The sequence below is a fragment of the Myotis myotis genome, unplaced genomic scaffold (genome assembly GCF_014108235.1).
Source record: "Myotis myotis isolate mMyoMyo1 unplaced genomic scaffold, mMyoMyo1.p scaffold_m19_p_54, whole genome shotgun sequence".
Lineage (NCBI taxonomy): Eukaryota > Metazoa > Chordata > Mammalia > Chiroptera > Vespertilionidae > Myotis > Myotis myotis.
In genome coordinates this window covers 60116-123354 of record NW_023416362.1, presented here as the reverse complement: position 1 = coordinate 123354, position 63239 = coordinate 60116, and the positions used below count along the sequence as shown (strand labels likewise).

The following is a 63239-nucleotide window of genomic DNA, read 5'->3' as shown; positions in this document are numbered from 1 at the left end:
TCAGCTGCCTCCTGCACATCTCCCACTGGGGATATGCCCGCAACCCAGGCACATGCTCCTGACTGGAATCAAGAAGAAACAGATGAAAAAATCGATAACATATGGAAGAAGCTAGAAGAAACAGATGAAAAAATCGATAACATATGGAAGAAGCTAGAAGAAACAGATGAAAAAATCAACAACTTAAGTAAGACCCAAGAAGATATGAAGAGTGATATAGCTGCAATGAAAAACTCCATTGAAAGTATCAACAGTAGACTAGGAGAAGCGGAGGACCGAATTAGTGATTTAGAAGACAAGGAAGCAAAACACACCCAAAATGTACTGCAATTGGAGAAAAAAATGAAAAGACAGGAGGAGAGCCTAAGGGAGCTTTGGGACAACATGAAACGAAACAACATACGAATAATAGGGGTACCAGAACAACAGAAGGATGAACAAGGATTAGAAAACCTATTAGAAGAAATAATATCAGAAAACTTCCCTGAGGTGGGGAAGAAAAAAGTCACACAAGCCCAGAGAGTCCCAAACAAGGTGAACCCAAAAAGACCCACACCAAGACACATCATAATTACCATGGCAAATGTTCAGGACAAAGAGAGAATCTTACAGGCTGCAAGAGAGAGACGGAAAGTTACATACAAGGGATCTCCCATTAGATTGTCAAATGATTTCTCAACAGAAACACATCAGGCCAGAAAAGAATGGACGGAAATTTACAAAGTGATGCAAAGCAAAGGACTGAATCCAAGAATACTCTATCCAGCAAGACTATCATTCAAACTTGAAGGGGAAATAAGAAGCTTCACAGACAAAAAAAGGCTAAGGGAGTTTATCACCACCAAGCCAGCAATGCAAGGAATGCTAAAGGGACTGGTATAAAAATAAGAAATAAAAAGCTCAGAAAGAAAACAGCCACACAAAAACAGAAATGCCTACAAACAAGTACCTTTCAATAATAACTTTAAACGTAAACGGACTAAATGCTCCAAACAAAAGACATCGAGTGGCTGAATGGATAAAAAAACATGACCCATACATCTGCTGTCTACAAGAAACCCACCTCATTAGAAGGGACTCACACAGACTGAAAGTGAAAGGATGGAAAAATATCTTTCAGGCAAATGGAAAGGAAAAGAAAGCTGGGGTAGCAATACTTATATCAGACAAAATAGACCTCAAAGTGAAGGCCATAACAAGAGATAAGGAAGGCCACTTCATAATACTAAAGGGATCAATACAACAAGAAGATATAATCCTGGTAAACATATATGCACCCAATGCAGGAGCACCCAAATTCATAAAAAAACTCCTGGAAGATATCAAAGGAGACATCGACAACAATACAATCATAGTAGGGGACTTTAATACACCACTGACAGCACTGGATAAGTCCTCTAGACAAATAATCAGCAAAGATACAGCAATCCTAAATGACTCACTAGATCAGATGGACTTAATAGACATCTTCAGAACACTTCACCCGAAAGCCAGGGAATATACATTCTACTCAAATGCTCATAGGACATATTCAAAAATAGACCATATATTGGGTCACAAGCAAAGTATCCCCAAATTCAAGAAAATTGAAATCATAAAAAGCGTCTTCGCAGACCACGATGGCATAATATTAGAAATAAACTACAATAAAAACAACCCAAAATACTCAAACACCTGGAAGCTGAATAGCATGCTATTAAATATTGATTGGGTTACCAATGAAATCAAAGAAGAAATTCGAAACATCCTGGAAACTAATGACAATGAAAACACAACAATCCAAAACCTATGGGACACAATGAAAGCCGTCCTGAGAGGGAAGTTTATAGCTCTACAGGCCTATCTCAACAAACAAGAAAAAATGGTAGTAAATCATCTAACTCTACAACTCAAAGAATTAGAAAGAGAGCAACAAGAAAACCCCAGAGTGAGCAGAAGGAAGGAGATAATAAAGATTAGAGCAGAAATAAATGACATAGAGACCAAAAAAACAATACAGAAAATCAATGAAACCAAGAGCTGGTTCTTTGAAAGGATAAACAAGATTGACAAACCTCTATCCAGACTCACCAAGAAGCAAAGAGAGAGGACCCAAATAAACAAAATCAGAAACGATAGAGGCGAAATAACAGCAGACCCCACAGAAATACAAATGATTGTTAAAAAATACTATGGACAGCTCTACTCCAACAAACTAGACAACCTGGAGGAAATGGACAAATTCCTAGAAAAATACAACATTCCCAAACTCAATCAGGAAGAATCTAAAAATCTCAACAGGCCAATAACTATGGAAGAAATTGAAGCAGTCATCAAAAAGCTTCCAGCAAACAAAAGCCCAGGACCAGACGGCTTCACAGGGGAGTTTTACCAAACATTCAAGGAAGAACTAAAACCTATCCTCCTCAGACTACTACAAAAAATTCAAGAGGAAGGAACACTTCCAAGCTCATTCTATGAAGCCAGCATCACCCTAATACCAAAACCAGGTAAAGACAACACAATGAAAGAGAATTACAGGCCAATATCCCTCATGAACATAGATGCCAAAATCCTCAACAAAATCTTAGCAAATCGGATCCAGCAGTACATCAGAAAGATCATACACCATGACCAAGTAGGATTTATCCCAGGGATGCAAGGATGGTACAATATCCGCAAATCAATAAACGTGATACATCACATAAACAAATTGAAAGAAAAAAACCACATGGTCATATCAATTGATGCAGAAAAAGCATTTGACAAAATTCAACACCCATTTTTGATAAAAGCTCTCAGCAAGGTGGGAGTAGAAGGATCATACCTCAACATAATAAAAGCCATATATGACAGGCCCACAGCCAACATCATACTCAATGGACAAAAACTAACACCATTTCCCCTAAGAACAGGAACAAGACAGGGATGCCCCCTCTCACCACTCCTGTTCAACATAGTACTGGAAGTGTTAGCCATTGCAATTCGGCAAGAAGAAGAAATAAAAGGCATCCAAATTGGAAAAGAGGAAGTAAAACTGTCCTTATTTGCAGACGACATGATATTATACATATAAAACCCTAGAGACTCCATCAAAAAGCTACTGGACTTAATACATGAATTTGGCAATGTAGCAGGATACAAAATTAACCCCAAGAAATCTGAGGCATTTCTATACACCAATAGTGAACTTTCAGAAAGAGAGATTATAAAAACAATCCCGTTTACCATCGCACCAAAAAAATTAAGCTACCTAGGAATAAACTTAACTAAAGAGGTAAAAGACCTCTACTCAGAAAACTACAGGACGTTGAAAAAAGATATAGAGGAAGACATAAACAGATGGAAGAACATACCGTGTTCATGGATTGGTAGAATCAACATCATTAAAATGTCCATACTACCCAAAGCAATCTATAAATTCAACGCACTTCCCATTAAAATACCAACGGCATACTTCAGAGATCTAGAACGAACTCTCCAAAAATTCATCTGGAATAAAAAAAGACCTCGAATAGCTGCAGCAATCCTGAAAAAGACCAAAGTAGGTGGGATCTCAATACCAGATATCAAGATGTATTATAAAGCCACTGTTCTCAAAACAGCCTGGTACTGGCACAAGAATAGGCATATAGATCAATGGAATAGAATAGAGAGCCCAGAAATCGGCCCGAACCAATATGCTCAATTAATATTTGACAAAGGAGGCAAGAACATACAATGGAGCCAAGATAGTCTCTTCAATAAATGGTGCTGGGAAAATTGGACAGATATATGCAAGAAAATGAAACTAGACCACCAACTTACACCATACACAAAAATAAACTCAAAATGGATAAAGGACTTAAATGTACGACAGGAAACTATAAAAATTCTAGAAGAATCCAAAGGCAACAAAATCTCAGACATATGCCGAAGCAATTTCTTCACTGATACAGCTCCTAGGGCACTTGAAACTAAAGAGAAAATGAACAAATGGGACTACATCAAAATAAAAAGCTTCTGCACAGCAAAAGAAACCATCAACAAAACAACGAGAAAACCCACTGTGTGGGAAAACATATTTGCCAATGTCATATCCGATAAGGGCCTAATCTCCAAAATTTATAGGGAACTCATACAACTTAACAAAAGGAAGATAAACAATCCAATCAAAAAATGGGCAAAGGACCTAAATAGACACCTTTCAAAAGAGGACATTCAGAAAGCCAAGAGACATATGAAAACATGCTCAAAGTCACTAATCATCCGAGAGATGCAAATCAAAACAACAATGAGGTACCATCTCACACCTGTCAGACTGGCTATCATCAACAAATCAACAAACGACAAGTGCTGGAGAGGATGTGGAGAAAAAGGAACACTTGTGCACTGCTGGTGGGAATGCAGACTGGTGCAGCCACTGTGGAAGACAGTATGGAGTTTCCTTAAAAAACTGAAAATGGAACTCCCATTTGACCCTGTGATCCCACTTCTAGGAATATATCCCAAGAAACCAGAAACACCAATCAGAAAGGATATATGCACCCCTATGTTCATAGCAGCACAATTCACCATAGCTAAGATCTGGAAACAGCCTAAGTGCCCATCAGTAGATGAATGGATTAGAAAACTGTGGTACATCTACACGATGGAATACTATGCTGCTCTAAAAAGGAAGGAACTCTTACCATTTGCAACGTCATGGATGGAACTGGAGAGCATTATGCTAAGTGAAATAAGCCAGTCAATGAAGGAAAAATACCACATGATCTCACTCATTCATGGATAATAGGGACCATTATAAACTTTTGAACAATAATAGATACAGAGGCAGAGCTGCCTCAAACAGATTGTCAAACTGCAGCAGGAAGGCCGGGGAGGGTTGCGGGGCAGGAGGTAGGGGGGTAAGAGATCAACTAAAGGACTTGTATGCATGCATAGAAGCATAACCAGTGGACATAAGACATTGGGGGATAGGGGAGGCTAGGGGACTGTCTAGGGCGGGGGGATAAAATGGACACATATGTAATACCCTTTGTAATACTTTAAGCAATAAAAAAAAAATATATATATATATATATATATATATTATTGATTTTTTACAGAGAGGAAGGGAGAGAGATAGAGAGTTAGAAACATCGATGAGAGAGAAACATCGATCAGCTGCCTCCTGCACATCTCCCACTGGGGATATGCCCGCAACCCAGGCACATGCTCCTGACTGGAATCGAACGTGGGACCTTTCAGTCCGCAGGTCGACGCTCCATCCACTGAGCCAAACCGGTTTCGGCAAAATCAGTGTACTTTTATGTATTAGCAATAAACAGTTATAAAATGAAACTTGAAAAGTTTAGTTGCAATAATGTGAAATAACAAAATTCTTAGAAATAAATTTAACAAAAATATGCATACTTCTAAATAAGCATACTTTTCTGCAATTCCCAAGCCAAAAAATATAACTGATATTAGAAAGTCATAACAAGGTTTAATTAACAATACTACTTATCAAAACTTAAGGGACAGAGCTAAAGTGGCATTTGGTAATTTATAGCCTTAAGTGTCCATTGAAGAAACTAGAAAATGAATCATAGAAATAAAAGAAAAGGCAGAGAAAAATAGATTAGAATTAAACAAATAGAAAATAGAGATGATAAACAAGATGAAAAAAAGATTCTTTAGAAATTTTTCCTAGAAAATTTAACAAACCAGACTCAGGATGAAAAAATACCTAAATATACTGATAGGCATTAATAACTAGGAGCAATAAAAAAGTCTACCCACAGAAAAGACCAGATCCAGTTTTATAATCAACTGAACCTTCAAGGATTCCTGCCTCCTACAAACTCATCTGGAGTTTGGGAGATGTCTGTCCTGAAGGCAGGTAGGTGTGAACAGCCTAGAACGGAAGCTTTGATTCATCCACTCAGCAAATGCATGTTGAGTACCTACTGTGCCCCAGGCACGATTTCAAGACCTTGGACACATTGGCAACCAGACAGGTCAAGCTCCCTCCCCACAGAGAGCCCATGTTCTGGTGGCAAGACAGATACTAAACTAGTGAGTCCCATACAGCACCTGACAGTAGGTGCTGCTGAAGACAGAGAAGTAGATGGGAGTGAGGGGGTAGGGGCTGAGTCTACTGGGGGAAAGAGTATAGACTGGGCAGAAAGGAAGCGCAGACAGGGAAGGCCTGATTGCAGAAGCCCCTGCCCCCATGAGTTGTTTTGGAAACCAAGGGTGTGAGGTTCAAGGAGGAGTCAGGTGAGCCAGGAAAGAAAGCTTATGGTGTTATTCCAGGGTGGATATGGGTCTAGGCCGCTGAGGCACGAGGAGGGCAGGGCTGGAATTCAGTGAGGAAGTGGCCCCAGGAGGGTTAGAGGAGGAGGGAGGGGTGAAGGAGGGGGCACACCTGAGCTGCAGTGAAGGTCAGTTGAGACAAACACCTTGTCAGAAGAGTTGACCAGGAGGCACTTGGGGCCTCAGGGGAGGTGGAGTGAAGGCTGGAGCAGAGAGGGCCAGTGGGCAGGCTCCATCCAGGGCTGGGTTTGCCCTGTGCCAGGCACTGTTTTGGGTGTTTAGCTCACATGTGCTCCCCAAGGCCCTAGGAAGCTTGTTTGTGGTGGGAGAATGTGGGGAAGAAGTAGGGAACAACGATCTTTCTGGGACCCTGGTCCTGAAGGAAGGAGGGAGGCCATGGTCAGGTGAATCCTCACCTTCAAGGACAGAGGCAAGGGAGGCAAGGGGGCAGGGCTGGTCCAGGCAAAGGTGGACCTACTGAGGCAGGTGGACAGGAGCCTGGGGTCTTCTAGTCTCAACAAAATAAAGAGCACAAACACCCGCGTCCTTGGCTTCCATGTCTGCAGACCCACCACACGGCAGGCACAGAGGCCCCGATGTGGGTGCAGGGCTTCTGGGTGTGCTGTTTTTGCTGCTGCGGGTGGTGGGGGAGCCGGGGAGTGTGGGCCTGGATTTCATGCATATGTGCCATCCTGTGTGCCATGCTCTTTGCGGAGCCAGCACTGTATGAGGCTCTGTTATCACCCTGGGCTGAGCCGGGCCAAGAGGAGACCATGAGTCCGATGGAGGGTCTCTCCCAAGGGGCTGGGCATCAGTGCACAGGGCTCAGGTAGGGAGGCCTGGGGAGGCAGGAAGGGCCCTGTGAGGTCCAGTCTGGGTGGGCAGGTGGGTATGTGGCCATCAGGCAGGTTTCCAGGGAGTTGGTGAAGGACTAGGACTGCTCCGAGTCTGGGTGGGGGAGAGGCACAGCCTCCTCCTGGCATCTGTCAGGGACTTCGGTGAGCTTGTCCATGGCCTTGCAGTGGCCACAATGGGAGGAGCCGCTGGGAGCAAAGGCAGGTGGAGGTGGTAGTGGTATGGATGGGGGGTGGCAGGGCCGCTTTGGGTGGGCATGGAGTTGGGGGCCGGGGTGACTGGGGAGGGAGGAGGCGGGAAGGGGCAGGAAGATGGTGGAGACACCAAGCACCGGACGCAGTCGTTTCCTCTCACCAGGGCTGGGCCAGGAAACCCAAACTCTCATGCTTCCCAAGGTGCTTCCTGCAGATAAGTGGGCTTCCAACCGCCCCTTCCTGCTCCCCGCTTTCCCCACCCCTCCCATCCTGCTCCAGTCCCCAGGGGACCCTCAGCTCCCTCACTCAGGCCAGGCCAGTGGCCTTGGGAAGAGCCTGGACAGGGAGGTGGGAGGTCTGGGCATCCTGGGGCAACGCTTCCCGGCAGGGAGTGTCTGCTGAGAAAGTGGGACAGACAGACCCACAGTCAGCGCTGGAGGCTCGGCTCTGTGGGGTCAGTGGATCCTGGGGGACAGAGATTTTCCCTAAAGTAGGTGGATGGGGGTGGAGGGGGCCAGGGCTCCCTCAGCGGGTAGAGCTGGCCCTTGGGAAGCGGCTCCTGCCCTGGGGAGGAGGGGGACCAGAGGCTGCCCTGGAGGCAGAGGGATGGGCATGGGTGGTGTGGTGGGAGGCCCTGGTGGTGGTGGTGGCTCTGTGGGGAGCCGGCTGTTCTTGGAGGGAATGTCAAACACTTCCGCGTGGGGTGAGGGTGTTTCCAGGTTGCCATGGGGAGGGCCCGGGAGGTGTTCTGTGTGTGGGTTCATTCAAGTGTATTCCTGGGAGCCCAGGGAATCCAGGGCTGCGCCTGGAGAAGGTGGGGGCGGCCGAGGTCAGCGAGTTTTCTCCAGGCGCCAGGGTGCCCCATGTTGGCCGGGCTGTGAGGGCTCACAAGTGTGCGCTGTGAGGGTTCGCAGTGTGCCTTCCCAGAGGGTGCGCGGCTCTGCTGGGAGGGGCATGGCCGTGTTTTGGGGGAGTTCTGGGGGAGTCAGGAGGTATTTCTCTGGGGTTTAGGGATGTTGCGACGTTTAGTGGCGGCTGCTCCCAGGGCCCTGGGGTGCAGCGTTTGGACGCCCTGGGGTAGTTCCGTAGGCCCCGCGGGTGGGGGGCCGGGCAGGCTCCGCGGGGTGGTGGTGCCAGAGCTAGTTCTTCCCTGCGCTCCCCTCTCCTCCACCCACTCGCCACCCCTCCTGCGTTGCCACGACAACGGGTAAAACTAAAATTCTCTTCCTGCCGCAGGTGGAGTCTAGTAGCGCCCCCTCCCCTAAACCCTTCCTCATAGGTCGCGCCCCCCATCCTGCCGTCGCTAAGGTGACGGGGAGGGGGCGTCGGGCGTCGGATCTGGGCGAACCTGGAGCCTGGAGGGGGTGGGGAGGCGAGGCGGGCCTCCGAGTCCGGAGCCTGCTCCCCAAACTCGGCGGAGAGCCGCGCGGAACGCGGTGGCCGCGAGGTGGCCTGGCTCAAGGAGCGCACAGGCCCGACCCCGCCCGAGGTCCCCACCGTCGACCCGGGCCTGGGGCAGGCTCCGTACCTGTCAGTCCCGGGCCTCGGTGGTGGTGGTGGTGGGGGGCGGGGAGGGGGGGTCGAGCGGGGAGGTCGGGAGAGCGGGGCGCAGCCGCTCCCGGACACTAATCCCCGATTCTCTCTCCTCCCGCCCGCCCTCGTCCCGGCGCCCCTCCCCAGCTCCAGGACCCTCCTCGCCGCCTCTCCCGCGAGGTCCGCGGAGGCTCGGCGCAGCCGGAGCCACTCCCAACGCCCAGGCCCAGGGCTCCCGCACTCGGCAGCCCCCAGGTCCCCGCCCGCCGGTGCCCCCTCCGCACCCCCCTCCCACCTCACCCAGGACCCTCCCAGGCGCCCCGCCCCGCCCCGCCCCGGGCTGGCCCCGAGCCCTACCGCCCCCGCCTCGGCGCAGCCCCCCGGCCGCCCCCGCTTCCCTCCGGCGCAGGCCCCCTCCCCCCGCCGCCCCCGCCCCCGGGGAAGCAGCGCCGCGGAGCCCGGGCCCATGCAGCTGAGCCGCGCCGCCGCCGCCCCTGCGGAGCCCTCGGCGCCGCTGTCCCCCGCGTCGGCCCCGGCCCCCTCCGGCCCCCTCCCGCACAGCGCGACCGACGGGGCCCTGGCGGGGGGCGAGGGGGGGCCGGGGCGCCGCGTGGAGCCCCCGAGCACCCCGCTCCCGGCCGCGAGCAGCCCCGGCCCCGGCGCGGGGATGGACGGCCCAGGGGCCGGCGCCGTGGTCGTGCGTGTAGGCATCCCGGACCTGCAGCAGACGGTGAGCCCGCGCCCGGCCCCGGCCGCCCCCTCACCCGGCCGCCCCCCGCCGTGCACTCCGAGCTGGGCGCGGGGGACCCCCGGCCCGCGGCTACTCACCCCTCCCCCGCCGCCTCGGAGGGGACCCTCCCCAGCGCCCCGCGGGGCGGGGCCCGGGGAAGCACCGCCCTTGGGGCGGGCGGGGCCTCGCTGGTGGCCGTGGAGGCGCCGGTCCGCAGCGTGGGCTCCCGAGTCCCGGATTCCCGCGGGGAGCCCGGGGCACGGGGCCCTGCGCTGCCGAGCAGGGCAGCCGCGCTCATGCGCCCGCTCCGCCGCAGAAGTGCCTGCGCCTGGACCCGGCCGCGCCCGTGTGGGCCGCCAAGCAGCGCGTGCTCTGCGCGCTCAACCACAGCCTCCAGGACGCGCTCAACTACGGGCTCTTCCAGCCGCCCTCCCGGGGCCGCGCGGGCAAGTTCCTGGACGAGGAGCGGCTCCTGCAGGAGTACCCGCCGAACCTGGACACGCCCCTGCCCTACCTGGAGGTGAGCGGCGGCCGGGCGCGGCCCGGGCGGGAGGAGGGCGCGCGTGGTGCCACCACTGAGCTCCGAGGCGTGAGCAGTTCGTGTGGGAGCGGGGGCTTTGTGTGCAGGGAGCCATGTGAATTGTGTGTGCGGTGCGTGCAGCGAGCCGCGTGGTGTGAGTGTGTGTGTGTGTGTGTGTGTGTGTGTGCAGGGAGTAGTGTGCCGGCCTGCAGTCAGCAGCGTGTGCGGTGGGAGCCCAGAGCGTGATTCCAGGGGTTGGGGTGCGAGCAGGGGTGCGCCCAGAGCGTGTGTGGAGTAAGCCAGCGCGTTATCTTGTGTGTCGTCAGCCCCTCCCGGGAGCCTGTGAAGGCAAACCTAAGCCTCCTCATTTGCTCACCCATTTGTGCTGTAAAGGCCAGCAGTGCCCTGTCAGGCATGGGGCACAGACTCGTGGTTTGGGCGGAGGGATGCCAAGTGCAGTGAACAATGAAATAAGCATTATGGTAGCTGAGCTCCGACTTGGCTTGGCCTCTGTGGTGGCCCTGGGTCAGTTCTGCTCAGAGAGTGGGTGTCAGGGAAGGGAAGCCTGAATCCAGGTCTTGGAAGAGGAGTGGGGTTTTTCCGGGGATCCTGGGGGCAGGAATGAGACAGAAAGCCCACTGCAGGCCAGGGACAGCTAGGCGAGGCATGTGTCCCTCTGAGCTGGTTGGCTCTGTGCCCATGGTGGTGGGGATGGGATCTGTGTGGCTGGCGAGAGGGGTTCTGTGCTGAGGGGGTGATCTGCGTGAGGCCTGAGCCGCAGAGGTAAGCAGGACTTGGTTTTGTGCGAGCGTTCACTCAGCCCAGGAGGATGCCTTTCCCTGCCTTATTTTTACCCGAGCAGTTTCGATACAAGAGGCGAGTGTATGCCCAGAACCTCATCGATGATAAGCAGTTTGCCAAGCTTCACACGAAGGTAAGCAGGCAGCCATGCGGCTTCGGCTCAGCCTATTTTGTCCTGTGGTCAGGGGCACAGAGCAGGGGTGGGGGCTGGAGGGCTGGGCAGACTCCAGGCCTCACGGGTCTGGGGTAGGTGGTCTGGTGCCGGGTTCTGGTAGGATCAGAACCTCTGGCCCACCCTGGCTCAGGAGGATGGAGTGCGATGGGGCACATGCCTTGGTGAGAACCTGGGGCAGGGGAGGGGAGAGAAGTGAACAAGCACCACCATGGTCACTGGCGGAGAGGGGATCACTCCGTGGTCACCAGGGCTGGGCACTTGGAGTCAGGCATCTCGTTAGTTCCCTCCGGGAAGGGACTGTCACCCTGTGTGGCACAGGAAGGTACTGAGTCCTGAGCAGTTAAGTGACTTGCTCACTGCAGCCAGTGAAGCTGGGCTGAACCCAGATCTGCCTGACTCGGGCCTGTGCCGGGACACCCTGTGGGTCACTCCCGATGCCATTGCGAGGGGGCACCTTGCTGCTTCCTCTGAATGCGGGAGGGGCAAGGTCGTGCTAGGGGCCCTCCCGACAGGTGGACCCCCTGAGCTCCCACCTCAGGTTCCCATGTGCCAGGGGATGTTTGCTTGCTGGGCACTTCTCTGGAGCCTAGACAAGCTCCAGTGACCCCTCTGTGTCCCAGTGACCCCTCCGTGACCTTGGAATCTCCATGCCAGACTTCTCTGCTGCCCAGAGCACGTGGTGGTCAGCAATGGACGCTGTGGCTGCAGAGACTATTGTGGCCCCTTTGTGACCCGTTACCCTGGTTCCTCCCATGGTCACTTCTCCTCCAAAGTCCCACAGGACACTGGTGACTCCTTTTTTTTTAAAGTATATTTTTATTGATTTCAGAGAGGAAGGGAGAGGGAGAGAGAGAGAGAAGCATCAGTGATGAGAGAGAACCATTGATCGGCTGCCTCCTGCAGCCCCACACTGGGGATGGAGCCTGCAACCTGGGCCTGTGCCCCGACAGGAATGGAACTGTGACCTGGTTCATAGGTCGATGTTCAACCACTGAGCACCGCTGGCCAGGTGACACTGGTGACTCCTGCTCTTCAGTGAGCCCTCCTTGTTTTTGGGATGAGTTGCAACCTCATACCACGGCCCTGTGTCTCCTCCTGCCTGGGCTCCAGCTGCCCCACCCTGACACCACCCACCCTGGATCCGGCTGAGGCCTCTCCCTCAGTCGTCCTGAGCAACCTGAGGAGGCCCCCTCCTGTGGGGTGGTCCCCGTGCTGCCCTCTCCCGTTTCTGGTGTGCTTGTGTGTTTCCAGCCGGGCACCTGCCTGTGCACGAAGCTTCTGTAGCAGCAGGGACTCGGGGGCTTTGCTGGGCAAGGTCCTGGCACAAGCAGGGCCACCTGTAGGTGGAGAAGACCCCGGGAGGCCTGCCAGGGGGCAAGCGCATGTGGAATATGGGCCAGGGAAGAAACAGGCCACCTTAGACCCACTAACAGAGCCCTGATGGGGACGGGGGGTGGGTGGGCTGGTCCTTGCCTGGGTGGCCTTGAGGCGCTACTATCAGGCGAGGAGCCGGGGCAGCGTGGACGCTTCCCAGGAGGCCTGAATCTGGCTGTTGGAAGGTGGGTGACGGCCTGATGATGGTGGTTGTGATGGGGCTGACAAGGATGGCCGGGTGTTCCAGGCGAACCTGAAGAAGTTCATGGACTACGTCCAGCTGCACAGCACAGACAAGGTGGCCCGCCTGCTGGACAAGGGGCTAGACCCCAATTTCCACGACCCTGACTCAGGAGGTGAGAAGCAGTGGGGGAAGGGGCATGGCTCTGGAGTGGCCGGAGCATAACCTTCCTCTGTCCCTTGAACCCAGAGTGTCCCCTGAGTCTGGCGGCCCAGCTGGACAATGCCACGGACCTACTGAAGGTGCTGAGGAATGGTGGTGCCCACCTGGACTTCCGCACACGCGACGGGCTCACGGCTGTGCACTGTGCCACGCGCCAGCGGAACGCCGCGGCTTTGACCGTTAGTACCGGTGGGGCCGGGTCTGGAGGGGCATGTGGACCAAGATGGGGAGGAAGTTGGGTCCAGCGTGGACACTGAGGCTCCTCGCCCTCAGACCCTGCTGGACCTGGGCGCTTCACCTGACTACAAGGACAGCCGTGGCCTGACGCCCTTGTACCACAGCGCCCTGGGGGGCGGGGACGCCCTCTGCTGTGAGCTGCTCCTCCACGACCATGCTCAGCTGGGGACCACTGATGAGAATGGCTGGCAGGAGATCCACCAGGTGGGCAGGGAGCCCTGTCAGGGGGGTGAGGTCCTGGGCTCTGTCGGGCGTAGGGGCATTTTTGGCTCTCTCTGCAGGAGTTGGGATTCCAGCCCCCCTGCAAGCGTGGGGGTCCCAGGCTCTGTCAGAGGCCCAGCAGCACCTCCTTCTTCCCCTAGGCCTGCCGCTTTGGGCACGTGCAGCACCTGGAGCACCTGCTGTTCTACGGAGCTGACATGGGGGCCCAGAATGCCTCGGGGAACACGGCCCTGCACATCTGTGCCCTCTACAACCAGGTGTGACTGTAGGTGTACACGTGTGTGTGGGTATGGGTGATCCCGTGCAGTGACTACATGTGTGTACATGTCTGATCCGGTGTCTCTCCATGCATGCTTGTTCTGCGTCTGCAGTGAGCTGTGGCCCTGCAGGCCTACGTGTGCATGTCTGTTTCCTGAACACACGTGTGTTCTGAATCACAGGTGTGCATTGTGTGCATCTGGGCCTCCTGGGCCAGATGGGACCTGGTGTGTACTCCTGCCCTGCTCCTCTCATGCCATGCGTGTGTGCTCTGAATGTGTGGGTGCGTGCTGTCACCCCATGGCCCTCACTCCCACACTGCCAACAGGAAAGCTGTGCTCGCGTCCTGCTTTTCCGCGGCGCCAACAAGGATGTCCGCAATTACAACAGCCAGACGGCCTTCCAGGTACCAGAATGCGCAGGAGCGAGAAGCCACTCCCCGGGTGTCTGTCTCTTTGTGGCTAGACCTCTCTGGATCTTGGTTCTTCCCTGAGGCAATCTCCCCCGGGTGGGGTGGGGGACCGGGTGGCCAGCAGTGGGGGACTGACTGATGGGGGTGGTCACCGTGGATGGTGAACTCTCACTTTCTGGGACAGGTGGGTCAGAGGGCTCTGGGGCCAGAGGAGAACAGATGTGGGTCTGACCTTCCAGAGACAGGAGGGTGCAGAGGTGACGGGGGTCAGAAGGGTGGTCCCAGCTCCTGACTAATTTCGGTATGTTTCTGAGTCCTTTCTCTGGCTGGATTTGGTTCTCTGCACCGGATGACTAGATGGAGGGGTGTCCATGTCTCCTGAAATGTGTGGGAGGAGTTGGGGACCACGGAGAGAGCTGGGGCCTACCAAGGAGATGTAGGGAGAGCAGATCAGGCCGCCATGCTATCCAGCAGGTGCCGAGATGGCAGTGGAGGGCCTGTGGGAGGACCAGATGCAGGGGTGAGGGAAGGGCAGAGGGAGGGTGACAGGAGGGAGGCAGTGGGGAGCCATGGCTCAGAGAGGAAAGGTGGTGTGTGGAGGGACCATTGAGAGAATAGGTGGAGTGACCAGCACGCCCCTGTGTGCTCAGGGCTCTTCTGATTTCAGCTCTGTGTCCCAGGACATCCCTCAGTCCTGGGCAGACTGGTGGGAGAGTTAGGCGGGGACAGGGTCCGAACCTGGGGCCACCAACCCCCAAAGACAGGAGCCCCAGGAGCCACCAGGGCCCAGGGATGGGGAGTGTGGTGTGACTGAGCCTCCCCCGTCCTCCCACACCAGGTGGCCATCATCGCGGGGAACTTTGAACTGGCGGAGGTCATCAAGACCCACAAAGACTCGGATGTCGGTGAGTTCTGCCCACCCCAGGTCCAAGTTGAAGGTGGGTTTGTGGGGGTTGTCTGGGGTCAGTGGGAACGTGACAAGGGAGCCCTCATGCCCTGAGCTGCTTCTTCCAGCCCTGGCTGCCAGCTGTGCTCTGTTTTGTGAGTCCATCTGTGGCCCCTGCAGGGCTGGGGAATGGGCTGAGGGAAGGGAAGGGCCTGTGCAGAGTGGACAAAGGGTCAGGGTCAAGGTCAATGTCAAGGTCAAGGGCATGGTTAGGTTGGGGCTGTTGGTTGGGGCCAGTGCTGGGTTTAGGGATCCGCTGAGGTTGAGAAGGGGTTGAAATTAGGGTCAAGGCTCGATTTCCCAATAGGTCAAGTGTAGGACTAGCCGGGGGTATGGGACAGTGGCTGTGAGCCCCTGCCCACAGCAAGAATGAGGTTCAATGACAGGGTCACCCTCCCGTACAGGGTCACATCAGTGTGATGCAAGCACACAGGGATGAGGTGCTGTCCTCAAGGCCAGATGTGTGAGTGACTTGTAGTCCCAGAAAAAAACCCAGACATGCCATCTAGTCTCGACTCCAGGGCAGGCAGGAGCACAGGGCACGCCTCACATGTAGCCTCAGGGAGGTCCCCTCCCCCCAGTCCCTGGGGCTGTGGGCTGGTCTGAGATCTGTCCTAGGAAGAGTATTTTCTGGCCAGAGGCCACCCCTCTAGGTACCTGGCCACATAGTGGCTCCCTTTTTGGCTCCCCTGTGTCCTGGTTGGCCCAGCTTTTCTGCCCATGGCTTTCTCTGGAACACAGATTCCCAGGCTCCCCTTTCTGCCGTGAGTAACAATGAATAGCAGCGAGCCAGGGCGGGTCTTAGGGCTAGGGCCCTTCTCGGTTGTAATGTAAGGTTACTGTCAGGTCTGGGGTTGAATTTTGGACTGGGGTTGAGATTAAGGCCAAGTTCACCTTTAAGGACCTTTCTCTATAGCAGTGATGGCGAACCTTTTGAGCTCGGCGTGTCAGCATTTTGAAAAACCCTAACTTAACTCTGGTGCCGTGTCACATATAGAAATTTTTTGATATTTGCAACCACAGTAAAACAAAGACTTATATTTTTGATATCTATTTTACATATTTAAATGCCATTTAACAAAGAAAAATCAACCAAAAAATGAGTTTGCGTTTCACCTCTGACACGCGTGTCATAGGTTTGCCATCACTGCTCTGTAGGATCTCCCCTGAGTAGACCTCTCAGCAGTAAGGCTCGCTTAAGGGCCTCTGATGCCCGAGCAGGGCCGGGACCATAGAAATGGGTAGTAGGTCCTGGGTGTGGGCGGGTCCAGGGCAGCAGCGTCCATCTGCTGAGTGAAGTGGTGTCGGGTTGGGCTCTGGCTGACAGAGCTGTGCTGAGGTTGGAGGACTGTTGGGCAGGAGACATCTCAGTCTGGCTGGGCTCGAGCTTGCAGTGGTTGTCAGCCTGGGAGGATCTGGGTCCGAGGACGTGTGGGGTCTCTCTTCTGCTTGTGGTCCTCTAACTGTGGGAAAGCTGCTTAGGGCCTCTGTGCCTCCATTTCTCTTAAGCAAAAATGATCTTTTACGATTATTTGCACCCACTTCTCACCTCTGACCTCATGTGGGATTCGGTTCTGTGGGTCTGGACTCTGGCCATGGCCTCAGTCCAGCTGATTGAAGGGAGGAGGCTTGCCTGAGCCAAGCTGAGCAGCAGGAGGGCCCCAGCTGCCTCTCATTTTTGTGGCGTGGACAGAGATGCTTGGGCTCCTGGGGGCACCATTATGGCAGCTGACTGCCTGGCTGGCCCAGGGTGCGCTCTCTGGTTAGGGTTAGAAGTGCTGTAGGTGGGTCCAGGTCTGGGGCCAGCATCCAAGTCACTTAGGCCGGTGGTGATTGGCTCTGTGGCCGCTCACCTCTTTCTGCTCACTTGTCACATGCACACTTAGATGATACAGCCTGATGTCCCTGAGCCACAGGCAAATGTAGTCATGAGTATTTATTATGAACCCTGTTGTTGTCTAACTTACCTTCTCAGCAACCCACCCTCCATGAGTGATTATTAGTTCACGATTCCCGAGGGGGAAACTGAGTCACAGCCGGTTAATGGCAGAGCCTGTCTTCAGACCTGGACCATCCCAGGGGTCTGTCCTCCCCACTCCCTCTGCACACATTCACTCCAAGGACACGCCCTCAGTGACAGATGCAGGTTGCCGTGTCCATCCCAGCTCTGAACCTGGGTGGGGCCTGCACACAGGAGCTGGAGGAAGCTCTGCCCCTCTACCCCTTCTTCTTCCTCAGGGAAGGAGCCCACCTGCAGGGTCTGCCAGGCTGGGACCCGTCACCCTCAGGGGACAGGACACTTTGGGCCTCCTGGCAGCTCCACCTGCCCCTCTAGACTGCCAGGCCTGAAACAGGACCCTGGCCTAGGAGCAGCCACCTTCAGACCCACGTCCCCCAACAACCCATGCGAACACTCAAGCCCGTGTCCACACGGACTTGTGTCTGAAGGTGTACTAGGGAGGCCCCTACCCACTCTCATGTCACATCTTCTCACCTGATCACATCTGACTCAGTGGACCTGGATGGAGCCTGAGATTCCGAATTTCTAAGGCGCTCCAGCTCAAGGTGAGCCTGCTGGTCCATGGCCCACACTTCTGTCACAGGCGTCTAGAATAGGGCTTGGCAAACGATGCCCTGCAGGCCAAATCCAGCTCCAGTCAGCATTTTTTGTATTTAAATTCAGGCTTTAAAATTGAGGATTTAAATTTCATTTAAAATTAAATTCACATAACATAAAATTAACTATTTTAAATGGAATAATTCAATGGTATTTAGTACATTCACAGTGTTGTACAACCAATTCTATTGAATTCCAGAACATTTTAATCACCCCAGAGAAAACCCTATATAACTAAGCAATTATTCCACATTCCCCTCTTTCAACCCATGTCAGTCACTAATATATTTTCTGCCTGTATGGATTTACCATTCTGGATATTTCATATAAATAGAATCAGACTATGTAACTCTTGTCTGGCTTCTTTTTGCTCAACACATTTTCATGCTTTATTCAGATTGTAGAATGCATCACTGTTTCATTCCTTTTTATGGCTGAATAATATTTTTTATTTGTATATATGACATCTTGTTTATCCATTCATCCTTAGGTGGAGACTTGGGTTGTTTCTATCTTTTGGCTATTGTAAATAGCGTTGCTATGAACATGTGTGAAAAGTATTTACTTGAGTACCTGTTTTCAGTTGTTTTTGGGTATATACTTAGGAGTGGAATTGCTGGATCATATGTTAATTCTGCATTTAACTTTTTGAGGAACAGCCAAATTGTTTTCCACCATTTTATAATTCTACCAGGAATGTGTGAGGGTTCTACATTTTTTTTTTTTTTAATATGGCTATTCTAGTCTGAGCAAAGTGACATCTCATCGTGGTTTTCCAGTTGCATTTCCCTGATGGCTGATGGTGCTGAGCATCTTTTCATGGGCTTATTGGCCACTTGTACTCTTCTTTGGAGAAGTGTTTGTTCAAGTCCTTTGCCCAGTTTTTAATTACTCACAGAATGAGTCAGGAAGTGTTCCTTCCTCTTCCATTTTTAGGAAGAGTTTGAGAAGAATTGGTGTTAATTCTTTAAATGTTTGGTAGAAGTAATCAATAATGCTATCTGATGCTGGACTTTTCTTTGTTGGGAGATTTGTGATTACTGATTCAATCCCTTGGCTTGTTATAGGCCTGTTTAGATTTTCTCTTTCTTCTGGAGTCAGTTTTGGGAATTTGTCCATCTCGTCTAGCTTATCTAATTTGTTGGCATATAATTGTCCATGGCATTCTCTCACATTCCTTCTTAATTCTCTAAGATTGGTATAATGCCTCATATTTCATTTCTGATTTTAGTTACATGTGTCCATCTTTTCTTTTTTTCTTAGTCAGTCTAGCTAAGGTTTGTTCAATTTTGTTGATATTTTCAAAGAAATAGCTTTGGTTTCATTGATTCTCTCTGTATATCTAGTCTTTATTTCATTTATCTCTGTCCAACCTTTATTATTTCTTTCCTTCTGCTAGCTTTGGGTTTGGTTTGCATCTTTTTTTCTAGTTCCTTAAGATACGTAATTAAGATATTGATTTTTGAGACCTCAATCCTTTTTAAACAGGTGTTTTCAGCTATAAATTTTCCTCATAGTATAGCTTTTGCGAATCTCATAAGTTTTGGTACGTTGTATTTTTGTTTTTGTTTTCACAAAGTATATACTAATTTTCCTTCTGATTTCTATTTTGACACATTGGATGTTTAAAATTGTGTTGTTTCATTTTCACATATTTGTGAAATTTCCTTTTTCCCCCTGTATTTGATTTCTAGTTTTACTGTGATTGGAGAAGATACTGTGTATGATTTCAGCGTTATAAAGTTGATTGAGACTTGCTTTGGTCTGTCCTGAGGAATGTTCCATGTGCGTTTGAGAAGAGTGTGTGTTCTGCTGTTGTTTTGTGGCGTGTCCCTGCCCTCCCCCTGTTTTTCTCCACATATGTATGTATCTTGTTAGGTCTGTTGGTTCAAGTCTTTTATGTCCTTATTGATCTTCTCTGTAGATGTTCTATCCATTATTGAAAGTGAGGTGTTAAAGCCTTAAGTATTATTATAGAACTATCTATTTCTCCAAATGTGTCAATGTTTATTTCCTATTTTTGTTTGATACTCTGTTTGATGAATATATGTTAATAATTGTTAATCTATCTATGAATCGACACTTTTATCAACATGATGTCCTCTGTCTCTTGTAACACTTTTTATCTTTAAGTCTATATTGTCTGATATGATTATGGCTACTTAGTTCTCTTTTGGTTTCTATTTACATGAAATATCTTCTTTTATCTTTTTACTTTAAACCTGCTTGTGTCTTTGGATCTGAGGTAATTCTTTTGTAAATAGCATATAGTTGGACCATGTTTTCCGAATCCTCATCTGCTTTTTAAATAAAGTTTTATTGGAACTCAGCCACAGCCCATTTGCTTCTATATGTTTGTGGCTATTTTTGTGCTGCGGCGGCGGCAGTGTTGGGTCCTGCAACAGAGGCTGTGTGGCTTACGAAGCTTGAAACGGCGACTGGTTCTTGACAGAAGTTTGCCAGCCCCTGGTCTAGATGCTCCCTCACAGTCTCCTGGGTGGAGTAGCTCCATGGCCCGTACAGCAGCACCTGGTGAGAGTTGTCACCAAATATGTGGCCTGGCCTGTCTCCCCTGAAACGAGCAGTTCTAAGACCTCGCCTGGCGACAGGAAGACCAGGCTCTGCCCCTGAAGCTCCAATTGCAGGCAGTTTGGAACGTGACCCAGTGGTAGCTTCGGGGTGGCCAACTCTCCCGGTTTGCTGGGACTGAGGCAGTTCCTGGGACACAGGACTTTAGTTCTAAAATCTGAGAGCCTGGGCAAACCAGGACAAGTTGGCCACCCCATCTGGCTGCCCAGAGCCTCACCTATGTGCCCCCCCGCCCCCAGTACCATTTAGGGAAACCCCCAGCTATGCAAAGCGGCGGCGGCTGGCCGGCCCCAGTGGCTTGGCCTCCCCACGGCCCCTGCAGCGCTCGGCCAGTGACATCAACCTGAAGGGCGAGGTGCAGCCGGCAGCCTCCCCTGGACCCACGCTGCGCAGCCTCCCCCACCAGCTGCTGCTCCAGCGGCTGCAGGAGGAGAAAGACCGGGACCGTGATGGTGACAAAGAGAATGACGTCGGTGGCACTGACGCAGGCAGGGGCAGCCAGAGCAACATCAGGTAGGAGGGGATGGGAGGCCCCGACAGGGTCTGGGCTGGTGGGTGCCAGGACCCAAGCTGGGAGGAGCCGGCATGGGGGTGGCCAGGGAGAGGTCGACGGTGTCTAGCACCTGGTGGGCTGAGACTTGGGGTGGGGGACTCCCCCCATAGATCTCCCTGGATGAGGAAGGGAGAAGGTGAGGCCCCGTGGGCCGGGGCAGCTCCCCCACGTTCATCTCTGGTGGGAACTGGACTTCCTCTGAGGACAGTAGGCAGCTGAGGGAGCATATAGGGAAGAGAGTGTCTGATCAGACCTGTGGTTTAGAAAGGGTCCTGCCATACCAGGAAGGAGGGCTAGGTGGTGAGTGGTAGGGGTTATGGCTTCCGCTCCAGGAGAGCTTAAAACCTGCAGGTGGTCCTTAGCCCTGTCTCCAAGGGGAGTCTTCATCTTCCTACCACCTCTCCAGCCAGGACACTGCGGTTCTTCTCTTTACCCTTTACTGTGAGCGGTGGGACCCTGAGAACAGGGGCATATGAGGCACTTGGCATCCCCAGGACACAGGACAGACACCTGGCTAGAGCCCCACTGGCCGTTGCTGGCTGTGCAGTGGGGAGTGAGTGGGGCACTGGCTCTGCAGACAGATGGCCGGGGTCCATGCAGTCCTTGCTCCTGCTGACCATAGGCTTGGACAGGTCAGCCAACCCCTCTGTGCCTGGGTTCTCATCGGTAAGGTAGGACTAATCCTACCTAAGTCATTTCCTTCCGGAAGCCTTCTGAATCTGGGCAGGTGAGGGGTCCCTATGAGAAGCCCCTGGCCCACAGTGCCGGCCAGCCGCCGCTGGTTAAGGCATCTCTCCTTCCTGCACCTCCAGGGCAGGAGCCAACGTTCCTTTTTTTAAAATCCTCATTGGAGGACATATTTTTATTGATGTTATAGAAAAAGGAAGGAAGATAGAGAAAAACATCGATGTGAGAGAGAAACATTGATTGGTTGCCTCCCATACGCACCCAACCCAAGATGGGACGCGTAACCTAGGTATGTGCCCTGACTGTAATCGAACCTGCAACCTTCTGGTGTACGGGATGATGCTCCGAACAACCGAGCCAGCCACACTGGCCAGGGCAGGAGCCATTGTTCTAGCTTCCCAGTTTCCCCAGAGCGGGTCGTGGGGAAGGTGCTGGGGAGACACTGGTGAGTGTGTCACACAAGCAGCTGTTTTCACAATGACAGCTGGGCTGCATCGTCCAGCTCAGCGGTTCTCAACCTGTGGGTCGTGACCCCTTTGGCGGTCGAACGGCCCTTTCACAGGGGTCGCCTAAGACCATCCTGCAGATCAGATATTTACATGACGATTCATCACAGTAGCAACATGACAGTGATGAAGTAGCAACGAAAATAATGTTATGGTTGGGTCACAACATGAGAGACTGTATTTAAAGGGCCGGAAGGTGAGAACCACTGGTCTAGCTTAACCTTGACCCTGCACAAGGCTGTTCTCTGTCAGTGCCATTTTATGGATGAGGGTCCTGACACTCAGGTGGGGTAGGTGATTTGTCCAAAGTCACAGAGCTAGGAGGCAGGTAGATCCGATTCCCAGACTTCTAAGCCTGTGCTCTGCAGAGGGCTTGGGGTGCAGCAGGAGCTTATAAAACCCACTTTATCACCTGTCATTCTCCTTGCTCGCTAGCCTTGATTTGTGATGCCTTCTCTGTCTGCGTCCTTGCCCAGACTCCAGGCCTGCCTGTCCTGCCCCAAATCATCTCAGTTCTCCCTGAAGCTTTTGCATGTCCCATGGATTTTTTTAAGGGTGGGACAGTCCAGTGGCTAAAACGGGGGTGGGGAATGTCCAGCCCATGGGCGGTATAAGGCCCGTGAAATCATTGCGTCTGGCCCTGCCAAGTCATTGGGGGTGAGTTAATGAAATGTTTGACCAAATACAGCAGGCTCATTTTTAAGTTGATAATTTTGTATGGCCCGTGAATGATGTTATAAATATCCAAATAGTTCTTGGCAGAAAGAAGGTTCCCCACCCCTGGGCTGAAAGAACAAACTTCTGGGTGTTTCTGTTTTGCAGAGGGTCGTTCCTGCTTGGAGCTGTGTGGATGCCCTGCTTTCATTGATCTTTTGTATGTTCCTTCGCCTTGTAGCAAACGCAAAAGCAAGACCTGCTCTGTGTGGGGCGCCAGAATTATCAGTATTATTTTTCTACAAACATTTAGTTGGTACCTAGAGTGCTGGAAGTGGTGGGAGCTAGTAGCAGGAGGTCCTGAAGGTCTTGGGACAGTGACAGCGAGGGCCCAGGGCTAAGAAGCAGTGAGGTGGGCAGAGATCCAAGTAAGGACGCTGTCCTGTGAGTGGCCAGGAGGGGGCTGAAGAAGTTTGGTGAACCTGGAGGGAGAGGGTCTCTGAGGGGGTCACCTTTGGTCCAAGGAGAGAAAGTGGCATTTGAGCTGAGATGGGGTGGGGTGGGTGGTGGAGGGAGGTGGTGGCTCCCTGGCGCCCCATGTTGGCAGAGCCTGGAAGGGAGTCCCTAGTCCCCCGCCCCCCCACCCCCCCACCCCCCCAGATCGCACCAGCATCACAGGGCAGAGGAAAGTGGGGTTGTGGCTGAGAGACAGTAGCAAGGGCTGGAGTAGCTTGATTAGAATATTGAGGTGTTGGAAACGCCATCATAAACATCCCAGAGGAGGGAAAGGAAGGTATCCATGTGTGTGGCTGGGCTGTGGCCACTTCTCAGTCCCAGAGAGCTACTGGTTGAGGATGTGGATCCGGCCTGCCTAGGTACTAGGGAGCCAGTGCAGGCTTTTGAGCAGGGTGAAGGTGGAGGACCCAGGCCTCAGGTTCGGTGCCCAGCGGGGGACAGCAGTCGGGGTAGCTGGTCAGCACCAGTGTGCATAGGCCTCGGGCAGGTATCCAAGGAGTAGAGGACCCCGGTGGAGGGGGATTAAGGCGCCGGATGTATGACAGCCAGCGGTCAGGGCGTGAGGAGGCCAAGGCCGGACAGCGAGGGGCGGGGGTCAGGTGCGCAGACCCGCGCGCGGGGAGCGCCTCTGGCTGGGCGGTAACCTTCGCTGTCTGAAGCATTGCGCGCCCGCCCGCCCCAGCTCCCACCTGGCCGCCCCGGCCGGTCCCGCCGCCCCCTTCCCCGCCTTCCTCGGCCCGACCCTCCGCCCTCCGCGCACCGCAGTCCCCTCGCTCGTGGTCTCCCAGTGGGGGCGCGCGAAGGGCCGCGGAGAGCGGGGGAGGGCCGGCCGCCGCCGCCCGCAGAGGGAGGAGCCGCGCGGGGAGGCGGGGCGCGGGAGCCGCGGCATGGAGCGAGCCCGGCGCGCCCGGGAGCGCAGCCCCGCGGCCCCCGAGCCCTGAGCGGGCGCGGCTCGTGCGCTGGCGGGAGCGGGCCGGGCGCGGCGGCGCGGCCCATGGAGCGGCCCCGGGCCGGGCCCCCGGCGGGCGGGCGGGCGGCGGCGGGCGGCGGGCGGCGGGCGCTGCGGCGGCGGCTGCGGTGAGGCCGGCGGCGGGGCCGGGCCGCGCGCCATGGAGGCCCCGGGCGCCGGCTTCGCGTGCCCGCTGCCCCCCGGGATCGCGTCCGTCACCTACGTGTTCGTCTACAGCCCGAGCGGCCCCGGCGGCCCCGGCGGCCCCGGCCCCGCGCCCGGCCCTGGCCCGGCGCCCCCTGCGCCCCCCGCGCCGCCGCCCCGCGGCCCGAAGCGGAAACTTTACAGCGCTGTCCCCGGCCGCAAGTTCATCGCCGTGAAGGCGCACAGCCCGCAGGGCGAGGGCGAGATCCCGCTGCACCGCGGCGAGGCCGTGAAGGGTGAGGGGCGCGGGGGGCGGGGTCGGGTGCACCGCGATCTGGAGGGGCTGATGCCATTTTGGGGTCGCCCTGGGAACTTGAGCCCCGGCGGTCATGATGGGATGCATCTGCCACGGGGGACCCCTTGTGTCGTCGTGAAGGGCTCCGTGCCCGGGAGGGTCTGTGTGCACGGGGTTCCTGTCCCTCCATCGTGATGGGTTCCCTGTGTCCCCACCGAGGCTCCTCTCGTCGTGGGGTGTTTCTGTGTCACGGGGGCTGGTGTCATCGGGGTTCTCTGTGTTCGAAGGACGCTATCCCATTACAGACTCCCTATGGTTATGGGGTCCCTAGGTCACTTCTGGGACTTCTTCCCTGGAAATCCTTGTGCCCGTGGGGAGCCTGTGCCATTGTGGGTGATGTCTGTGACAATTATGTGGGTGTCTGTGTATTAGGAGGGCTTCTGGCACGGGGCTCCTCTGTTCTGGGGAACCTCAGTCTGGGGTTCTCTGCCATCATCGGGGCCCTATCTTCGTGGGTGCCCTATGCCAGGGGAGCCTGGGGAGGAAACAGTCCTGAGGGTCAGCCTGCCTGGTCCATCTGTGGCCCAATCCCCTGGCAAAGCAGTGACCCTGCACTCTGGTCAGTGACCCTGGGGTGGGTGACAGCAAGGATGGAATGGGAGGAGAGGGGTCACCTGGGAGAGCAGGAGCAGGATGGTGGCCCCTGCCTCTGCCTCCTGTCCCCCCACGAGCGTGTCCATCTGTGTGTCTCTCTGTCCCCCACATGCCCATCCTGTGCTGTGCCCATCTGTTCGTTTCTCTTCCGTGTGGATCCCGAAATCTTTCCAGGGAAAACGCCAGGAGGATAAAGGAAGGGGGGGGGAAGGGTGATGGGCGGGTGGGGAGAACCTGAGCCTGAGGCGGGAGGGGGGGGGCGGTGGGGGGGCCTGGTCCCTGTGGCCCTGCTCTGCCTGACAGCCTTTCTGGCCTCTGTCCCCCCAGTGCTCAGCATTGGGGAGGGCGGTTTCTGGGAGGGGACCGTGAAAGGCCGCACGGGCTGGTTCCCGGCCGACTGCGTGGAGGAGGTGCAGATGAGACAGTATGATACACGGCATGGTGAGTGACCCCCACATCCCCTGGGCTGCTCCCTAGCTCCCCCCTGGCCTTGCTTGGAGCTGAATACATGTGGACATTCAGAGAAAAGACGAGGGTAAACTCAAACACATATTCGACGTGGACGCAAACTTGTGTGCACAGCAGACACACGGCACACACACACCCTGCACGTATCTACGGACACCATACAGTAGTGGAAGCATGTGTGCTGTGCCCACAGGACACACATGTATGAACATGCATCTGTGCAGATCCCACATGTGCCCCTCAGTGACCATACAACTGCCCCCCCCCCCCATGACCTTAAGAGAAATACTGGGTGCTTGGAGTGCGTGGTTCCTGCATGGCTGGCAAACAAGTAATGAGGTCAGTGTGAGAAGAGAGACGTCTTTCCAAAGTGGACAGATTGTCCAGGTGGGCAGTGTAGGGAGGCCTGGATCTGCCAAGAGGAAATGAGGCCAGTTGGGCCCAGAGGGGCTGTTGTGGGTGCCCTGCAGCCAGGCAGGCTGAGGGCAGCAGGTGGGATGGCCTTGGCCTCCAGGAAGGACCCCTCTGGGTGCTGTGATCTGAGGACCTTTGGAGGCCCCACACCAGGGCAGCTGCATAGCTGGGGAATAAATAGCCTTGCAGTGAGCACTCAGAAGTCCAAGGAGTCTCCCAGACCCACGAGCGTTATTTCTGGCTTAGAGAGACCTCTCCTGAGTAGTGGCCAGTGGTGGTCACCAGTGGTATCTCTGGACCAAGGGCTCAGGGCCCCTTTATCTGCACAGGGCTTGGGCCCTGGGTGGCTGTGCCCTCTTAATCTGGGTTGAGAGTTTCCCGAGGGAAGCCTGCCCCGAGGTGGCCCGGACTCCTGTCCCGTGTGGAACGTGGCCTCTGACCTGCTCCTGAGCAGCTGCCTTCTCCTGTTTGCTCGGCTCTGCCCTGCCTTGCCCCCATGGCTCTCCAGGTGGCTGAGTGTGTGACAGGGATGCGACCCCCATTGTGTGCCTGTGGAGGGTAGATGGGGCGGCCTGTTCCGGTGAGGAAGGCTTTCAGAGTTTGGGGCCTTGGTGCAAACCTGACGGGGAGGGGAGAGGGAGGAGGGGTCCTCCAGATGTGCTCAGTTGGGAGTGGTCTGTGCTCCCCCATGGGGTGGGCAGCGTTGGTTCTGGTTTGAGAACTGTGTGGCTCCAGGGCAATGGGACTCGAGGCTGAGGCTAGGGAGAGTGGGAGGGAGGTCTGGACTGGAGTTGGAATTTGAGAATAGCATATGTTTATTAGGTGTTTGACGTGGGTTGGATCTTGTCTTGGGAGCCAGGATCACAGAGGCTGGCTCTCTGCCTGGAGAAGAGCAGGCAGCACAGTGGTTTCACATTTGTGTGCGGCCTTAATGCAGTGTTAGCACAAGATGCTCCCAGGGTTGCCTGAGGAGTCAGGGCTTCGAAGCAGAGGCGTTTGAGCTGAGCCTTGAAGGATGACCAGGAGTCCTCGGGATGGTCAGCTGATGGTGGCGGTAGCAGAGCCCGTCTGCGCGTGCTGCCACCTGGCGTGCTCTGAGCAGCGTCCTGGTGCCAGCTGTGGTTTCACGCACTTTCCATACAGAAACCGACTCACTTGCCCTAGCAGGTCCCAGAGGGGGGACAGTGGCTGTTGGTCCATTTCTAGGAGGGCCGGTCCCACGGCCTGAGGAGCAGCCTCGTTTGTGACACAGGCAGTAGCTGCAGGGTCTGTGCTGTGGCCAGTGCAATTCACGGGCTCTGGGTGGGTGACACCTGAGTGTGCAGGGAGGGGCGGTGGGGCTGGAGTGGAGGTGTGAGGCCGGTTAGGCGGCTGTGGCTCCAGGAGGAACACAGTGGACTAGAGTTTGTGGCAGGGTGGCAGGAGGAGACGGGGTGCTGTCTTGAGTGTGCAGGCCACTCAGGGTTAGTATGAGGGCCAGGCAGGGTGGTTGGAGGTGGCTGAGGGGCGGGTGGGCTGAAGTCTTGGGAAGGGAGAGAGCACACAGTATCCTGCTGCAGGAGCTATCGGCCTCTGGGCAAGTGCAGGGCTCCTAGAAGGGGTGGCTCTGGGGTTTGTCACCGAAAGAATGTCAGAAGGTACCTGGGTAGACAGGAGCATTTCCTGGGTGGGCAGAGGGAGAGGCCTATGGAGTCTGCCTGCTGGGAGGGACGGAGTAACTCTGTCCTCGGTGCAGGCCGGGCCTGCCAGCACTCTGGGCAGAGTCTGATCTGGGACCCAGGGCCTGGGTTGTGCCAGAGGCCAGAGGCAGCCCAGGAATGGGAACCTGCTTCCAACAGGCCCAGATCCAAAGAAAGATCTGATTCTGAGACTGGAGTAGGGACAGAGAGAGACTTAGAGGCCAAAGAGGGGACACTGTGCCAACACATGGGGGCCAGGCTGATGCCCGGGATTAGCAGAGAGGGTGCCTCCTACAGCCCCTGAGCTGTGAGGGGGAGATGATGAGGCGAAGCCCTGCCTGTTCGGAGGCTGATTTGTAGGACACCTGGAAGGCTGTGGCTCTGGCAGCTGTCCTCCCCTCCCTCCCTTCCTCTGTCCCTCCCTTCCTCTCTCCCTCCTTCTCCCCCTCCCTTCCAAGTACTGGGAAGGGAGGGGGGAGGGGGGTCAGGCTGTGTGTTTTCACTTCAGCTGGCTTCATGTGCCTGATTAATGAAACTGGAAAATGAATTTGTGTTATATAATAAATACATTTTGGTTGACAAAATCTGAAAATGGGAGGCTAGTGAACGATGGAGTTGGGGTCCTTTTGCAGGCAGGCACGGGGGACATGTCTGCAGGTGGGTGAATGTGAGAAGGGTGTGGTGGAGGCAAGGAGGAGTCTGGTGCTGACCTGAGCAGTGATGAGGCCTGGCCTGCTCTGGCCTTGGACGCAGGATGGTGAGTGCAGGAGTGTCCAAGCGGGTGTCCGTCATGATGGGCAGCGTGTGCAAAGAGGGGAGAAAAGAACAGATCAGTGCTTGGGAGGGTGCCAGGGTGATAAACCTAGGGGCCCCGCAGGGTGGATTTCCCTTCTCTATAGGGAGAGCCTGGAAGGGGACTGTCAGCATTCTGAGCATCACACAAGGTAGTGGCAGATCCTGCCACCCAGACCAGTACTTGCCCTGACATGTGCATTAAGAGGGGCTCTTTCTTCTTTCCATCCAGCCTCTGCTTCCTTTACTCTTACATCCTTTATCCTTTGATTCACCCACTTGTCCTGCCATCATCTACTCATCTGTCAACCCACCCAGACCACCCAGTGTACCCAACCCTCCTTCCTTTCATTCATCCACCCATTTTTCCATCCATCCATCCATCTACCCACCTATCCATCCAGCCCTCTGTCCGTCCATCCATCCATCCATCCATCCATCCATCCATCCACCCACCCACCTCTCCTTCTATCCACCCACCTGTCCATCTGTCCAGCCATCCATCTTTACTTCTATCTATTCCTCCTTCCGTCCATCTGTCCGTCCTACCATCAGTTCATCCTTGCACCCCTCCATCCATTCATCCACCCATCCATTTGTCCATCAATCCATCTATTCACCCACCGATCTATCCACCTATCCACCCACCCATCTGTTTATCTATCTGTCTGTCCATCTATCCATCGGTCCATCCCTCCATCCATCTGCCCATCCATCCATCCATCAATCCATCTACCCATCCATCCCTTCTTCCATCCATCTCTCCATTTGTTCATCCATTTATCCATCCATCTATCCATCTGTCTGTTCGTCAATCCATTTGTTCATCCATCATTCGTCTGTCCATTAATCCACCCACCCTCTCGTCCATCTGTCTGTCTGTTCATCCATCCGTCCACCCATCCTTCCATCCATCCACCAATCTAGTTATCCCCTCCCCATCAAACCACTCAATCCACCTTCCCATTTGTTTATGCATCTGTTACCCTTTGACCCCTTCATCCATCCTTCCTGCTCTCTATCCCTCCTTCCATTTCTTGTTCCATCCCTCCTTCCCTCCATCCATCATATAGTCATTCATCCAACAACCCACCCACCCACCCACCCACCCAGTTGTCCACCCATCTATCCCTCTAGTTATCTAGGTGCTAGGATCACAGAAATAAATGTTAGCTCACAATTAGTGGAAGAGATAGGTTATCAAAAATCATAGGGCCCTAGCTGGTTTGGCTCAGTGGATAGAGCATCGGCCTGCGGACTGAAGGGTTCCAGGTTTGATTCCGGCCAAGGGCACATACCTGGGTTGCTGGCTCGATCCCCAGGATGGGGCATGCAGGAGACAGCTGATCAATGATTCTCTCTCATCATTGATGTTTCTATCTCTCTCTCCCTCTCCCTTCCTCTCTGAAATCAATAAAAATATATTTTAAAAAATCATAGATTCTCATTTGATCTCATTTCCTACCCTGAGTGCCCACCCCCCAGGAAATCCTTTGCCCATGCAACCTATGGTGGCTACCTCATGGTCTGTGCCTTTGGGAGGCCTTCATGTGACCACCCATCCATCCATCTTTACATCCATTATCCCTCCCTCACCCTAGAACCGTGAACTTTCTCTGTAACCCTGTTCTGCGTCCTCTTAACACTTACCAGCATTTGACATGTTATGTGTATACGTATTTCTTGTCTGCTCTCCCTCTCTTTGAAAGAATTGTAAACTCTATAGGGTAGGGGCTTAGTTCTGTTATCTGCTGTATTCTCAGAGGCCTAAAACAAAGAGTGCCTGGTGCACAGCAGGAGTTCAGTAAATACTTGTTGAATGAATAAATTAATCTTGAGAAATACTGAAATGATAGAGAATGAGGGAGGAATTGAGGGATGAAATGTGAGTGGCAGTGGAACCATCTGGGGGAACACCTTGGAGGCAGAGGTGCTATGAGGTCTGGGGGGCAGAGAATCTGGTTCATGGGCAGCTGCAGAAGTGAGCCTGGAGCAGGGAGGTGCTGGATGGGTATGTCCCATAGAACCTGCAGGTCTGCAGGGGATCAGGGAGGCTCAGGGTGGGGCAGTGGCTGTGAGGGACGCCAAGATCAAGAGTACAGGTGGGAAAAAACTCTGTGCGTTGTCGTGACATCAGGGAAGGGACCCAGCCCCCACACCTGGACTCTGTGCACTCAGAGGCTGGACCTGGGGCAAGGGACCCCGTGAGGTTGAGCATCAGTGGGCCGTGTGAGGGGTGCAGTGAAGACACAGTGCTGCTTCCATGGCAGTGCATGTGGGCATGTAGCATGACATAGGTACATGACTGGACACAGAGACATGCAAATGCACAAGCACATGTGAGCACAGCACTTACACGCAACTGTGGGCCACATGCATGTGCCTCACACATGGACATCTTTGCTGGTAACTCCGGGCTCCAGTTCTCTGTGGCCTTGGCTGGTCTGCCATGTGCATGGGGGAGAAATGACCCATAGCCCCTGCCCTGTTCTGAACCCTGACCCCAGGAGCCAGAATTTCCCATATGGTCCCCTCAGCCTCTGACCTCAGGACCTCTGGGCCCAGGACCCAGGATCCCCCCCCCCACTTCCATGTGGCACAACCAGGCCAGGGGGTGTGGGCAGAGGCTGGTGACCACTGTGGTTGTGGGGCTGTTCAGGCCGCTTGGAGGATATGACCCTCCATCAGCAACTGAAACTCCCCTCAGAAACACGGGAGGACCGGACGAAGCGACTTTTCCGCCACTACACTGTGGGCTCCTATGACAGCCTCACCTCTCACAGGTACTGCAGGGCAGGTGGGCAGGTGGGCAGGTGGGCACGCGGGCACGCATGTGAGTGGGATGTCAAATGTAAAGGGAGGCTGAGAGCTGGGCAAGGAGGCCTGGGTGAAGAGGAAGGAGGAGGGAGTGGTGGCGCCCAGCCTTCTGTCTTCTGCCCTCCCAGGTCAGTCCAAGGGCAGCCCTCCCAGGGTGGGTCCTGCCTGAGGGACCCTTTTTGGGGCATGCCTGGGGTCAGCTTGGCCAGCGTGTTGGCAGGCTTCTCCTCACCCCTCCCTGCTTTCCTCCACCAGCGATTATGTCATTGATGACAAGGTGGCCATCCTGCAGAAACGGGACCACGAGGGCTTTGGGTTCGTGCTTCGGGGGGCCAAAGGTAATGAAGGGTTGGGGGCTGGGTGTCAGGCTGGCAGGGGCTGCAAACTGTTTGGGGCTTTTGTTCCACCCCTCTGCTCTCCTCCCTGCCCCTGTCCCCAGTGTCACCCCATCCCCTCTCCAGACCACACCCCTCCTTGTCCCTCTGCTGTGACTATACTCTTGGTCTGGAATGTCTCAGTACAGGGCAGGACTCCACCTCCTTGTGGACGTCCAAGATTGCTGCTCTCGTGTGCCTGACCCAGTGGGGCCTCTCGGTGGGGGTGAGAAGGGAGTTTCTCAGAGGGATGTACCTTGGATTCCAGAACTGGCTCTTGTCCTGGGTGGCGCCTGCCCACTGCCCAGCCCAGGGCGCTCTGCCTGGTTTTATCTGTTCGGCATGTTGCACCACTCTTGGGCTGTTACTGTGTGACAACCGCCTCCACCTGGACACACTAGTGAAGCCCCTCCCTAACGCCCCGCCCACCCCTGCAGCAGAGACCCCCATCGAGGAGTTCACCCCCACGCCGGCCTTCCCTGCACTTCAGTACCTCGAGTCTGTGGATGTGGAGGGTGTGGCCTGGAGGGCCGGGCTGCGCACGGGAGACTTCCTCATCGAGGTGAGGCTCATCCTTACCTGTGCGTCTGGGTGGGTGCTGACCTCTGAGCCCTGAGGAGGACACACCTGGACCACCCCCACCCACCTACCTGTCTGTCCCAGGTGAACGGGGTGAACGTGGTGAAGGTTGGACATAAGCAGGTGGTGGCTCTGATCCGCCAGGGCGGGAACCGTCTTGTCATGAAGGTTGTGTCGGTGACAAGGAAGCCGGAAGAAGACGGGGCTCGACGCAGAGGTGAGGTGTCAGGCTTCAGATCTCGGTGCCCAGACTCTCCCCTCTGGCTCCTGACCTTAGACCTCTGGTCCCAGGCCCATGTTTCTCTGCCCATCCCCTGGCCCCAGACTGCTGACATCAGGTGTCTGAACCCAAGTGAAATGCCCCATTCGTGGCTTGGGTGCTTTCCCAGTTCTTGATGTTAGACTGGCCCCCTGGCCCCCAGTCTGTGACCCCTGACCCCAGGTTGCCCCTCCTCAGATCCCCGCCCCCTGCTTCCTGGCTTCCCCCGAGCCCCTGGTGTGGAAGAGCCCTCCTTCCCTGCACTGCCAGCAGCTGCCTGGAGGCCGGGGTTGCCATAGCAACTGTGAGGTTGACGCTGCCTTCCGCTCATTGTCGGAGGGAAGGGGGAGGTGGCACCTGAGGGAAGAGGAAGAGCGTCTTCTCCCTGCGCGATGTCGCGGATCAGCCTGGGCCCAGGAGGCTTTGCTGGCCGGGCCCAGCCCAGGCCATGGCTTAGCTGACCACACCAGAGTCCCCTGAGGGGCAGTGGCCACCAGGGTCTGGGAGAGCCCTGGAGCAGCAAGAGTCCCGCCTGCTGGGGACCCCTCCCAGCCCCCACCCCATGGCTCTGGTGCCCCTTGCTCAGCCTTCAGAGGCTAAAGGGTGGGCACTCAGGCTAGAGCTGGCCAGCACCGTGACCCCTCCTGGGGCTCTTGACCACCTCCTGAGGCCCCTGGCCAGCCCGGCCCTCAGCACCCCCTGAGCTCCCAGCGCCATGAAGAAGTTTGCATCCAGCCGCAGCCTGAACAAGATCCTGGCGCAATGTGACACGTCCTCACGGGAGTACGAGGAGATCCAGGCGGTGGAGCGCAAGTGGCACCTGCACCTGGCCACGCCGCGCTGCCTGCTGCTGGACAGGAGGTCCAAGGCCTCCCTCTTCTTTGCAGCCCCGCCGCCCCCCAAGAGGGCCCCCAGCACCACATTGACCCTGCGTTCCAAGTCCATGACGGCTGAGCTTGAAGAACTTGGTGAGCAGTGGGGGCGGGAGGTTGAGGGCAACCCAGGGTGGGTGGCCAGGTGGAGTGAGCTGGCGCCAAAGCCAGGCAGAGGGAGAGAGGGCAGGAAGGACAGACAGATGTGTGAAGAGGTCTAAGGTAAATGGGTGGGTGCTGGAATGGTGGGATGATGAGGGGGAGACATGTGGATGGGATGAGGGCCAAGGGGCTGGATGACAGGGTTGGAGATGGATATGGGGCCACCAGATGGTGGCGGGAGCAGGGCCTGGCCCACCAGTGTGTCTGCATGCGTGCACATGTGCTGCCTGTGGCTCTCCAGTCTGACTTTACTCCTTTGTTTCACCCACGTGAGAAAAGGGCAGGAGTCTGGGCCCTGGGCTCTGCCCCGGCTCTGCCGGGCACTGGCTGTGTGACTTGTGCATCTGTTTTACCCTCTCAGCACCAGCTCACTCACTGGTTGAGCAGGGTAATTACAGTGAGCGGCTGACCTCACAGGGCTGTGTGCACCTCACTGCTTCAGTGACGGGCAGGCCCTCGTGGGCTGCAGGAGGCACATAAGAGTGTGTCAGGGCTTTGATGGGGCATGTTGTGGGCACAGTCCCAGAGTGATGTTGGTAACCTCGTTGTGGGCATGTCTCGAGATATGTGACTGTTAATAGCCTCGTCATAGGTGTGTCCAGATATACGTAGCCATGTCCTGATATTCATGACCATCAGCGTCCTCATCATGAGCGTGTCCTAGTCACATGACTGTTAATGTGCTCTGTCCTTCTACAGTCTATACCCAGTCCTAGTCCCAGACTTTACCCTGACTTCAGCCAGGATCTATCCCAGTCCTGACCCTGATCCTGGTTCTAGAATGAGCTTCAACCCTGGCTTAGGCTTGGTTCTTCCCTAGTCTGCTAAAGTTATTCCTGACCTGAGTCATTGACTGAGCCCTGATCCCATCCTGGCCACGGGCTGAGCCACCCTGTGCAAGCTGGTACTCTTGACTGTAGTTTATCATGGAGGACAGCCACCAAGATCAACGGAATTGACAGGATTTTCCTTCCCCATGAATATTATGAATAAAATAAAAACATAGCTAAACAAAAGTGGCTGACCTCACAGGGCTGTGTGCACCTCACTGCTTCAGTGATGGGCAGGCCCTCGTGGGCTGCAGGAGGCACATAAGAGTGTGTCAGGGCTTTGATGGGGCATGTTGTGGCCACAGTCCCAGAGTGATGTTGGTAACCTCGTTGTGGGCATGTCTCGAGATATGTGACTGTTAATAGCCTCGTCATAGGTGTGTCCAGATATATGTAGCCATGAAACAAAAGAATAGGAATCCCCTAGGTCTCAAAAATGAAGAAAGAAATCAGAGCCAAAAAGACAGGAAGCTGATGTTGCCATATAGTCCATGATGGCTTGGGACAGGATGTAGATTCCCAAGGCAAGGGGTTGAGGCTCTGATGCCCCCACAAAGCCAAGAGATGTGGTTGTGGACCCAAAGCTGGAACCACACCCAAGAACTGGAATTAGCATCAAAAGAACTGAAAATCATAGAAGAATATGAAAGAGACAAAATAATGTGTTTAAATACAGAGTTTAAGAGAAATGACAGAATTCATAGTGAAAGAACAAGACAGTACCAAAAGGAAAAAAAAAAAAAAAGAAAGAAAAAGATTTTAAAAGGATCCCTAAAAAACTGTATTGAAACAAAAATTATAGCCACTGGGACTAAAAAAAATCTCTGAGATGAACAGGATTCCTCAGTGTTGCAGGGTTGTTCACAGACCCAGCTGAAGAAGAAAACAGTGAATTAGAAGATAAGTCTGAAGAGATCACCTAAAATGCAGCACAGGAGACAAGGAGATAACAAACTATCAAAGGGCAGGTGAGACACAAAAGAATAAAAACTTTGGGGAAGAGGCAACATTTGAAGAGTAAATGGTTGATAATTTTCAAAATTGAAAAAGGAGACGAGACTCCAGTTTAAAGAAGTGTAAGTCCCAAGCAAGGAAATATGAAATAAATCTACACATGTAGACTTGTCATAGTAAAACTTCAGAACACCATAGACAGAAAGAAAAATTGTAGCCACCAGAGAAAAAAGCTGGATGACCTAGGAAGGAAGGGAAGACTGGCAGCTGATTTCTAATCAGCAGTAGTAGCTTCTAGGAGACGATGGAATGATAACTTCAGAGTCTTGTGTGAAAATGCTTTTCCACCTAGAATTCTATATCCTGCTAAAACCCACTCATTCAAGAGTGCAGCAGGGAAGCTAGCAGACTTCTGGCCTCAGGGTCACAAGGGTTCAAGGCTAGTCATGGGGAGCTGATCTGCTTCACTGATTGAGGGTCCAAACTGATCAATGAACCAATACCCCTAGGCAGCGAGATCTGGCTAGACACCATATTGAGGCTCTGGTGGGCGGGTCCCAGGAGCCTCCTTCCAGAGGCTGTTACCCAGCCATGCTCAGCAGCACGTTCAGAAGGGAGCCCCCAGTTCTGCATGAAGAGGTGCTTGGGCAACCCCAGATCTGTAATCCAGGGACCAGTGGCTGCTCTGTGTGAAGAAACCCTTGAACAGCAGATCCTCCCTCCTCTCTGCCCTGGTCCAGGGCTTTCCCTCTGCTGCTGTGTAGCCCTCGTCTTCCAGGGGCTCACTCCTGCAGCCTCAGGTCGGCGTCATCTTCATCCACTTTTCCGGAGCAGAGTTTGGGGAAGGATGAGGAAGGAACAGCTTAGCACAGAGCCTCTGTCCACACTGCTGACTGAGGGGTCACAGCTTTGGTTGAAGCTGGACCCAGGCTTTTTTTTTTCTCTGTTTGGAGGAGAATCCATTCCGTCCCCCAGAAAGCCAGCCCAGGTGTCGACCTCTAGAAATACCTGGTTTGAGGAAGCCAGGCCGGCATCAGGGTTCCCACGTACTACAGAGCTCAGCTTGCGGTCCAGTGTTGGTGCTTTCAAAAGGTAGAAATAAGGCCCGTTGGCTCACTGCCAGTATTAACATGTCAGTTCTGTGTCACACTGTTGAGAACTGATGGGACCATTTAGGGTCCCTGTAGTCTATTGAGAAGATGACCTAAATAGCTGGAAAGAAAGGAAGATGTGAGGTGACAAAAAAAGCAGGTGGCAAGGGTGGGGGCTCAGAGAGAGTGTGGGGGAGAAGCAAAGCCCTGAATGGCTGAGGGGCTGGCAGAAACAACAGAGAGGAAGGGGCTGGGTAGGGACCCTCCCCTGAGACAGGTGGTAGAAGGAAGGGCAGGACACCCCCAGTGCTCTTAGGCAAGTGTGCATCGGGGTTCCCACATGCTCATCTCCTCAATAAGAACCAAGGACATGCTGGGGCTGCAGAGGTCAGTGGAGACCCAGACTTGGGAGTGCCCGGTGGGTCTGAGTCCCCGCCTACTCACCCACTTTCATGGTAAATCTTGAGCTTCTGGGTCTTTTTTCCTCTGTGATGAGAATGTTGGGGCAGGTGCCACGTCAGTGTGCGGTCTCTGACTGGCCTGCCCTTTGTTGGAAACACACTGTGCAGAATACTCCAGGGCAACCAGTGATGCCATCAGTGACTCCAAACTTGGTTTTTATGGGATTTTGCCCTTTCTCTAAAAAAATTTGACTTACTTGTCTGTGGACGTCTCCACATGTGTGTGCATGTCTGTGTGTGCATGTCTGTGTGTGCATGAGCATGAATGTGTGCACATGTGTGAGTGGATGTGCACAAGCATGTATGTAAACGTGTGTGAGTGGACATACACAAGCGAGTGTATAAGTATGTGTGGATGTGCACGTGCATGTGTGTAGACATGCATAAACATGTGCGTGAACATCATGTGTGAACTTGTGTGTGAGTGGACATGCACAAATGTGCGGACATATGTGTACGCAAACATGCATGGGCAGTGTGTGTGCACATGTGTGAGTCAGTGTATGTGGATGTGCACAAGTGTGTGTGCATCGTGTGTGTAGACACACACAAGTGTGCATGAGTGTGAGTGGAACTGCATGGGCCTCATGTGTACATGTGTGAGTGGACTGTAAATGTGTGTGTGCGCACGTGTGTGTGTGCATGCACACAAAAGCATATGTCTCTGCTTGTGATTGTTTCTGCCTCGAGTTTCAAGCTGTGTACTAATTTGGCATTGGGCAGATTTGCCCCTTTGGGCTGGTAGAGAGTGTAGGTTGGGGGTTGTGGGGATCTGGGAGGTGCTGGTTGTTAGAAGGGGTGGGAAAAGAGAGGTGGGGCAAAGGGGGTGGGGAATGGGGCCCGGGTGCTGAGGATGAAGCCTGCCTCTTACCCCCTTTGCTCTGTTTCTTGATTCCAAGCCTCCATTCGGAGAAGGAAAGGGGGTGAGTCATCTGCTGTGTCCCCAGGGCCACAGCTTCGCCTGACCCCTGTCCAGGGAAGTGCTGGTGTATGAGGAGGTTCCAGTTCACTCAGGGTGGTCTGGAGGCCTGGGCTGTACCCTCCTGATGGCCTTTTCTCTGGGATCTGGTGGGGGCACAGTAGAAGGACCGGCTAGGTCACCTGGGGATGTGATAGGCTTGGTCAGGGGCCTTGTGGCTCAGGTGAGCTGGGGTGGCCTGGTGAGGCAGAGCTGGGAACCCCCAGAGCGGAGACCTGGAGCCAGGGAGGGTGGGTTTAGGACCCAGCTGTGGCACTTCGGGGGTGGGAGTGTCCGGTGCTTGACTTGGCCCAGGTTGCTGCTTCTTGTCTGCTCTGGGGGCTCCCTTGTGCCTGGTGTATGGGTGCTGTTTCCGTGCTGATCTGTTTTGGGGTCAAGCCCAGTGCTGACAGTCCCTCAGAGCATGAGTCTGGGCCCACAGCACTGGGGAGACAGCCTGGAGTTCCTACCCCAGCATCGCCCACCTGTTGGCTTCCCCATCCCTTGCTGCTACCTTCAGACCTCATCTGCCATGTCCTCTGAGGCTCCTCCCTGTACGTCTGGCCTGCTTTCGAGGGACACAGCATCCATGTGGGGACAGAGTCTGGGCCTGGGCACTGAGGGCCAGTATCTGTCAGATCTCAGGGCCTGGCTTCTGCCAGCTTCTCCCACCTCTCGGTGAACAGGATTCCAGGCCACACAGAAGCCAGAGGTGGCTCTGTGGCCCCTCATTGTCCATGTACCCGGTGCTCACTGGTCCTCACTCTGGGACCCATGGGCCTTTTCTGTGCCAGCACACACCTGCCCGCCTGCAGTCCACAGTCTCCTGCACAACCTGCAGCCTGGCCCTCTGAGTTCTCGCCGCCCCTTCCCCAGTCCCAATGAAGTGCTTTCCTGGGCATCTTTTCAGGCGTTAAAACAGGTGATGGAGTCTCCTCTGTGGACACTTTTGTGCACACCTTGAGGCCGACATGCGAACTATTTCTGGAGCACATCGGTTCTGTGCTCGGCTCATTAGCGGGGCTCCCAGGGAGCTGTGCTGTGGCCTGCGCACTGCCTCCAGTTGTAGGGGCAGTGATGGTGATTCGTCGCCCCCACAGGCCCCGCTTGTTCAAACAGCCGCATCCGCCCCGGCCCCACGACAGCTGTGTGTGTGAGTCTGGTGGTGTTGGGGGGTGGGGGGGCGGGGGCGAGACACGCCAGGGACCCAGACCCGCTTCCTAATGGGCTTCATTCCCTTATCTAAATATCTGAAATGCTGTAAGAATACATTTGCTAATTTGGGGGGGGATTGGGTGTCAGTCTCACTAGTTTATAGTATGAAGAATTTTTATTCTTTCCAATTTGAAAATAATTCTCATCTGGCCCAGTCCCGTGGCCCACAGCCAGCAGTTGTGCTTGGCTACCTTACCGAGCATATGGCGTTGGGTCTCGGACTGAGTTCCGGACCTGGACAAGAGGCCTCTCAATTCACAGCTCAGGTGAGCACGTGTCCTGTGATTCCCACGGAAGTGTTTCTCTCCATACCTCTCTTTTTGTCTATGGTTTCTGGGCAGCCTGGCAGCTAAGTCTGACCTTTCATTTACTGGGTCTGTGATCTGGGCAATTTATCTCTCAGAGCTTCAGTTTCTTCTTGGGTAGAATGAGGGCAGTAACAGTATCTTCTTCGTGTGGTTGTTGTGGGATGACAGGTGAAGCACTTCCCACTCTGGAAACCGCCTGGAACCTAAATGGTCTCAGCTCCAAAGGGAAGGCATTCACCTCATTACAAAACAAACAAGGGGCCTCTAACAGGCCTCCCTGGTCTGCACCTGGGCCCGGGTGAGTTGAAACTCTGGTGGAGCCCTCGTGTCAGGGCCGGGCTGGGTTCCCTGGGCTGTAGGGCAGCTGTGGAGCTGATTGTAGCAAACGTGTGCTCGGTGCTTGGTGCCTGCTCAGAGCTGGCACAGTGGTGGCACCTCTAGATATGTGCTAGCTCTCACAACCCTGAGGCAGGTGCCGCTTGTGTGCTGTTTCATCAGAGGAGGAAACTGAGTCATAAAGAGGTTAAGCCAGGAAAGTGAGTGTACAGAGTGGGTCTGGTTTGGGTTGGGTACTGGACATCTCAGGAGTTTATCTGCTTTGCACGGCGATTGTGGGCGGGTGCAGAGGTGGGACAGCAGGTGCTGGTAGGAGGTGTCGAGGCTGACCCCAGACGTTCTCCCACGTGGGGCGCTTGGGTGACCTGACGCGTGAGCCTGTAGGGTTGGCACAGTCCCGTGGTTGGGAGGGTGGGATCTCGAACCTGAGTGAAGGATGGCGTGGGCAGGGCTCCTGAACAAGAGGCCCCTGGCAGCAGGTGGGCACCCTACTGCACTTGCGCTGGCCCCAACTGGCCCTATCTGTCCTCCAGCTGGACCTCATAGCTCTCAGACACACCCAGTTGTTTAACAAAACCTCCAAGTCATGTTCATAAAAAACAACACTTTGAAAAGCATCAACCAGCTTTAATAAAAACAAACAGAGCTTTTCTTTTACAACGGATTTGAGAAGAACAGTGCCTGGGGGCTCCTGGTGCCTTTCCCCCAGGCCTTGTTCAGCCCTGCGGTTCCCCCTTGTCCCTCCCAACTGTGCCCCAAACCCTCTTCTTGGCACCTCCCACCTGGACGAAGGTTCTTTGGCTTCCTGAGCAGCCTGGGGCACTCAGCTGTTTTCTTTCATTCTTGATTGATTCGCATCTTTCGTGGGCACCCGCTGGACCTCAGGGCTGTCCTGTGCGCTGGGCCCAGAGGGTGACCCCTTGTGCTGAGAAAAGTGAAAGTCAAAGGACACGGAATCTTGGGGAGACCGGGGCTCTCAGCAGTGTGCCCGGGTCCTCCCCCCTAAGGGTCAGTCGGCCTTTTCCTGGAGTGGTGTCTCCAGGGTCCCCTGGAGCCTCGCCAAGGGTGGAGAGGCAGGCTGGTGCAGAACCTGGGTTCTGGTGTGTGAGGGCCACCATCCCAGGTCTGGAAGCAGCCCTGGGGAGTGGGAGGTCTGAGGTGGGCCCAGCATGGGGTGGACCAGCCTTGTGGGAAGGACAGAACAGTGAGGCTGCTCAAGGTCATGGTGGCTGAGAAGATACCTTCTTGGTGTGCAGAAAAACTAGATGAGATCCTGGCGGCCGCCACGGAGCCTGCACTGAGGCCTGACATCGCGGATGCTGACTCGAGGGCGGCCACCGTCAAACAGCGGCCCACCAGCCGGAGGATCACCCCGGCCGAGATCAGTGTAAGCTGCTGGGTGGCTGGGTGTGGGGGTGGGCTGAGGGCTGGGTGGAGCATGGGTGTTTGCACATTTTCTGGGGTGGAGGTCCATCATTTGGACCCCACACTTTAGGAGTGGTTGTGAAGATCCCCCAGACTCCTGGAGACACTTGGGGCCACCTCAGCCCCCAGAATGGCCACAGTTGACCACGTGCTGAATGGCTTTCAGTGCCTTAGGGAGGTTCTGTGCCAGCCCTGTTCATGCCACAAATAGTGTGTCTTTATCCCCTGGCCCACTTCTCCTACTGGGCACCTCCTGGGCTGCTCCCCTAGCCTCACCTGGGCCACACCCAGGGCCGCTGTCTGCTCTGGCCACCTTGGCATCAACCCACCCAACACTCTGCCCAGGCCTCTGCTACCTGGCCCTGCTATGGAGGCAGGCGCCTGGGCACCAGCACGTTGGACATAGTGCATGGGTGAGATGAGGTTTAGGAAGAGTGTGAGCGGAACCTCCATGTACCCTCCCGACTCCCACAGTCACTGTTTGAGCGCCAGGGCCTCCCAGGCCCAGAGAAGCTGCCAGGCTCCCTGCGGAAGGGGATTCCACGGACCAAGTCTGTAGGTACGGCTGGGCTGCGGTCTGCACGGGGTGGGGGGAATGGGACCCGGGTGGACACAGGGCTGGAGGACCCTCTCTCTCCACCTTCAACTGGGTTTTCAGTTCTCCTCTGAGTCCTGCCTCTCCCTGGCCCTAGCCCAGAGATCTCATATGTGGACATATGTGGGGGTGGGGGTGGGGGTGGGGGTCAGTCCTTTGGCAAACTCGGAGATACTTTGCTAAAACAGACTCTTGAGACTCCCCCCACACCTATCTACGGCTTCCTGTCCAGTGGGTACCCTCCATCCATGGCTCCCACCCTCCCTAGGCCTTGTCTTCAATGCTGGATGCCTGAGTACATGTCATATTTCTGGTCCTAAAACTACCCTCCCCTTGAACCTGCCCCCACCCCGTACCCCAGCTTTCCTTAATACCTCTCCTTTCCTTCACAGTCCATTTCTCCAAAGTCACCTATACTTTCTGTCTCCTGTCCCCCGCCTGCAGCCGGGGGAAGGCTAGCTCTGTACCTAAAATTGAAGTTGCTCCCACCATGGTCACCAGTGTTTTACAGGGTGTTCCTCCCGGTGCCCATGACCAGCCCTCTCTTTTGGACTTCAATTCGCAGTTGATTTTCCTGCTTCCTTGTCCATGTAACTCTTCTCCAAGTTTTAGGACACTTCTCAGCTGCACATGTTCAGGCTTCTCCCAGCCCCACACACCAAGGTGGGTCCTTCTGTCCTCCCCAAGGAGGACACCACACCACAGCAACATGGAACTTTCTCAAGGCTGTGTCCTTGGTCTCTCTGCCTCTGCACCTGTCTCCATGGGACATCACATTCCAGCTGATGTCATGCCCCACACTTGGCCATGTCCTCTTTTGACCCTGGGCCTGGTCATCTAACAAGCCCCACCTGCTGCTCATCCTTCTAGGCATCCAGTGCCCTCTCCTGCTCACCTGTCCATCCATCTACCCCCAGACCTGTCCACTTACCCATCTATCTGTCGATGTACACCTCACCACACCCATCATGTGTTAACCAGTAAATGCCCCTTCAACACTCACGCCAACACTGCGTATGCTCACTGCCACACGTAGTCCTTAGAGGAACTCTGAAGAGGTAACACTAGAGTTAGTACCTGTGTTACCGACGATGAAACTGAGGCAAAGAGGCCAAGTGACTTGCCCAAGGTCACACAGCTGCCTTACCTGTCTTCTGTTCACCCACCTGGCCAACCAGTTGCCCAAACCCCAATCCCTCATTCACCCTAGGACCTCTGATGCTCGATGCCCACTCTAGACTGACCCTGGGCCAGGTGTGGGGGCTCAGTTGGGGGAGGTGACACATATGCAGACAACTCAGTTTGGCAGTTGTGGTGAGTGTGAAGGAGCATGTCCAGTTAGAGACAACTAGGGGTACCAGCCACACCTGGGTGTCGGCAGGCTGGAGGGGTGTGTCTGAGTTTGACATGCAGGATGAGTGGGGGTTTCTGGGAGATCATGTGGTGAGTGACTGATAAAGGCCATCATCATAAAGTCCCCTTCAGGGACTGCTGTGGGTCCTTTCTGTGGGGGGAGGAGGAGGAAGAGGGTTGGTGAGACTGCAGCCACTTTGGAGCTCAGAGGTACCTCCCTCCTTCCTCCTCCCACTGGCCTAAGCCCTGGGAGTCCTCCATGGTTTCCTCCTTATTCTCTGCTTCCCCTGACAAATTAGGGGTACACTGCCTCCTCAAATGCCTTGTGCCTGACTCCTCACCAGCTTTGTAGCCCTGCCTGGCCGGGCCTCAGTGTCTTGCTCTTGGATCACAGCTTTGGTGTCCTTCAGACCTCCCTTCCCAGCTCCACCCACAGGTCAGATGGGGACTTCTGCAGAGCAGATATCATCCCTCATCCCTGCAGTTGACCCTCTGTGGGCTCCCAATTGCCTTGGGGTGTTGGGGAACCGACCCCAGCCCTCTTCTGCTTCATCAGGGGCCATCTGTCTCCGCCTCCCTCTGACCTGGGCCTGCCAGACGCATTGTTCTCCACCTGACCTCACTCTGCCAGAGGCTGTCCCTCAGCTACACCCAGTCCCAGGACATACAAGTGCACATCCAAGTGCCTGCCCATTGGGACATGAGCCCAGATGGGGATGGCAGCTCTTTCCCACTCACCCTCTTAGACCTTTCAGTGCTTGGGCCGTGAATGAGCTGAGAGGGGCTCATCATTTTGTTTATCCTCATCCCAGGATTTTTTCCATTGATTTTCAGAGAGAGGGGGAGGAAGTGGGGGAGGGGGAGGGAGGAGGAGGAAGGGGGAGGAGAGATGTGAGAGAGACACATCTATTGGTTGCTCCAACCCGCAACCCAGACACGTGCCCTTGGTTGGGAATCGAACCCGAGAACTTTCGGTGCATGGGCCAGTGCTCTAACCACTGAGAACAACAGCCAGGGCAAAAGGTGCTCATCTTTGACCCCTCTTCTTGGCCTGCCAAACAAGTTACCAGACTCCTGGAGAGCCCGCCCCTTGTCCTGGCTGTGTGGCCTTGGCACATGGTTCAGTCCTTGAAACCTCAGGGTCCTGATGTGGAAATGTGGGGACCACCAAGTGCCTGCCTACCTCCAGGGCCGCTCTGAGGCTCCCCCAGGGGCTGCACTGAGTGAACACTGGGCCACTGCTTGTGCTTGGTGGTGTTGGTCTAGCATTTGGGGGCCAGCACTGAAGTGCTGGGGTACTGCTCTCTGCCCACCCAAGATGGCATCAGAACAGACTCTCCATTTCATTCCGAGGCAAGGGACTTGAAGTTAGAACTTGGCAGATCACACCCCCTGCAGCTTCTGGGGCACCGGCTTCCCTGTGTACCTGTCTCACGCACGTGGGCGGTGGGTGTTTATATACTGTGTTCCTGTGTCCAGCAAAGGGGTGGAAGGCAGACCTGATATGATGATGATGACGACCTGGGTCCCATCTAGGTGCTTAGCCCTGTTTTGTAAGCTCTAAATGGCTCCACCTCACACAGGCCCACAATGGGGGAGGGAGCAGGGAGGGCAGTGCCCCTGAGATGAGGAAACTGAAGTGCTGATAGGTTAAGGGACGTCAGACAATAAGGCCTCTTTACTCAAAAGTCCACCCGTGCTGAGCTGGGGATATGAGAGCTGTTAAGCAGGCCAAGAAGCAAATGGGCGTAGGCGGCCTGGCGCAAGCACTGGCTGGCTAACGGGGGAGGCGGTTGGGGACAGGCAAGAGGCATCTTGTTGAGTTCATAAAAATATCACCCAGTCCAGAGGGAGGCCAGGTGCACATCCCCAAAAGGCACTCCACAAGAGACGTGTGTGTCGACGTGGAGAGCCATTAATGCACTCTCCTTGGGTTGGGCCGTTGCACCTGCAGCCTATGTGCACACACCTGCAGCACAGGTGTCCACATGGTGTCTACAAGGAGGCCCTGCTGGTCTGCAGGTGGGCAGCAGGGAGATGTGGGCTCTGAGCATTCCCACCTGCCCTTGCTCAGACCCTAACTATGTCCGAGGCAGGCAGAGTGGGGTTTATTTTAATGTGTGTTGCCCAGGAGAGAACTGAAGCTCAGAGGGGCTCGGGACTTGGCCTGGGGTTGCACAACCAGCAGGGAGTAAAACCAAAATGTGGGGTGGTCAGCCTGCAGTTCCATTTCCATCCACCCTCTTTCCCTCCCAGTGACTGGCAGCCTCTCGGTCCACTCCATCCACCTGACCCTGTACTGGACATGCACCACGCACCCCCTTACCTGGGCATCAGCTGTCTCCCTGCCAGAGGCGTGGCTTCCCTGGCCAAAGCCCTTCTGTCCCTGTGTCTGCAATGGATCCTTCCTGCTCAGAAAGTACCCTTTTCTCTGCCTCTGGCTGCCCCCAGGTCCCCCCTGGAAACCTGCTGGTTGCAGGCTGTGATCGGTTCTGAGCTGTGATTGGACTCGGGAAGCCCTGTACCCCACCTCCATGACTGGAGGGCTTCTCCTACCCTCCTGGGGTGTGTCTCATTTGAGCCCCTTTATGTCCCAGGTTTGGGGCAGGTCTTGGCCCCAACTGTGTGGTCAGAGTTTGGGTACTTTCTCCAGGCCCCCCTCTACCCTATATCTGAACTGACTCCTCTCCCCAGTCTTCACAAGAACACCCTCCCCCCCCCCCCCCCGCCGAAACTGGCAATGGTATTGGGGTGCAGATCCCTGGCTGCCCTGGGGTGAGACAGACGTGGCGGATTCTGCCGATGGCAGGTGCTGGGGTCCAAGGGGCCTTCCGGAAGTCGCCGGCTCCCAGCGCCTGGCCAGTCTCACGGGGCCCTCTGTCCGCAGGGGAGGATGAGAAGCTGGCGTCCCTGCTGGAGGGGCGCTTCCCGCGGAGCACGTCGATGCAAGACTCCGGGCGCGAGGGTCGCGGCATCCCGCCCCCGCCGCAGACCGCGCCGCCGCCCCCGCCCGCGCCCTATTATTTCGACTCGGGGGCGCCCCCCGCCTTCTCGCCGCCGCCCCCGCCGGGCCGGGCGTACGACACGGTGCGCTCCAGCTTCAAACCGGGCCTGGAGGCGCGTCTGGGTGCGGGGGCCGCCGGCCTGTACGAAGCTGGCGCGGCCCTGGGCCCGCTGCCCTACCCGGAGCGGCAGAAGCGCGCGCGCTCCATGATCATCCTGCAGGATTCGGCCCCCGAGGCGGGCGACGCCCGGCCCCCGCCCGCGGCCACTCCACCGGAGCGCCCCAAGCGCCGGCCCCGGCCGCCGGACCCCGACAGCCCCTACGCCAACCTGGGCGCCTTCAGCGCCAGCCTCTTCACGCCGTCCAAGCCCCAGCGCCGCAAGAGCCCGCTGGTGAAGCAGCTGCAGGTGGAGGAGGCCCAGGAGCGCGCGGGCCTGGCCGTGGGCAGCCCGGGCCCGGGGGGCGGCAGCTTCGCCCGCGACCCCTCCCCGACGCACCGCGGGCCTCGGCCCGGCGGCCTCGACTACAGCCCTGGGGACGGCGGGCTGGCGTTCGGGGGCCCGGCCAAGGACCGGCGGCTGGAGGAGCGGCGCCGCTCCACCGTGTTCCTGTCGGTGGGCGCCATCGAGGGCAGCCCCCCCAGCGCTGACCTGCCGTCCCTGCAGCCCTCCCGCTCCATCGACGAGCGGCTCCTGGGGGCCGGGACCGCCACCGGCCGTGACCTGCTGCTGCCCTCGCCGGTCTCTGCTTTGAAGCCGTTGGTCAGCGGCCCAAGCCTTGGGCCTTCCGGCTCCACCTTCATCCACCCGCTCACCGGCAAACCCTTGGACCCCAGCTCGCCCCTGGCCCTGGCGCTGGCTGCCCGGGAGCGGGCGCTGGCCTCCCAGACGCCCTCCCGGTCCCCCACGCCTGTGCACAGCCCTGACGCCGATCGGCCTGGGCCCCTGTTTGTGGATGTTCAAGCCCGCGACTCCGAGCGAGGACCCCTGGCTTCCCCCGCCTTCTCTCCGAGGAGCCCCGCCTGGGTTCCGGTGCCTGCACGCAGGGAGCCGGAGAAGGCGTCCAGGGAGGAGCGGAAGTCACCTGAGGACAAGAAGTCCATGATTCTCAGCGTCCTGGACACGTCCCTGCAGCGGCCTGCCGGCCTCATTGTGGTCCACGCCACCAGCAACGGGCAGGAGCCCAGCGGGCTAGGGGCCGAAGAGGAGCGCGGGCGCGCAGGCACTCCAGAGCTGGCCCCTGCACCCACACAGTCAGCCGTGGTGGCAGAGCCCCTGCCCAGCCCACGGGCGCAGCCCCCTGTCAGTGCCCCAAAAGAACCTGGGCCCGGCCAGGGCAGCTCGGAGGAGGAGCCAGAGCTGGTCTTTACTGTGAACCTGCCTCCCGCCCAGCTGTCCTCTAGCGATGAGGAGACCAGAGAGGAACTGGCTCGCATTGGGCTGGTGCCACCCCCTGAAGAGTTTGCCAACGGGCTCCTTCTGACCACCACACTGCCTGGCCCAGTTCCCTCACCCGCCACGGTGCCAGGCCCGGCCTCAGGGAAGGCGAGTAGTGAGCTGCCCCCCGCCCCTGAGTCTGCAGCTGACTCGGGAGTGGAGGAGGTGGACACGCGCAGTTCCAGCGACCCCCACCTGGAGACCACGAGCACCATCTCCACAGTGTCCAGCATGTCCACCCTGAGCTCCGAGAGCGGGGAGCTCACTGACACCCACACCTCCTTCGCTGATGGACACACTTTTCTACTCGAGAAGCCACCAGTGCCTCCCAAGCCCAAGCTCAAGTCCCCGCTGGGGAAGGGGCCGGTGACCTTCAGGGACCCTCTGCTGAAGCAGTCCTCGGACAGTGAGCTCATGGCCCAGCAGCACCATGCCGCCTCCGCCGGGCTGGCCTCTGTCGCTGGGCCTGCTCGCCCTCGCTACCTCTTCCAGAGAAGGTCCAAGCTGTGGGGGGACCCCATGGAGAGCCGGGGGCTCCCCGGGCCTGAAGATGACAAACCAACTGTGATCAGTGAGCTCAGCTCCCGCCTGCAGCAGCTGAACAAAGACACACGCTCCCTGGGGGAGGAGCCGGCTGGTGGCCTGGGCGGCCTGCTGGACCCTTCTAAGAAGTCGCCCATCGCGGCAGCTCGGTGAGCAGGGCAGCTGGGGAGGGTCCTGTCCCATGTCCACGGGCCTCCCTGTCTGCCTCTTGTCCATCATGGTTCCATCTGTCCCACCCCTTCCTGTCCTCCTGTCTACCTCTCCGTCCTTCATCTGGCCTTGCTTCGTCTGTCTGAGGCAAGAGGCTCTCTCAGGGGATCTGAAGTGTCGGGGCTGCTGCTCTCCCCACCCCTTTGGTGCTGAGAGTGGGACAGGATAACCGTCAGAGGTCCAGGCTGGGGGTGAGCCCCCGCTCCACAGCTCTCCTGGAGGCTCCCACCTGGAGTTCCTGCAGCTCACCCTGGACCAAAGCTGCTCTGCCATTAAGTGGCATCTGTGGCCCAGTCCAGAGTCGCACCTCCCTGCCCTGTTTGGCTTCCCTCTGGCCCTGGGTCCTCCCTGCTGTGGCCACGTGGCTGCATGTGGCCGGGACGCCCTTCATGTAGCTTTTCTTGCCTCGTGTCCTTTTCCTTGGGGGACCCACACCAACTTTTTGTTTTCTGTCCCAGAAACATTTCTGTCTCTCAGCACCACCTCGGAGTCTCTTAGACAGACTGTGGGGTTTTGAAGGTGCATGGAGAAGCCGTCCTTATATGGAAGCCACTCCATCTCCCTGCTCCCTTCATCTGGCCTCTTGCCTTCTCTGACCTTCCCCATCCCTCTGTCTCTCTTACTTTCCCACCTCCTGCCCAAGGTGGGAACTTGAAGGGGCCACCCTGTGCCCTGGTTGGGTTTTGCCCCCATGGAGACCCCTGTGGCTCCTTGGGTGCTTGTCTGAGGCAGAGCTGGTCACTGGTTGACCCTTCTTTGCCCCTAAGGCCCCCCCCCCCTGCACTTCTTGTTACCTTGACCAAATGTAGCCAGCCTTTTCCTGTCCACTTTGAAGGCAGAGTTCACAAAGCAGTGAGGGTTCAGGTGTCACTCACAAGGGCTTGTCTTATCTGTCTTCTTCCAATTCAGGATTCAAAGGATAAGTGGGGGTTTGGGAAGCTCCCAGTGCCGGGCAGAAATCCAAGAGTGTGGCCCCGCTCCTGTCACCCCAGGGGCTGGCTCTGGGACCCTCTTCCCTTTTGTCCTCTTCCATCTCCCAGTGGCATGTGAAAGCCCCCTTCCTGGCAGGGCAGTGTTGAAAATGCCCTCAGAGCAGGCACTGTGAGCATGGCCGGTGTCCAGCTGGGATGAGGACCCGGAGGTGTGGGCTTCCCTGACCAGCCTCAACCACCCCCATCCTCTCCGCTCCTCCTCCCTCTGTGCCCCTTGGTCCCGATGAAAATCAAAGCCATTTAAAGTGGGTAGCACAGTGCCTGGTACAGTGCAGACCCTCAATAAACATTTGCTAAACAGATGAAAGAATGAAGCCCAATGCAAGTGCTGTCTTTTGTGCTTTGAGATCTAGGGAGGTGGCTCAGGACAAACCCCACAGGACAGATGCGTGGCTCAGATTTACTGGTTGTCGAGCCCAGATTTTGTCATTCTCTGTGCTGGCTCCAATGGGACGGCTGGGGCTGTCACAGGGCAGGGGGGAGGGATTGCTCAGCTGGCCTCTTCCTACTCGCCCTTCTCTTAACTCACCGTCCCACAGGTCATCCTCAACATTTCTCCCCTGTCAGCAGCAGGGGCTCTTTTCCCCTGGCTCTGGGTTGTGCCAGAACCCTGTGCTCATTTCATTTCTCAGACATGGGGTGGGAAGGCACGTTCTTTGCATCTCATCTGTTCTGCACCCACTGGAAAGTGAGCCTCCTTCACTCAGTAGTTACTGCAGAATTCTGTCTTCTGATTTGCTTCCCATGGTTCCCTGCTCTCCCCTGAGCCGATCACTGGGGCCAGGGAGACACGGCTGTCATCGGCCAGGCTTGTCCCGGAAGCCTGGGCATGGGGTCCGCCCAGCTAGTGAGCTGGCGCTGAGAGGGACAGAGGGAGGTTCTCCAGGGAAAGTCAGGTGCTGTTTCCAGAGGTACAGGTGCCAGGCACCCTTAAACAACAGACATCCTTGCGACATGGCCTTCACCAACTTCGGTAACTCACTTCATTGCCTGACATCAGCTTGGGGTCACATGGCCCTGGATTTCAACCCTCAGCAGGTCGCATCTGAGCGCTGTCATCTTGGACAAGCCACTTAGACGCTGTGAACCACAGTCCCTCTCCTGTGAAATGGTGGGGATGGCAGGCAGCGCCCCCTGCGAAGCTCCACGCCCAGGACTGCAGTGTGGCAGGCTCTCATGGCTCTGCTATCATTGGCCCCCAGCGTGCAGCCAGGCTAATTTTCGAGTCCTTGTGGGGAAATGCATGCTGGGCGTGACCTGAGAGGATGTCGTGCCATTTCCGTTCATCCTTGCAGCCACTCTGCTACCGGACACTGACAGTCTCCATGGCCAGACAGAACTGACGTGCTGAAGAATGCATTCCAGCCAGGAGGTGGCAGCATCTGTCTGACCTGGGGGTCCTGCTCTCTGTCCACCATTGGGAGCCTCTGTTCCCAAAACCCTCCTGGCGACAGACTTGGGGTTTATGTACAGTCGTCTCACACAGAAGCGCATGCATCCATTCTGTGGTTGGCACTATTTATTAGGAGTGTGTAACCAGTTCACTTGTGCTCTGAAATCCCTGCACTCGAGCCCACTCAGTGCCCCCAATCTGCCAGGTGCCTGAAATTGCCTCTCCTTCGCATCTCCCTGGGCTCCTGCTCACACTTCCTCCCTCTCCCTTTGCTCCCCTTTCTGCCCTCGGAGCAGGGTGCCGTGTGCCGTGTGCGCAGGGCACTGTGGTACACGGGATCATGCTCCCCGTGGCTGGCAGTGGCTGGGTCCTGTCGCGGCTGCTCTTGTCCTACAGACAGTGGTGGCTAGAGTCTGGCAGTCAGTTCTCATTCAGTGACAACACTTCTGCCGGTCCTGCCTTGGAGACAAATGTCCAAGAAGGCTCTCTCCTTCCCAGGACTGTTTCTGGTAGAGGCCCCAGGCACTGGCCATACATCACACTTCTGCTTCCTGTCTCAGTCCCACATGTGTTCTAGACCCACTTCTGTCCTCACCTGTCAGACATGCCCCTCTCTGCCCACCTTTCCCACTCAGGGGGTGCCTCAGTCCAGGCTCTGATGTCCTTTAGCCACAAGATACTCTGGGGCCTGAGATCTTTCTGGGCGAGTTCAGCCGCCCGGTGTGTCATGGATCTGAAGCTCGGTAACTCGTAGGAATGACCAGCCCATTTGCTGGGGGCATTCTTTGTTTTTCGGGTGAAGGTGGAGGATGCAGCTGCTGGTTACTGCCTGGAAGGTCCAGCCAGGACCTTTGGCTTGGGGGATATTGATACCAGGCCATCCACCTGCTCTGTGATCCCAGCTTTGGGTCTAGCCTGGGAGACAGAACGCTTGTCTGCTCAGAGCCCACATTTTCTCTGAGGTCCCCATCTGCCTGAACTCCATTTGTCTTCCAGGCTCTGTGGTCAGATCTGACCCCACAAGTGGTGTGGGGTCCACAGAGTCTCTGAGCCCCGCGGCAACACTCAGTTCTGCTGTGGCTGTTTCACAGCCGTATGGCCCTCACATCTGGCTTTATAGGGGACAGTTTGTAGTGACATAGCTTGGGAAACACCAAGTTAAAAGGTTTCTTGCCTGCAGTACTTCTTAATGCCTTTGACATGTTGTGTGCTGTAGTCTCACGCCTGTCAGCTTCTTCAGTAGATCACTAGTCAGTGCCTCACAAAAGTTCCTGAGATGCCAAAGAAACCCTTTCCTACTGGGCCCCGTCCTGTTCACATGTGTGACAGGGATCTGGAGGAAACCCCGTGTGACTGCAGGGCTAGTTCTTCTGAAACCTGGACAGACGCTTGCTGTGTGCTGGCCAGAGTGGGGGCGCTGGGGCCAGGATGTCCTTGTAGGCGACATGAGGTTGGGACACATGCAATGTGTTCCCAGAAGATGTGATGGGGGATCGGGAAGGGGCTGCAGACGAGGGGGTGTAGGGGCGTTTGTAGCACGTCAAGGTTGGAGCCGTCAGCAGGGGTGGGCGCTGTGACTGGCGTGGGTGGAACTTACAAGCCTGTGTCTAATTCTGTGCTCCTGTTCAGGCTTATCTCCCTAAACGAGGTTCCCACACAACAGAGGCCCCAGGCCTTTGCCTGTCCTATTTCAGCGCTGCCCCAGAGCCCCGAGGCAGAGGCCAGGCCAGAGAGTGGACGTGTTCTGGCCTGTTGACACCAACGGCCCACAAGTAGTCAAGCCTGGGAGTCATGTTACTTTTGTTTGGTGTCATTTTTTCAGTGCATCTGTGTTCTTGGCTTTGTGTTAGGTACCACGAGTTCAGGGAAGCTGTGAGGAAGTGGGATGCAAGGTCCTGGGTGAGACCTTGGATTCACAGGTGGCTGGGCCAAGGAGCAGGGCTGGGTTACTGCTGGCAGCTGGGCACTGGCAGCCATGAGGCTGACATCATGGGGAGGCCGATGGTGGCTGCAGGCCCCTGGTAGGGGGAGGCCTGGGGGGAGGAAGAGCATGTTTGGAGACCCAGACTGGCCAGGCCACCCATGTGGGCACATTGGCTGTAGCAAAGATGGGGGAGAAAGTGCCAACTAAGAGGGCAGCTTGGGAAACCTGAGTAGGGAGGAAGGGTAGTGGGAAGGGCACCGTAAAAGGCAACAGGTCAGCAAGGGGTCCTGCTGACAGCCTGGCCAGACCTCACTGGCTGGCTGAGGTGTCAGGAGGCAGGACAGTACAAGATCCAGACGCTGGAAGAGATGCTGGGAGGCTGCTGAGCTGCCTGGAGGAGGGGTGCCAGGGCGTCAGGGCGATGGGACTGTGTGTTACAGGGTGGCAGGCTGGCAGGTGCTGTGGCGTGGGAGCCTGGCTGGGGGCCAGTCAGACAGCTGAGAGGGGTGATGGACAGTGATGGGTGTGCAGACACGGCGGGGACTCCTGCCCTTGGGACGATGTGGGCAGTTCCCTGTCCCCAACAGGTAGGGAAGGAGGAGCAGACACCTGGGCGGTGGTACCCCAGCCACTCCTGCTGTGCCCTGGACCATGCCCTAGGCTCCTCTAGGCCTCCTGCCTCCAACATGATCTGGGTACCTTAGGCATGAGCTGGCCCTCTCCCTCCACTCCAGCTTGGTGGCACATGGCCCTTCAGTCCCTCACTCGTAGCACCTCCTGGCACCAGCCCCAGTCTAGCCGGTGCCCAACTCCCTGAACCCAGCACTCCTCCAAGGGAGAGTCTCCCCAGGTTCTCTGGAGCCCGCCCACCCTCACCCCAGGCCTCCGACTCACCCGTCAGGCAGGAGGGCTCCAGCACTGCCTACACAGACCATCTTTGCAGCTTGGCTGTGATCCCGTCAAGTCATCATTACACTTCTGTCCCAGGCTAGGGTTGCTGTGTGAGGGCCCTGGTGGGGGTGCCTGTGTTGGGCCCAATCCCACAGGCCACTTAGCATCTTCCCAGCACTGCCCCCTCCCTAGTGTCACTACCTCCGGCACCCACCACCCCCTTGCAGTGCCCCCTTGGACGTTCTTCTTGCCTCTGCTGCTCCACGGTGCCATGGAGATCAGGTTTGGTCAGACAGGGGCTTCTTCTGGTTGGTGTCTGTTCCTGGGCCCACCCCAGGTGTCCTTGGGGCTCCTCTCTGCTGGGGCGGAGGGCATGGTCTCGCCTCTTCAAGAGGCTCTGCTGTGGGTTGAATGAGTTGGGAGGAGATGGTAGGAAAAGAGGCTAGGAGAGAGGGCCAGTGGAAGGAGGGACAGAACTGGGTCTCCAGGGAGAGGCTGCCCTGCTCAGGTGGGAGATGAAAAGACAAAACCTGCTTTAAGGGGAGGTTGGATGCTGAGAACACCCCATGCTGTGGGATGGGTGCCAATTCAGGATGGCACGAGATGGGTGGGGGTGCCCCGAGGGGATTCCTTAGCCAGCAGAGGCAGGTGGGATGGAAGCAGAGTGGAGTGTGAGGGGACACGAGACATCAGATACCAGAAGCCTGCTGAGCACTTGCTGCACTCGGGGTTGGAGCCTGGCTGGGGGTGGTCATTACAGCCTGTGGGTGCGACTCTGTGGTCTGTACCTCACAAACCAGAGAACAGGTCTCAGGCAAACCAGGAGCCAGCCAGATCTGCCCCAGTCTGGGCTCCTCCCATACCCCCAGCAGCTTCAGATTTGCCCCCTCCCCCCATCACACCTGGGCCCACTGCACTGGAGTTCCTCCCTCACTGGTTGTCCGGCCAGGGGTCCCTGCCCCTGGCTGCCCTGATTGTGGTCGTGACTGTGGGCCGCGTGCCTGCTGTGTGGGCCGGGCTGCTAACACTCTCTCTCATTGCTCTCTCCTGCCCATCTGCATGTGGCTGCTCTGTCTAGCTGCGCGGTGGTCCTGAGCACCGGCTGTGTAAGTGAGCATGCTCATCCCATGCCTCTGTCCATGCGCTGCACCTGGCCGCCCGGGCTCCGCTCTGCTCGGCTTCGCGGGGCTGCGGGGCCCCTGGCAGCCTCCTGAGGCTTCTGGCCACACTAGGGGATGGAAGGGGGGTGTCATGGGAGTCCCCCAGCAGGCCTCCCGGCATGGCCACGCTGGCGAGGGACTGGAGGGTCCCACCAGATGATGTTGGGAAGTGAGGTACCATCTGTCAATTGTGTGTGTGGGTGTGTATGTGTGCGTGTGCATGCCCGCACACATGTGCTGCGTCCCTGTCATGAGCAGGTCTCTGCCACTGCATGTCTGTGACACGTGTGGATGCTGTTGCTGCTGCCGTGCGCAGGCCTGTGCAGGGAGACGGTGTCATGGTGTCGCTGCCTCAGGCCCGCCCTGCACGTGCTGCTTGTCCGTGTGGTCTGTCTGGTGTCACGGACTTGTTCAGGCTCGTGCTGCAGCCACAGCCAGCCTTTCTCACAACACAGCTCCCTGCAGCCAGCCCTAGTTGCTCGGGGTCTCCTGAGAACAGAGCTGCATGGGGACTGGTGAGGTTTCTGCCAGAGCCTCCCCTGCAGGGCCGGGTGGATGGGCAGCAGCCCTTTGCAGGAGAGGCTGCCTTTCCTCTGGTGGCTGGCGGGTCTTGGAGCCCCTGTGGAGTGAAGGGGCTGCTGGTTTTCTTGCTCCTCATTCCACTCAGTCTAGGGGCCCCCCTCCCCCCGCCACACACACACACCAGCATGGCACTGGTTCTCACCTGGGAGCCACAAAAATGGCGGGGAATAACCATGGCCATCCCCCCTCTTGCTTCCTCTGGCCCTAAGGCTACCCCACCAGTCCCAGCCCCCTCTGAGCGTCCTCCTGGCCAGTGACCCCGCTCCCCTGAGCCCTCCCTATCCCGCCCGGCGCCCCTCACCTGGCCTTGACCCCTCTCCCTCCGCAGGCTCTTCAGCAGCCTCGGTGAGCTGAGCTCCATCTCAGCGCAGCGCAGCCCTGGGGGCCCGGGCGGCGGGGCCTCCTTCCAGGTGCGGCCCGGCGGCCGCTACCCCCTGGCGCGGCGCGCCCCGAGCCCAGTGAAGCCCGCGTCGCTGGAGCGGGTGGAGGGGCTGGGGGCGGGCGCGGGGGGCGCGGGGCGGCCCTTCGGCCTCACGCCTCCCACCATCCTCAAGTCGTCCAGCCTCTCCATCCCGCACGAGCCGAAGGAGGTGCGCTTCGTGGTGCGCAGCGTGAGCGCGCGCAGCCGCTCGCCCTCGCCCTCGCCGCTGCCCTCGCCCACCCCCGGGCCCGGCCCGGGAGGCCCCGGCCCGCGCAGGCCCTTCCAGCAGAAGCCGTTGCAGCTGTGGAGCAAGTTCGACGTGGGCGACTGGCTGGAGAGCATCCACCTGGGCGAGCACCGCGACCGCTTCGAGGACCACGAGATCGAGGGCGCGCACCTGCCGGCCCTCACCAAGGACGACTTCGTGGAGCTGGGCGTCACGCGCGTGGGCCACCGCATGAACATCGAGCGCGCGCTCAGGCAGCTGGAGGGCAGCTGACGCCCCACCCCCTCCACGCGCCGGCCGCGCCCTGCGGGCAGGGCCCCCACCCCCACCCCCACCCCGGGCCGCGGGCTCGGCCCCTGCCCCCAACTAAGGCGCCCGGGCCAGGAATGTTGCATGAATCGTCCTGTTTGCCGTGGCTCGGAGACTTGCCCTGTACATTGCTTAGCGCCCTCCCACGGCCGGTGAGCCCCACCCCAGCACACGGTCAGGAATGCGGGTGAAAGGGTGGAGCCGGAGGGGTTGGGGAGGAGTCTCCAGCCTGACCGGCTCTCACACAGGTTCCGGAGGCTGCTCCCAGAGGGGGGACCTAGTCCAGCATGCGAGGGGTCAGGACACACCTTGGTGACTCGGGGGGGAGGGGGGAGACATTGGGGTTCTCGGTTGGGGGCCTAGGAGCCCCCTGTTTTGCATATTTTAATCCACTCTATATTTGGAACGAGAAAAGGAACAAATATCTCTGTCCTTAATAGCTTCCCTTCCCGCCCCCCAGCCTCCTACTGGTTCCGCTGTGGCTGCCCAGTCTTCCATCTCTGGCCCCTCACTGCCACTGCCACCCCACGTGGGCGGAGGATGCTCCAGCTGGTCTGGGGTTGGCCAGGGTCCTAGTAGCCGCCCTGGGGCCCTGCCTCGGCTTTCTCCCCTCGCTGAGCTCTAGTGTGCCCCACGACCCTTCCGGTGCTGCGTGGAGGAGGGGCAGCGGGCAGCCAGGCCTGCAGGGCACTAGGCCTGGGGGCCTGGGAGACCCTCGCCAGGGGTGGGGACGGGCCCTGGCACCTGCTCCCAGCCATTCCCCTCACGGGGTTCCTCCCCAGGAGGGGTCTAGCCTCCTCCCCACATTGTTGGGCAACTACAGCAAAGAAGCCTCTGCCTCAGACCCCAAAGTCTCCTGTCCCGCCTGTGTGTGTGCAAGCGTGTGACTGTGTGAAACTCTGGGTGCGACTGAGTGCCTCGGAGCCCCGTGTGTGCCTGAGGAGGGAGCGGGCCGCGGGGGGCCCTGAACCAGTGCCAGGGTTTCGGGAGCATGTGCAGGGTGCATGCCTGAAAGCACCCCATCCGCTTCCAAAGAAAGTCAGAGGCCCCTCTGTCCCCTGGGACTTGCGTTTGTCCCGCCTGCCCCTCCAGAGTCCTGCCTGGCTCGAGCAGGCTACCGGTCAGCTCTGCTGCTGGGGGTGTCCCCCCAGGGCCCTTGGAGGCAGTGTCTGCCCCCCCCCACCAGGCTTCTGGGGGATCCTAGGGAGAACCCTAGAGTCAGGCCACCGTAAACCCTGGGGAGAAGCAGAGACCCCCGAGGGCATCCCAGCCCCCCTTACTGTGACTCCCCACACTCAGCAATGACCTGTGGGGTGGGGGGGCCCTGGGACGTTTTTAAACCTAGGGTTTGGCGTCTGGACTAAGCTCCATCCACGTCACTCACAAGTTTCTGTTTATATTTCTAGCTTTTTTTAATAAAAATAAAAAACCCAGAAAACAGACGTTTTCACAGCCCAGGGGCCTGGCACGCCGGTCTGTGCCCGCCCACCCCATCCCAGCCCAGCGGCCTCATTCCCTGGGCAGAGTCACACCCAGCCACCCTTCACTAACAGACCAGATCACACAGCAGCCGTGACTGTAACAGGCTGCCACATACACACTCGGTCTCACACTCACCTGTGGGTTTTTGGTTCCGTTCAATTTGGGTTTTTAACTTTACAGGGTCAGTACCGCTTCACCCTCCTTTTGTATGGAGTTCCATCCAGGGGCTTTCCCCCTGCTCCAGTCCTGAGGCCTCCTGACCCTGATGTTGTGATACACCCCACAGAGATCTATGTTTCTTATATTATTATTATTATTGATAATAATTATTATAATATTATGTAATAAATTTATAAGAAATGAAACTGTTTCTCAGTTGCCTGCTTGAGGAGATACTGGGAGCACAGACCCTGCTGTCCCTTAGGTCACAGAGCTGTCCCCTCCCCCCCACCCAGCCTAGGCATGAGCGTTTAGCCATAGGCACTGATGGCTCAGGCCCCCTCTTTGATCCTGACTCTATACTGACCTCCATGCCACCGGCTCCTTGCTTCTCTCTGAGTCTCACTGGACCTCAGCCTGTGCTCCTGGAAGCTTTCCTTTCTGCTCACTGGCCAGTCCCCAGCTGGAAGTCTGGTTGTCCTCTGGGGCCCTGTCTGTTCTCTTTTCCTCCCAGAGCCCAATTTCTCATTCTGCTGCTCCTGCCTGTCAGCCCTCCCATGTCTGTCCCTGTCGTCCTGCCCCGACAGCTGCTGCCCATGCCCAAGTCTCACTTCTCCCTGAGCTGACAGGTAAGCAGCCAGCTGCCACGGCCCATGATGTGGCAGGTCCGGTGTGGCACCTGGTGGGCGTGGCCAGCCTGATGGGTGGAAGGAGAATGAACAGAGGTGAGTGGGTGGACACTTCCCAGGAAGTGAGAGGTGGAGACTGCAGGGTCCAGGGCTGAGAGGGCCCGGCCTTCAGAGCTGATATGCCAGAGAAGTTGTGTACCAGAGAGTTGCAGGAGGGGTGGTGGGTGCAGAGCCTGGCCACACTGTGTGAAGGTGCAGCGTGAACGTGACATCGAGAAACGTCGGCCTTGACTCAGGTTCTCACCGAGCCAGGTGAGACTGTTGGGAGATGCCTCCAGGGTCGTGTGCTGGTCCCAGAGGGAGTAAGGGTGCGTGGTGGAGAGAAGCCACAGAGACATGAGGGGTGGATTCCGTGTTTCCACCCGGAGGCGGTGCAGGGGCACAGGTGCTTTGGGAGCCAGCAAAGGCCTCGTGGGGAAGGTGAGGAAGGCCCTGGTGAGGCAGAGACCGTGACTGCTGGGCATTTTGACCTCGAGAGGCTCGCCATCTGTCTAGAAAGCCCCACAGTTTCAAGTTTCTGCTTGAAGTTAGAAGCTGCTCTTCAGACAGAAGGGGCCATGAAGGAAGTCTGAGTGTGGGCTGGAGTGGAGACCCTGCCCCCTGCTGGGGCCGAGTGCTGGCACCAGGAGGCAGGCCTCTGAGCTGCACCTGGAGCTGGTCTCTCTGGGATGGGACAGCAGCAGAGGGAAGAGCTGGAGCGGTGGAGCCGGCTCCCACGGAGATGGCATGGCCTTGGCTCCGCAAGTGTCTGAGGGAGAGGACAAACGTCCCTGCAGGTCAGAAGCCGCCCGAGGCCTTGGAGAGCCAGAACCTCAAGGCTTACACCAGGGACTTTCAAGAGGTAGGATGCCTGGCAGCCCCTTCTAGAACCAGGAGTGGGCATCGCTCTGTAGAGTAAAACAATTATTCTGTGGAATCCAGACGTTGGGTCCCCTAACCCTGGTAGTGCATAACCCTCAATGTTTTGAAAAATTAGGTCCTGCTCTTCATTTCAAAGTGTATATCCAACGTTTTGATCATATATTTAAATACTTGTAAAGTTGTGATTTGCAGAAAAGGGTGCATTTCAACATTTAAAATAAATGGTACATCATTCTGGTAAATTATTCTCATGGATCTAAATACCATATCAATTTTATGCCCATCAAAATCATGTAAAAACACCTGAATTGGCTTTTCTTAAACAGTCAAAACTTTAATATCACTCCGTGAATTCTTAATGCTATTTCCATAACTATATTTCCAAAGACCTTTTTTTTTTTTTTTTGGTTACTTGATCAAGCACAATCTTGACACTGATTTAAAACAAGTGAGGCCTCCTAACTGCAACCTGTTAACACTCAGGTTGGTGAAACCTCCTGACCTCCTGACCTTCAGATAGAGGAGGTGAGGCTGCCTGATGTAAAGGGAAAGAAGAAAAAGAGGAAGAAAGGAGGAAGAAAGGAGAAAGATGAAAGAAAGAAAGAAAGAAAGAAAGAAAGAAAGAAAGAAAGAAAGAAAGAAAGAAAGAGAGAGAAAGAGAAAGAAAGAGAAAGAGTAGAAAAAAGACCGTGGGTTCTTGCCGAGTGGAGATGTGGCTCCTGAGACTCCAGTGGAAGACCCACATCCTGTGACACTTGGGTCTGGGAAGTAAGGGATCCTCTTAGAGCAGTGATGGCGAGCCTACGACACGCGTGTCAGAGGTGACACGCGAACTCATTTTTTTGGTTTTTCTTTGTTAAAATGGCATTTAAATATATAAAATAAATATCAAAAATATAAGTCTTTGTTTTACTCTGGTTGCAAAGATCAAAAAATTTCTATATGTGACACAGCACCAGAGTTAAGTTAGGGTTTTTCAAAATGCTGACACGCCGAGCTCAGAAGGTTCGCCATCACTGTCTTAGAGAGATGCCTGAGAGCCCTGAAGCTGACGTAAGGGTGCGGGCCCTCTGCACACTCAGGCAGAAAGAGAGGAAGACGGCCTGACATGCAGGCAGCAGAGACAAAAATGTTGTGACACAAAGAGTTGATTATGATTATTGAGACCTGTCATCCTGGGAAACAAGACTTTTGCTGGAAAGAAAGGGAAACAATGCAGGTCCAAACTCAAGTGACTTGGGTGATGCATCCCGCCACACCTAGGGCGGGGGGGGCGGGGGAGGGGGGTGGACAAAGCCTCGTCAGTTTCTGGGAAACAGAGATGAGATGTTCCAGCCCAGTAATGGGAGAGAGGAGACCTTCTGACCCTCGGGAGAGAGGATTGGGGATGCTCATCTAGAGAAAATGAGATGTCCTGACAAATAGAAGATGGACATGCCCGACACTCAGGGGAGGTGAGGCCTTAGGACGCTCCATTAGGGGAGGCAAGACATCTTTATATAAAGTGGGGCAGGTGAGACCCCTAGTCACTTAGAGAGAGGAGGTGAAACCTGCAGATATAGACAGAAGAGATGGGATCCCCAGACACCAGGTAGAGGAGAGGCAGCATTGGGACACTCAGGTGTGGCATAGAAGACCCTTGCCCACGACCCTCAGGCAGGGCAGACGAGACCTCGAGATGCTCAGGAAGAGGAGATAAATGCTCACGACCTGCTGGCAGGAAGAGGAGACTGTGCTCAGGGAGCGGGGTGGGGGTGGGGGGGACCTCCTGGCAGCCAGGTGGGGGTGAGGATCCTGACACTGCGCGCGGTGGTTGGAACCTCAGAACGCTCATCTCGGTGAGAGGTCACCTCTGCCATTCAGGTCGAGTATGTGAGACTTGGTTCTCAGGGAGAGAGGTGACGAGTGACACTGGGTGGTGGAGAGAAGGCTTTGGCCCTGAGATGGAAGGAAAGAGACACCTCATCTTCAGGGAGGAGAGATAACTCCCTGGTATAACTCCCAGCCGGGCCAGGTGACACTTTAACACTCAGGTGTGTGAGGTGAGGTGAGCATTGGTATCCCTGGTGGCTGAGATGCTGTCTCCTGACAATCAGAAGAAAGGATACTTCCAGGACCGGCCTAGCTCCATGGTTGAGGGTTGACCTATGAACCAGGAGGTTTGATTGCTGCTCAGGGCACATGCCCAGGTTCGGGCTCAATCCCCAGTGGGGGGCGTGCAGGAGGCAGCCAATTGATGATTCTCATCATTGATGTGTCTATCTCTTTCTCCCTCTCCCTTCCTCTCTTTAAAATCAATAAAAACATATTTAAAAAAAAGAAAGGGCACTGCATGATATTCAGGTAACTGTGATGAGAATTCCTGACAATTATAGGGGACACCATCTTGCTGCATGCAGGTCTCAGAAAGGAGATCAGAATACACTCAGGTAGAGAATATGAGACCTGTGGACTCTGCAGCGGGTTAAGGAAGGCGGGCTCTGTCATCTCAGATGAAGTGGGACCTTGAAGATCCTGGCCAGATTTGGGGACAAGGGAGGGGCTGCACTTGAGTCTCCCTCACCCAGGAGAACCTGTGTGGGAGTGGGGAAGTCATTTCAGCAAGAACTGGTTGGGCTAAGGGGTTCCTGCAGGCCTGCCTGCTGGGGGTGGGGTGGGGGAGCTGGCCCTGCTGATTGGTCAGGATGCTCAGAGCTTTGTGAGGTCAGCGGGCCTCCCGGCGGCTGGGCAGGATGATGGTGGAGATGCTGCCAACTGCCGTTCTGCTGGTCTTGGCAGCGTCTGTAGTCGCCAAAGTTAACAACACGTGTGAGTAAGTGTCCGGGACCTTGACGGGGGATGGGGTGCCTTCTGAAGAGCAGACTCAGAAGGCCTCTGTCCAGAGAGGAGGCCATGCTGGGGCCTTCGCAGTCCCCTGGAGACCCACCGCTTGACTCAGACTCCCTGCTCCCAGCATCCTCAGCCCAGAGTCCTGGGCCCAGCTGCCCTGGGTCCCCCAGCTCTGAGGGCATGCACAGCATGGGGATCTACCTGCACACCTACATCCTGATGCTCACCAGTCCCGCAGACATGAGATGCCCCAGCCTGTGGATGAGTCCCAAAGCATCAATCTGCTGTAGCTCTAGGGCCTTCACACCCCTGAGACCCCACAGCCTCCAGGATACCCCACATGCCAATAAGTCCCAAACTAGTATGGCCTCTCACCTGTGACACCAATCCCACCTCTTGACCCCCACAGCCTCCCTACACCAGGGGTCCCTCCATCTGACAAGGTCCTCACCTCTCCTGTCACTGCCTAAGCTAATCCTGAACCCCAAAGTCTGGTTTTGAAGACCCCAGGCCATGGCACCCTGCACTCCCATGTCAGCCTCCCCGAGCCCCTGGCCCCCAACTTCTATGGCCCTCACTGTCCATCTTCCCAGCTGCCTGTGGCACCCTCTCCTCCCACCTGTGGCTACACCCACAAGACCCAAGAAGTCACAGCCCTCACTACATTTCCTGGAGCCTGTGGCTCCTGCCTCGTCACAGCCCCACAACATGTCCCTCATGACACCCCCTCTGGCCCTACACCAAAAGTTGCCTTCGTGTTCCCAGATCTTCCCCACTTTTTTTAAGATTTTTTTTTTCAAAAAAAATATTTTTATTGATTTCAAGAGGGAGGGAGAGGGAGAAAGAGATGGGAACACCAATGATGAGAGAGAATCATTGATTGGCTGCCTCCTGCATGTCCCCTACTGGGGATCGAGCCCACAACCCGGGCATGTGCCCTGACCGGGAATCGAACTGTGACCTCCTGGTTCACAGGTCGATGCTCAACCACAGAGCCACGCTGGCCGGGTGATCTTTCCCACTCTTAAACCCCATATCCCTGCTCTCAGTTGAGGCACAAGGACAGGCTGTGTCTGCTCTCGGCCTCATCTATGCCCGTGGTCT

General features: G+C 56.1%; 1 protein-coding gene across 6 annotated transcripts; it reads left to right on the top strand.

The window, feature by feature from the left end:
• Positions 1-9303: 9303 nt before the first annotated feature.
• On the top strand, positions 9304-57962 carry SHANK3 (SH3 and multiple ankyrin repeat domains 3). Of its 6 annotated transcripts, XM_036311311.1 has the most exons (23): positions 9304-9570; positions 9887-10090; positions 10953-11024; positions 12688-12796; positions 12871-13022; positions 13117-13284; positions 13443-13559; positions 13889-13966; positions 14811-14877; positions 20364-20637; positions 24227-24429; positions 25410-25523; positions 31143-31218; positions 31508-31590; positions 32064-32188; positions 32290-32422; positions 33352-33432; positions 37734-37757; positions 40908-41038; positions 41551-41635; positions 45912-48156; positions 54496-54523; positions 55488-55634. In XM_036311311.1, exons 1-23 carry the CDS (start codon positions 9307-9309, stop codon positions 55506-55508), a joined length of 4854 nt encoding a protein of 1617 aa, XP_036167204.1. In that variant the 5' UTR covers positions 9304-9306; the 3' UTR covers positions 55509-55634. The 6 variants fall into 6 exon arrangements, with proteins under 6 accessions (XP_036167204.1, XP_036167200.1, XP_036167203.1 ...); XM_036311307.1 differs by lacking the exon at positions 54496-54523 and having other exon boundaries at positions 55488-57962; XM_036311310.1 differs by lacking the exon at positions 55488-55634 and having other exon boundaries at positions 54496-55325.
• Positions 57963-63239: the final 5277 nt, after the last annotated feature.

Excerpts from the sequence above, each read along its gene's own strand:
- SHANK3 (XM_036311307.1), top strand. The coding sequence starts at position 9,307 with ATGCAGCTGAGCCGCGCCGCCGCCGCCCCTGCGGAGCCCTCGGCGCCG. Across the intron at positions 12,797-12,870 it reads CCACGACCCTGACTCAGGAG|AGTGTCCCCTGAGTCTGGCG; the intron begins GTGAGAAGCAGT and ends CCTTGAACCCAG. Across the intron at positions 13,285-13,442 it reads GCTGGCAGGAGATCCACCAG|GCCTGCCGCTTTGGGCACGT; the intron begins GTGGGCAGGGAG and ends TTCTTCCCCTAG.